We start from the raw sequence: 72,089 nt of genomic DNA on the forward strand, positions 1-72,089 counted from the left end.
ACACTGTTCCTTATCAGTGTGCCAGCCTGCTTAAGCCCACCAATAAATCTAAAGGTCATCTCAGATAACCCGTAAGCAGTATACAACTCATCCTATTGCAAAAGTCTGTCTAAAAAACTGTATTAAATGTGCTTGTGTGAAGAGCTTGGGGTCGCTTCTGTCCAAGAGACTGAGTGACCCCAGCATGCTGGAATAAACTCCTCTTGCTTGATTGCAGCGGTCTCTGTCTCATGGTCTTTGTGAGGTGAGCCATCCCGACGTGTGGGATTTGTGCACAGTGCATGAGTCTTACATTGTTTAAAATCTTGGAGGGATCAAGTAGAGAGAAAAGTAAATGTTTCAATTTTTGCTCATAAGCATATACTTTAGCAAGCTGTTATACCTTAAAATATTTTTTTTTAATCTGGAAAACAAAACAATAAAGGAACTAGCAGTGTTTTAAAATAAAGAAATTGTTCATTAGTTCTATGTAATTAACTTTTGTTGTTTTGACCTTGGTGAGTAATTTTACAAACCCATCAGTTTCTTTATTAGGATTTTGGAAATTTAGTTTAAAGGTATGAACTCAAAGTTTGTCAGGAAACTGTACCTGTCAGAGTTTTTTATAAAATATTTGAAGATATAACATTTTAAAATTATAATTGAACCAAGATTATGATTGATAGCATTTTATAAGACATAGATTTTTAAGAGTCTTACATAATTTTGGAACATATATTTATAACATCTCAGTACTGACAATGCTTTCCCATATAGTTTAATTTATTAAATAAGCCAATTGGTTTTGATATATTATATATATATATATATATATATATATATATATATATATATATATCCTTTAGGAAGCTCCAGGGCCCTTGGAACCTCTCAAAGTTAGTTCAAGTTAAAAGGTTGAGTTTTTAGAATTTGGTTTTGGAAAGTTTGTTAAATAACAAAGGCTTAAAATGCTTAGTTCAATAAGAACACAAATCACTACAAAAATACAACCACAATGACAAAGGATTTTAAAGGCAAAGAGCACAAGAAATTATCATGATAAAACATGAAATAAGCTTTCTAGGCCAGTTATCTAAAAGATAAAGAAAACCTCTTACAATTTTTTATTAAGAGCAGTTAAGTGCTTTTAGGAAATTTGGTTGTTCCATTGCAGGAGAGCAAACTTTAACCTTGTATGAGAATACTTTTGACATTAATTTTTAGAAAAACTCGCACATAATTTGTTTTTAAATCCAGTTCATCTTTCTACTATAAAACCCTTTTAACAAACTTATCTACATAAACCATTATCATGACTTACATAGACATTCTGTTTTTGCCCTACATTTCCTAATTTCTAAATAGTCATTTTACTCTAGGACAAAAATACACTGTACCAGATGCTTTCTCACATAAAAATTATTTTCCCTTCTCTCTAGTCCCTCCAACCACAACCACATCCCCACATCCATAGCTTTCCTCAAATCACCTGCTTTTTACATACTTGTTTCTTTTTTATCAATGTTAAATTGGCCTAATTTGTTTAAAAATTATATATAGAAAGGTTTTTTGGTTTTGGTTTTGGTTTTGGTTTTGGTGGGGTTTACAACTTAAAAGCCTCTAGCAAAGACAAATGTAGTCCTGTTTGATTAGTAAGCCCAGGCAACAATGTCTGTTGATAAGAACATTTTTATACATTTAGGTTAGTAAATAGGGGTCCACTTGTTAGAGCAGATTACATAAAGCCCAGTTTGAGTCTCAACTATTTTTTACCAAATAAATATTTATGGTTTTCCAGCCCAAAATTTGGTGTATTTAGAGGCGTAAAACCAAAAACAAGCTAATAACAAGACATGTGCAAGGCTTTGAGAGAAGCCCAGAAACCAGATTTCTTACAGCTTTTAGTCCTTAAACTAATTAAACAAGCATTAAACATACCACAAAATGTGTTGACCTAAAGATCAATTTAGGCAAGAGGTTTAAATCGAATTTTGAAAATATATTTATTCTATCAGCAATTTTAGAAAATTAAAGTCACATGAACTTGAAAAGTATACTTATATATTTAATGAGCATGCATTAATTATGAGCCAATTTGATACTATGCAGACAATACAAACACATAAAGACATGAACATGCAGACCTAACATACATTTATCTATATATACATGTAGACATAAACAGAAACAATAAGAAACTCACTGGTATAAAAGGACAGTTATTAACTTTTTTTACTTTAGTTTGTACAATTTAAAGTTTTTTCAGTCACTGGCAAAGATTAAGTTTTATCCTTTTTTGGTGACATAAACATGTCTTTGTTTTTTGTTAAGGTCTTGAATAGATCTTAAAGCAAATCGACATAAATTCCAAACCATTAGATGAGAAGCCTTAACTGGACCTATTGCATTTTTTTAACTGTCAACCAATTTGTTCCCAACCCTCAATACCAAGATTTCTTTCTTTAAGGTACTGAGGGCATTGTTGTCTAATAACCAATAATAATTCAGTTAGTTGATGCTTAGTTACCTTATAACCTGCTGCCTTAAGGAGACATCGAAGTTGTGACCTATATTGAACTTCCTTTTTAGACAGTGAGTTACCCATAGCTGGAAGAATAGGTAGAAAATTGAGAGAGAGAGAAAGGAAACCTCCAGGTGAAGCCCTAATTAGACACTGCCACAGGCATGCAATCACTATTTGAAAGCCGTCTGTAATTTTCTTACCAGGATGCGTCTCCCTTACTAGAGACTCCCTTGTCGGGATGCATCGGGTGTCCTTTTCCTCTCCAAGGCTTGGCAGGTCAGTCTCTGATCCGTGGAGAACTCCTCACATGCGGCACCACTTTGTTACACTTCCCTCTGTGTAACGAAGATGAAAAAAAAGAGAAATAAAGAATTCACCCAAGGTAACGTGAATAAGGCCTGGAGGGACTGCCACCCATCAGAGAAGCAACTGTGATTCAAGATCCACCTTTCTTTTTATTGACAAAACAAAGAAATTTCACAAGAAAAATCAGTTGATTCAGTCATCAAAGAAGGACATAAAAACAGGCAGTGTAAAACTAGTAACAGCAGTAAATTAACAATGTGACATTCCAGAATGCAATTTGTAAAAACCAGTGGATCCACCAACAAACAGCTTGTCCTTAGTAAACATTTTCTTTTCCATATACTTCCTACAGCAATTTCCTTAGCATATTTAAACAGCATTCAAGCGGTTTCCTTAACATATCTTAGGAACAATCAGTAGGTTAAATAGTCAATAGTCCTTCAAGCTGGAATCAAACCAGAGACCTAAAATAGTCAAAGTACACAATCCCGTCCCTAAACAGTGATTAGAATTGATTAGATGGCTTTTGCCAAACTCATCTGTGGACTGTTGTCCCCTTCTCAAGACCCTTTTAACTCATTCATACATTACCTAAAAATCCTATTCTAAGACCAAAGGAGAATCAAGATTTCTAACCCACTACACTCCCTGAGGAAGAGGCTCAGATTTTATCCTTCTCCTTGAAGTCCAGGCAATCCTGGACACAGTTTCCTTTTTCCTCACAGTTTTGGTGTGTCCCAATCAATGGTAGCCTGTTATTTTGGAGTTTGCCATAATTTCATTTTTCAGGTTTTTCTAACTGTTTTAATGGCAATGCCATAAGCTTGCATTCTGTATTTTCCATTTCTTTTTTGAAATACTATTTTCATAATGCCGGACTAATACCTGGAGCTTGGACATGTTTGCATTTTGGCAGTTAATATAACTTTTCTGGACTGTATCATGGTGAAAGGATGAGTCAACACCAGTCGACGATCCACCGGAGAGAGCTCGTTTATTAGGCGGCACACACACATATATATAGGGCTTTTAGGGAAGGCTGATTGGCTTAAAATACAATCCCTACTTAGCATACCGCATGGGGCTTGGGGTGAGCTGATTGGTGTGCGATTCCCGCGGCGGGAAGGAGAGTACGGAAGAGAAGGGCAACCAGCGCCATGATGGGGTGTGGCCGAGAAGGACTTATGTGATCAGGATGTGATCCCTTGGGGCATTTGGGTTCTTACACATGGAAGTACAGTCTGAGACTATTTTCAAAGCCTGTGGTCAGAGCAGACATTCTTTAGTAAGTCCATTTAAATCCAAAATGCTCTTTCTATGTTGCCTCAATGGCAACAATTGATAGTGATAGTTAGCTAGAGTTTCATCCCTTTGTTGTTTACAATTTTGAATATGTGACCTATGATCTTGGTGAGATAGAACAGAAGGATGGCTCCGAGTAATTTTTCTCTTACTTTCTTCAATTTCCAATAAAAATCAGGGGTAATCTTAGACCCTTGAAGGTCTTCTGGAATGGTGGTCCATTTGGTTTTAAACCAAAGGGAGGCATTCTTCAGGCCCAACTAATAGGTGAGTAAATTGATATAAATTGGGGAATCCAGAGATTCCTCTAGGACAATTCTAAATTATTCAGTAAACCTTTCCCTTTCCTTTTTGGGGTCAGGGAAGTCTTGCTGATAGCATGTAATTCAGATCAAAACCAAGGTTTAAATGTTATCTCCTTTGTTGGCCTTGTGTGGGAATGGGTACCAGCCACAGTGTGGACTTCATCTGCAGGAGATGGGACCTTGTGAATCTTACTGTTATAAGGAGTTGAGGGGCTGGGCTGCAGTTGGTGGAAAACATTCTGGGAGAGAAGGATGCCAAGAACTAGGAGGTGAATATGGGGATTCTGCAGAGTGATCTAGGGGATTTATGGGGCCAGAAATTTTTTTCTGAAGACATTGTTTAAGAGCCTCAACAGTGTGAGTGAAGTTTTTTTGTTCTATTATTTTCTTTTTTAAAAATTTTAATTTATCAGGGCCGGCCCGTGGCTCACTCGGTAGAGTGCGGTGCTGATAACACCAAGGCCCCGGGTTCGGATCCCATATACGGATGGCCGGTTAGCTCACTGGCTGAGTGTGGTGCTGACAACACCAAGTCAAGGGTTAAGATCCCCTTACCGGTCATCTTTTAAAAAAAAAAAAATTTAATTTATCAATATACAATGTAGTTGATTTTAGTGTCCCTTTACCAATTCCTCCTTTTCTCCCCTCCCTCTCCCCCACCCCCATGTCTTGCTCCTATTCTTAAGGGAAAAGCTTTCAACTTTTCCCCATTCAGGATAATGTTGGCAGTGGGTTTATCATATATGGCTTTATTTGTGTTGAGATACTTTCCTTCTATACCCAACTTATAGAGTGTCTTTACCATGAATGAAGTTTGAATTTTGTCAAATGCTTTTTCAGCATCTATAGAGAAGATCATATGGTTTTTGTCTTTGATTTTGTTCATGTGGTGTATCACATTTATTGATTTGCATTTGTTCAACCAATCTTGTGTCGGGTCTGCCACTGGCCAACCCAAACAGCCCTAGCCTCGTTCCTTTTGGTGGGTGAGCGAATGGCCTGGATTCCTCTTTCCCTCCGGTCTCCTTTGGAAGGAGACAGGGGAAGAGAGCCGTGAAGAGAGGTGAGCACAGCCGCCAGCCCCAACCAGCCGGGTTAAAGGACACTCAGAGGCGGGGGTTCTGTTGAGCAGTTCCGTTTATTATCACACAAGCACTTGCTTTTAAGGCAAATGGGGAAGGGAGGTTTTTACATCCTCCAATCAGCTTAAAGGTTACGAGAGCATGCATCCTGTCTCAATGCCTAGCTATTGCAATCATGCAGTGTTCACAAGTGCGGAAGCACGTATTTGGCCAATAAGGGCTAAGCCAAGGTTCCTGCAGACACCCCCACCCTACTTCTTCCCGGCGCCTTTGTAGGCTGCCACATTAATATGCCCTTGTGGGCCCATAATGGTGCCACTTGTAATGTCACTTAAGGTGGCGTTACTTTTTAAGGCCCAACAATCTTGCATCCCTGGGATGAATCCCACTTTATCATGGTATACGATTTTATGTATGTGTTGCTGTATTCTATTAGCTAGTATTTTATTGAGGATTTTTGCATCTATATTCATCAAGGATAGTGGCCTGTAGTTATCTTTTTTTGTTGTATCTTTCTCTGGTTTTGGTGTCAGGGTGATGTTTGCCTCATAGAATGAGTTTGGAAGAATGGCTTCTGTTTCAATTTTTGGAATAGTTTGTAGAGAATTGGCATTAATTCTTCTTTAAAGGTTTGATGGAATTCTGCAGTGAAGCCATCCAGTCCTGGACTTTTCTTTGTTGGGAGACTGCTGATAGCAGCTTCAATCTTTTCTGATTGTTACTATTGTTTCTATTTGCATGGTCTATCTTTTTCCATCTTTTCACTCTTAGTCTATGTGTGTTTTGTCAGGTAAGGTGGATCTCTTGAAGACAGCATATAGTTGGGTCCATCTCTTAATCCAATCATTCAACCTTGTGGAGGATATTGACATTAATGAGATAGAAATAAAACACATGTATTTCACAGGACTAAAGCCTGGAGCTTAGAAGGCCAAAGCTTGTAGTTTAGAGGACCAAAGTCCTTAGTTTAGGCCAAAGACTGTAGCTTAGAATGACAAAGCCTGTAGTTTAGAGGACCAAAGTCCTGTAGTTTAGGAGGCCAAAGCCTCTAGTTTAGGGGGCCAAAGCCCAACCCTTTAGGAAAACACATAGAAATGCTAAGATTGAAGAAGACCAAGAAGCTTTCACAGGACTAAAGCCTTTGATGTAGATAAGAGAATTGAAGCACAGCAAAAAGTGATTGCTGTGGGGGCAGTTGCCCTTGGTGCAGCTAAATCTAGATGCTGGAAAAGTATGCAAGCTAAAATCTTGAAGGATATTCTACTAGTTAGTGCTTGGGGGACATTCCACATCTTGACCTGAGCCGTTTCTTTGAGTTTCTTGGGGAGTTAGGTGCTTTGGTGGTTATCTCATTGTTTCTCTCTGTATGTCACATAGCTTAGTTTTATGACTCTTTTTGATGGTAAATTGCTTGAAGTATGTTAAACTACACCTGCTTAATGAAGATTGTTATGTAGCCAGTTTGTTTATGTTTTCACTATGATTGATTAACCATCTGCTTTTCCTCTTTACCTTTCTTATGTTCACAATAAAAACTGAAGCAAAAACAGATTCGGGGCTGTGCCTGGGCTCTCCTCTCTTGAAGGAGTTTTCCCTGGGTGCAGTCCCTTCGGGCTTCTCATTGCTCTGAATACATGGGCTCTGAGTAATCTTTTGCATCTCCATCACTCTGCAAGAGGTGACACACACTGTGTCTTTTGAGTGGGGAATTTAATCCTTTTACATAAAGAGTTATTATTGAAAGGTGTTGATTTACTCCTGGCATTTTATTGACTTTTGTTTAGATGTTTTAAATATCTTTTGTTCCTTTCTTTCTGATTTAGTGTTTGTCTTCTGTGTTTGTGGGTTTCTTGGGATGGTAGATAAACATTTTTTATCTTTGTTGTTAGCATTTTTATTTTACCAGTGGGTTTTGTTCTTTCTTGAGTATTCATGGTAGTGATGGTTGTTTTTCAGGCATCAGATCTAGTGCTCCCTTGAGAATTTTTTGTAAGGCTGGTCATGTGGTAATGAACTCACACAGTTTTTGTTTGTCTGGGAAATATATCATTTGTCCTCCATTTCAGAGGGATAGCCTTGCTGGGTAAAGTATCCTTGGCTGGAAATTTTTGTCTTTTAATATTTTGAATACATCATCCCATTCTCTTCTGGATTTTAGTGTTTCTGATGAAAAGTCTAATGTTAGTCTGATAGGGGCTCACCTTATAGGTGATGATGTTCCTCTCTTCGAGCTTTTAAGATTCTCTCTTTGTCATTGAGTTTTGCCAGTTTGACTATAATATATCTTGGAGAGGACCTTTTCAGGTTGAATATGTGATGGAGTTTGGATGTGTTGTCCCCTCCACAATTCATGTGGAAATTTGATCCTGAATGTGGCAGTGTTGGAAACTAATTGAGTCATGGGGTAGGATCCCTCATGAATGGATTAATGCTCTCCCTAGATGGGGGGATTAATGAGTGAGTTCTAGCTTTACTAGTTCCCATGAAAGCTGGTTATTTAAAAGACCCTGGCACCTCCCTGCTTTTGCTTCCTCTTGCCATGTGATCTGCTTGTACCTGCCAGCTGCCTGCCTCTTTCCACCACAAGTAGAAGCAGACTGAGGCCCATACCAGATGCAGCTGTCCCAGAATCATAAGCCAAATAAGCCTCTGCTCTTTATAAATTACCCAGTCTCAGGTATTTCTGTTATAGCAACACAAAACAGACTAATACAATATATTTGGGGATCTTCGAGCCTCCTGAATCTGAAGATCTGTATCTATCCCTATACCTGGGAAATTTTCTGCTATTATTTCACTGTATATATTTTCAATGCCATTTCCTTTTTCCTCCCCTTCTGGAATACCCATGACTTGGATATTTGAGTACTTAAGGTTGCCTGTTATTTCTCTTTGATTTTCTTCAATTTTTAAAATTCTTTTCTCTCTTTTTTTTTTTTTTTTTGTCTCCCTGTGTTATTTCAAACAGGCCACCTTCAAGGTCAGAAATTCTCTCTTCTGCTTGTTCTAGCCTGCTGGTTAAGCTCTCTGTTTTGTTTTTTATTTCATTGAATGAATCCTTCAGCTCCACAAGCTCTGTTACATTCTTTTTCTTGGCATTAATTTCTTTGTACATTTCCTCTTTTAGATCCTGTATACTTTTTCTTATTTCATTGTATTGTCTAACTGCGTCTTCTTGTATCTCATTTAGTTTCCTTAGAATTGTTGCTCAAAAATTCCTTGTCAGTCATTTCAAGGACTTCTTGTTCTATAGGATCTAGTACTTGAGAGTTACTATATTCCTATGGTGGTGTTGTACTTTCCTGGTTTTTCATATTTCTAGTATCTCTCTGTTGCTGTTTAGTCATTGTGGCAGAGGCTTTCACGGTTTACTCATTCCACCTGGTGTCTGCAGCAGTGGCTGGGAGTGTTGCTGACACTTGCTTGCCTGTTGCTGCCTTGAGGCCTGGGGGGCGTGGTCGGGCATCTCAGGGGTGGGATCTCACCTGGCCTGGATCCCATGGGGGCTGCTGGATTGGTGCTGCTGCCTCAGGGCATGATTGTGAAGAGCAGTCCCACAATAGAACATCTGTAAACTGGATGCCTGTAGCATGGCTCAGTCCAAGTCCAAGTTCAAAGGACTCATAACCAGGGATGCCAATAGTGTCCTTCATGTAAATCCTGGCACCCAAAAGCTAAAGAGCTTTGAGCTCTGTTGTCCATGTACAGGAGAGAAGAGTTTATCCCAGCAAAGCCGTGGTGTTCTTTGTAGAAGGAATTTCAAACCAGAGGTGCAGAATGTAGGTGCTAAGAATGGAATTCATCTACTCGGCACCTCAGCTGGAGAAGTGCAGGTTGACCCCAGGAAAGTGAACAACAACCTGTTTTTTCTATTTCAGTGAAGAATATCATTGGTATTTTGATAGGGATTCTATCAAATCTGTAGGCAGCTTTGGTTAGGATAGCCATTTTAACAATATTAGTTCTTCCAATGCATGAACATGGGATAGCTTTCCATTTATTTGTGTCCTGTTCAAATTTCTTCTCCATGACTTTATAGTTTTCATTGTAGAAGTCTTTCACCTCCTTGGTTAAGTTTATTCCTAGGTATCTTATTTTTTGGTAGTTATTGTAAAAGGAATTTGACTTCTTTTTCAGATAGTTTGCAATTAGTATATAAAAATGCTACTGACTTTTGTGTTGATTTTGTGTCCTGTAACTTTACTTAATTTGTTTTTTAGTTCTAATAGTCTTTCAGTGGAGTCTTTAGAGCTTTCTATTTATAATATCATTTTGTCTTCAAACAGGGACAGTTTGACTTCCTCCTTTCCAAAACGGATGCCACTTAAAGCCATCAGAACCATACCCATGACCACCATCAAACCATCAATGGATTAATCCATTCAGAAGGGCATGGTCTTAGTGCTTGTTGAGAGATCCAGTTGTCAGATCTGAGGGTCTGATGATGGTTCTGATTTAGTTCCCAGTCACAGCACCAGAAAAACTGTTCAAGAGAACCAGAGTCAGATACTAATTTAAATGGCAAAGATAGATTTTATTCATAAACTATTGCAATAGAAGAAAAGAAACCTCAGTATGGAACTGAGCCCAATTCTGAATACAGTAAAGACAGCTAGGGATTTCTAGCCAAAGAGCAAAGTAGTGGGGGAGGTCAATGGATGGAAAATTACTAAGAGAAGACATCAACGAAGGGGTGATTCTTGCTAGGTTGATGAAACAGGATTCTCTCTGAGGGAAGGCCAAGGTGATCAGATATCAAGTGATGGGGTTGGGTAGGGGGGAGGATCTTCTCTAAACTGACTTCACAGGATTCTTGCTAAAACTGGGCTATGCAGGTCTGGCAAGTTTGGGCCAAGGTGGAGGACTAGTCAAAAGGATGGCTTAGAAGAGCCTGACTAAAGTTTGGTTAAGGAGAAATTCTTTGTCAGTGCCACCACGCCTGTACTTTCTCCATCATCCAGGGTCTTTGAAAGGGTTGTGGCTTGACATGGGGAGACAGAAGGATGGTGGAACAGTGATCCCCAAAGGACTGAAGATCCACTGATACCACTGTTTCCATGGGCATAGGCCCCTCACCAGGGCCAGTGGCCAAGAGAGAGTACCACAAGTGGATGGATAGTTGGTGGGGGAGGGGGTCATGCTAGGGACCAGAAGGCCTATCCCTGTCTCTTCCAAGAAAACACACAGCTCCTCAGTACCTCAGCCTGGAAAACAAGAAGACCCAGAAACCATACAATGAGACTGGCCAGGCAGCTAAAATAAAGCATGCATTCTGTGAAGGTTAATTCTAGTTGTCAACTTGATTAGATGAAGGAATGTTGAGAGACCTGGTAAAGCTATCTTTTTAGATGTGTCCATGGGGGTGTTTCCAGCAGAGATTAGCATGAGAGTCTGAGTGGACAGGGTGGGAAAGACCCACCCTCAATGTGGGTGGGAACCATCCAATCCACTGGGGTCCAATAGAGAACAAAAGACAGGAAAAAAGGTGAAGCTCTCTATCTGCTGGAGCTGGAATACAGGATTCTCTCCTCTACATGGACATCAAAGCTTGAGTCTCTTCAGCTTTTGGGTTCCACCATTTACACCAAGGATACCATCAGATTCCCTGGTTTCGAGGCCTTCGGACTTGGACTGAGCCATGCTACCAGCATCCAGTTTGTAGACGGCCTACCGTGGGACTTTTCTTCACAATCATGTGAGCTAATTCCCCTAATAAATTCCCTCTCATATATTTATAACATACCTTATTGATTCTGTCTCTTGGGAGAACCGTGACTAATACACATTCCCTTAGGGTTTTTGTTTTGAAAGTTTCACTTAAACACCTCTGCATGTCACTGAGCTCAGTAACTACAGAATCCACAGAACATTTTTTCCATGCTTTTCCCTCTTCCTTCCAGTGTCATACCCCCCCACACACACACACACACATACATAGGAGAAGTGCAGCAGGGGTGTCCAAAGGGGCAGCTTTGCTCAGGGACTTTGATTTAACTGTCAAGGTCAATGGAAGCTAAATCACAGATACAGGTTTGAGGAAAGAAACATTTTGGCCCTCTGCATCAGTGGGGGGGTGGGGTGGGTAGGGGTAGCTTCTTTCAGAACAATAGAAATTGTGCCATTTTTAAGACCCCACAGCCCACACTTCCCATCACGGCAGCCAACAAGAGACAGGGTGCCCAGTTCATATGCAACTTCTGCTTAGAACAGCCACTGAAGCCTCAACACTGAGTATTGGGGTCCCAACCCCCTACTTCAAGAACCCCTGGTCTAAAGAAGGGGAGCCTCACCTGTTTCCCAAGCCCTGGGAGCTGCTATTCCTCAATGAGATGACAAAAAGTACCTGAAGGTCATTCACATCCTTGGCCTTCCTTGTCTGTCCTGAAGAGGGGTGACCAATTGATCCGCAAGGCTACCATCCCCAGCAGGCCAGAATGGACTCCTCCAGAAATAGCCACAGCCAGGACAGTGACTACAGCACAGGACTGTCCCCAAGCCCCTGAGACTCTTCTGGGTTTCCACAGCCCCCTGGCTTACTTTAGCCTAGGGGATTCCCTGGGTTGGAATCTCCTCTTGAACGTCTGCTTCCCTAGCTAGGCTGCAAATTCCGAGAGGGCTGGGGCCATGTCCCTCTTGTTCACTGTTTGATTGCCAGTCACTCGGTCACTATTTGTTGAATAAATGAAGCTGCTGGGAAACTCAGGGGCCCCTGGGTGGGAAGGTCAAGTTAGAGTCCCAGCTCAGGCACCTGGTAGTCAGATGTGCTTATGACCTCTTCTCCTGTGGTGTGTGTGTGCAGGCGCGCATGTGTGTGTCCCCTCCCCCAGGAGGACTCAGGGACTCCCTAAAGGTGCGCTTCACAAACTGGTTATAGTTCATGCCCCAACTCTGCTCCTTAGGTGACTGGCTCTCCCCTTCACCACACTCACCCCTGTTCAGGAAAGATCCCTCCAGAGGGGGTTCTCAGCTGTTCCCTGCCCTCGGCTCCTCCCTGTCCCAGCTCTGTGCGGCCTTGGGCAAGTTCCTGTTTCCTTGTCTGGAAGATGGGAGAGTCAGGCTAATTGAAGGGCAAGGAGCTGGTCTGTTCCACCACTGCTCATCTTCGTGTCGTCTGAACAATGCTGCCTTCTGAATACCTTGGGGATCGGGATGAGGGACTTATGGGGCCTAGACCTCACTTTCCTACAACTGTGACTTGAGTTGTGAAAAAATGCCTGCCGCCCACCCAAGCACTTCCGGGACAATCAACATGCTTATCTAGACCTGGGCTTTGGCCAGAGGAAACAAAGCTCAGAGACAGTAGGAAACAGGCAGGAAGACCCGCCTGACAGTGAAGCAATTAAGACCAGGAATCAGTTAACAAGGAATGTGTGGGTCTCCTTTTCCTGGAGATTATAGACACTTGGAAGCTAATGGGCCCCTAAAGGTCATCTGGTCTACCCCTCATTGTATAGATAAGGAAACTGAGATTCACAGGGAGGAAGTCTCCCGCCCAGGATCACAGAGCAGCACAATGTAAGAGCAGAGACCGGGACCTGCTGCTAGGACTCTCTGGCCAGAGCAGTTTCCATTACTCTGAGCTCAGAGGCCTCCTTTGACCACAGCATAGCTGGCTGATTCTCCAGAGGACTTCCTGTGGCCCTGAGAGGGTAAATGGCCCATGGGAGGGAGGGGTGAGGTCAAAGCCCCCTGTCCTCAGCATGCCCAGGCCCAGACTATCCCCTGGACAGTCCTTTGCCTCCTCTGAGGACAAGAGAGACCACTGTCACTCTGGAGTGTCTGACAGCTGACTCCCGCCTGGGGTTCAGATTTCTCCCCAAAGACTGGCCTGTACTTCCAGCGCATCCTCTCCCCTAAAAAAAACCCCTCCCTCAGGCAAAGAGTCAGTTGGGCTCCTTTGGGGAACACCTTCCAAACGGCTCTGAGTGAGGCTCAGCCGGAGTGTGGGGCACAGATATCCTGGAGCTAAAACGCGAGCACTCGTGGAGCTTCTGGATGGGGAGGCTGAGGATGTGCAACCTCAGGCAGATACCTGGAAAGAGAGAAATGGGCCTCGGCAGTCAGAGGAGGTGGGATTGCTGTGACGGATGCTTGGTGGGACCTGGACTAGCACATGGGCGGGACCGGAGTGGTGGAGGTCTCTCCTGCCTCCCCCCACAAAGGCTTCCCTCACCCTTCTGGAGGCAGGGCAGGTGGGGGCAGCAGAGTGTGGACGTCAGGACACACACCACACAGTTAGGAGTTGGAACTCTTGACATGAGGTAGCAACGTGGCCCAGTCCCTCAGCAGCTGGGTGATGTTGAGCTCTTCATTTTACTGCTTTGAATCTCAGTCTCATCTCAAAATTTGGGAAGTAGTAATGCCTTATGTAGCTCAAGGCATTACAAGAGCTCACAGAGGTCTCAGGAAGAGTCTGCGGGTCAGTGGTTTCCAGAACAATCCTAGTTTCTTGTAATTTTCTTATGTTCAGGAGGGGAAACCTGTAGATTAATGTGGGGACTTTCTTTAGATCCTGACTGAAATAAAGTGGAAGAATCACAAAGACAAAAATTCTTTCGTGGCGGTGATGAGACATGAGCCATTTGAAGTTGGGATGCTCACTGGGTATTTGATGATTATGGCATGATTGTTAATTATTTTAGGTGTTGTAATGACACTGTACTTACATTAGAAACAAGTTCTCGTCTTTCAGAGCTACATACTGAAATACTTATGGCTACAATGATGTGATGTCTGGCCTAGAACTGATCATCGCTGAAGTGAGTGATGTGTACAGGAGGGCTCCTCATGCTCTTCTTCTTCTTCTTGACATTTTCCATAGCAACCAGTTTTAAATATGTAATCGAGTAGGGTGAATCAGCAAGGTGTTTACTCAAATGTGGCTCGTCTGTCCACCTTTGGAAGACTCTTCTTAGAACAGCATTTGCGAATGTGAGGAAAGCCTTGTATCTGATGTGTGAGCACCAGCGGCATTGCTGGTGGCGGTTTGTGACTGGGGACAGAGATTTCGCCATGGCCTTTCATTCGGCAGCATATGTGCATGCTGCTCCTTGCAGCCTGTGGCAGCTGCTTTGGTTGCCAGGCAATGGAAGGCAGAGAGTAGAAGCCCTTTTCTTGGGAGTGAGAAAGGGGGAAGGGAAGGAGAGAAGCAAGAAAGAAGCTGTGCAGCAGATGGCTTGTCCCTGCCCGGGAGCCTGGCCCAGGGGGAGGGATGGGGCTGGGCATCCCTTGTTGATGACATTTCCCTTAGCCCCCACTTTCCATGGTTTACTCCTGGAGGCGACCCCATTGTCAGAGCTTGAAGCCCCAGAGGGGGATGGGGGAATGCACGCACCTGCATGTCCTGTGAAGGCCAGGGAGATGTGAGATTAAGGAAAATACCGATCAGCATCTGTTCACAGAGTCAGCATTATGGACAGGCCTCCTCTGGCACTTCTGAAGTCTCATTATGCTAAAAGAAAGTTCTAGGAAAGCAGCTCATCAAACGGAAAGTCTGCAGTGGTGATCACCCTGAGCTGAAGTCACCCCACAAGGCAGGAGGGCAGAGGGCTACTTTGAGGGTGTAGGAACCTGTCCTGGCCGTCCTTTGTGGAGGGGAGGCAGAGGCTTCTGGTGCTGCCTGGTGGCCTGGCAGTCTCATGAGTGCTGACTGTGTTGGGGACGCCTGTGTCCTGGTGTTGCTTCAGACCCAGCTGTCACAGAAAGGCTGTGTGGGCCTGACCCCATCTCTGGCTCTCAGTTTCCTGATCTCTGGGAGGGCATTATCTTGTATGGTCCTTCACCCCCTTCGGGCTCATATGGGCTGGGATTACAATGTGCCCCCTACCCCTGCCTTGAGTAAGAATTGCTCTCACCTGCAGGGAAAGAAGCCTGGCCCACCCCACTCCCACCCACCAGGTCGGACTGGAGGAACCAACACAGCCTCTGTGCCTCTTAGGTGAGGGTACTTCCTAGAACAACCCTGTTGTGATCATCCTATTGTGCCTTCTGCTGGCCTGTTTGGTGGGATTCAGAGGGGCTCCAGGCAGGCAGGTTCAGGGGTAAGGTAAGGCAGCTGCCCCAGAGATCAGCTTGTCAAGACCCAGCTTCTGAGATCCAGGAGGCCAGCAGTCAGTAGCTGAACAACAGCAGGGCCCAGACAGCCCCCTCTTTCTGCCGCATCTTTGTGGCTCCTGGTTGCTAGGAGCAGGCACTTCTGTTGCTAAGCAGCGAGAGCCTGGTGGATTAAAACCAATTTCCTGATCTGACTGGAAGGGGGAGGGAGAGAAGGTGGAATGCAGATGCACTAGGGAAGCTCACCCCTGCCTCCAAGCTTAGTTGGCGGATGCAGGTGGAGGGTGAATATGCACCAGGTACTGAGTATAAAGACCTGGAGTAAGTCTGGTCATTAAGATGCTGATTAGAGCACTAATGAATGTTAATGTTGCTCTTTTGTGAAACCCAAGAAAGGGTCTGCAGTCCCTGGTGTGTTTCAGAGCCACCTGACTGCACCAGACAGACTGGGTAGTTTGTCTTCCAAAGAGAGAGGATCAGAGCATTCATTTTATGGTCAGTGGGCCCCCAAGGGTCCTGTGGTCCAACCTCTTGCCGAGTGACAGAGGTCCTTCTGTCTCTCTGCTTAGATAATTCCAGAGATGACAGGGAGCTCACTTTCTCATGAGGCACCCCTTTTGGTTACCTTATCCTTATAAAGTGCTTTTTCTATAAAACCCGGATCAGTCTCCCTGTGGCTCCTTCCTTGGAGGCCAAGGGAGCTACTCCAATCTGTTTTGTTGTAGAGACCTGTAGCATGTCTCCTCTTCGAGCATCCCCACCTCTCCCTGCCAGTCACCTCTCAGGGGACAGGCTTGAAGTGGGGAAGATGGCCCTTACCATGACTTTCTACCCTAGGATCCTCTGCTCCCCACCTGGTCTTTATGCAAGTAAGGGTGCATTGTAATCTCTTTAAAGGGTGAGCCACTAGTTTTCATGAATTTGTAAAGGGGGTGCAGGACCCAGTTTGTGCCTCAGACTTCTCTCACTTCCCTGCTCAGGCAAAGACTTTCTGGCTGTAGAGCTCTTTTACCTGCCCGTAATCCTGCTGACTGGGCCAATTGTTGAGCTAGGGCTGGGTCTGGAGCTCACAGACCCCTCAAGACTGTTCACAGAATGGGTCACAAACCCTTCACATGCCAGGCTGGGTCCCCAGACCCCTCACACACAGGTCTATGAGCTAGGTAACTGGCAAAAAAGGTCCTTGGAGCCATAGGTTCGAGAGCATGGCTGCTGGAGGTGGATGCTGGAGGCACTCACACCAACCAAGTCCCGGTGCCGCACGTGCACACTAACTCCACCCACACACAACTTATTTACAAAGAATGTGCTTCACCACCCCCAACCAGACCTAAGGCAAGAGGGTCTGATTAAATTATTCTATTTTCCCAACATTGGCCAGGGCCAGGTCAGTGGGCATGTGTTTCTCTCTGGTGGGGTGTTTGTTTTCAGGAAGAGAGGGCCTTCTCTGTGCTGAGTATTGGTCCTCTGATCCTGAAGGTCTTTAGGTCTTGACTCCTCATTCCTGAGAAAGACTCTCCTTGCTCTTGGGTTTGGCTGGGCTTATGCAAGCTCAGCCTAACCAGCACACCACCTTCTCCATGCAGGTGTCTCTCAGTGTTCAGCTTTTTATATTTTTCTATAATACTTTCCACAAGGTAACATATGTTTTACCTATTTATTTTGTTTTTCTGTTCCTCCCCACTATGATATTATGTCCATGAGGGTTGAAGTTTTTCTGTGTTTTGTTTCCTGCTGTATCTCAGTGAGTAGAACAAGTCTGGCACCCAGTAGGTGATCAAAAAATATATGCTGAACAATGAATATATGGTTATATATGTAGTTAAGCTTTTTATATACTTATATTGCATGATATTCTGGTTAATTTGCCAACTGAAAAGGAAGGTACAAGACAGCATGTATCATATGGTACCTTCTGTGTGGGAGGACAAAAGAAAAATACATAAAAGAGATATTCATTTTTTTAAATGCACAGAATATCATTGGGAGGATAAACAAGAAACTGGTAACCATGGTTGACTCTGGGAAGGAAAAGCTGAGTGACTAAAACACAGGTATAGGACATGTACTTTTCGTGGTGTACCTTTTGTGCCTTTTGAATTTTGTATCATTAACATGTATTATTTATTTAAACATTTTTATTCAAAATGTAAAGCTTAGAAAGAATAGAAAAACCTCAAAAATAAAAGCCCACTCACTTAATCATCTCCAGCAACCTCCAGCACTACTATTTGTGAGTCTGTTTGCCAAACACTAGTCATATGGGCCTATGTTATGAAGTCCTGCAACTGCCATTCTTCTAGGCTGTATTTATCACTGACAACAGATAATTTGCCACTGTCAAGTTAGGTTGAAAAAAACAAGTTCACATTACATGCCAAACATTTTCAGCTGCATTAGTTTCAATTGGTGGGACCTCATTCTCTCATTCTCTCCTATTGGAAGCTTAGTAATCTTTTTCCCTTTCTACCAAAATGAGATATGTATATTTTTAGCATAATAAGCCCTGTCATTCACTGCTCTTGGGAGCATAAATTAGTACAGCTTTTTCAGAAGGTGATGGATCAATATGTACTAAAGACTAAAAATATTCATCTTCATGAGCATCCAATTCTAGATAGCCTAAAGAAAATATTAGAAACGTGTCTGATGTTTTGTACATAAAGATATTTGTCATGGTGTTATTTATAATGGGAAGATATTTGAAATCATGTGAATGTCCAAGAAGAGGAAAATAGTGTTAAAATAAATTATGGCATGGTAACATGATAGAATATCATGCAAACATTTAAAAAAGTTATGTTCTGTGGGAAACCAAATTTAATCTACCCTTACTGAGGAATGTTGACAAATGTGATTAAACATATGCACTACTAAAGAAAATCAAAGTTGAAGAGTAGTTAAATGAGTAAAAACAGATTTTATTCAGGAACTTTTGCAATAGGTTTTCTGAGACCTCAGAAAACTGGACTCAATTCTGAATGCAAGCAAAACAGGGGATTTACGAGTACAACCAAGGAGCAGGTTGCTGGGGGGTGAGTTGGTGTTTGGGAGATTACTAAGATGAGACATCCAGGTTAGGGGGAATTCTTGCTAAAATGACCCAACCTATTTTTTGTTGAAGGCAGGCCAAGGTTATCAGATATCAAGGGAAGGGGGATTCTCTCTAAACTGAATTAGAAAGATTCTTGCTAAAATTGGGCAATATAGCCTCAAAAAGGATGTACACTAAAGATTATAATTGAGGCCTAGTTGAGAAGAGAGCTTAGATGAGCCTGACTAAAGTTTGGTCAAGGAGAGTATCATTGTCAGTCCTCCTCTTATTAGAGAAAGTGAAACATTTTTCTTTCCTTTGAGCAATATATGTCCATTTCTCCTTTGGTCACCTTTTGTTCATTAAGGGCCAGCTGAGCCATCTGCTGAGACTTGGTAGTAGAGGATATTTACTGGACAGTGTGAATCATCAGACATTCAAATGAGGGTGATTTCTATGAAACAAAAAAGAGAAAAACAAAGATTAATGGTTGGCAAACACTCTAAACCCAGTTTCTGAGTCCAGAGGGCAGCCAGTTGAAAAAATTTCTAGCTGTTGGTCTCAAAGCATCTTTAGATTGTAGAGTGAGGACAGCAGGGGAATCCAATGGATTTCCTGGTTTGCAGTTTGAATGTCTTTGGTAATGGCTTAGACATCAGTGTCACAGTCATAGTTATTTCCTGAAGCAGAGCACAGAAGCATCCAGCTTCAGCTCATAGGGCTTCTTTAGACAGTCCCAATAAGAATCTAGGCAGTCTGGTTTTTGCTAAGTCAAGAGAGTGGGAGAAAAATTGAAAATGTTACTCTGAAGAGTTATAGTCAGATATTGGAGGAAACTAGAATTGATAATTTGGTAAGAAGTAACAAAATGTGCAAAGATGGCAAGATTCAGTTCAATTTACGGGAGATAACAAAGTAGCAAATAAAATGGAGTTTACCAAGAGGTGAAAAATATCTCAAAGGCAATGAATAGATCTATAACCTAATAATTCACAATGGTGTGCTATGGTTTTCCATTGAAACAAAATTTCTCTCCATAGTCACTGCTTTTTTGATTCTTGCTTATAAAATAAGCCTAGTATTATTAGATTTGGCTTGATTACTTACATAAATGCAACAAGAATGTTGATTGACCACATCAGCCCTCTTTGTTTGTTTTGCTGGAACTTCTAATAAGGAGTTTCAGATTGAATTTTTAAAAGCCTTTTGAGGCTAGGAAGCCAAGACAAGGTCTTGCCATCAGACTTTGACTTTAATATCTATAGATTTGGGTAAGTTTCTCTCTTCTCTAGGTCTCCAAAATATCCCGAGGTTCCTGCACCTGTCAGGAAGTGACCTTCCTTACTAACCCATAAGTCCGGGAACCTTTAAAGGCAGCTACCGTGCTGATTTTCCAAGGGGGCTTTGTAGGCATTGGTTCCATAAATTCAATCTTAGTTCCTTAAAACTGTCTAGTCATATCTGATTCTATGTACGTCATTCTCCAATATGATATTCCAGTCAAAGCCTTGGTAATATAGCCAATGTTTCCAACTGTGTCTGGTTACGAGAAGAATAGATTCTTATTGAACTTACGCAAATAACTATATTGCCAGGAAAATAAAAACATTCACTAAGAGTTTCTGAATTCTTGAGTGATCAGATGGGGAGAAAAAAATAATTGTTTTATTTGTGTTCACAAAGGTATATTTTACCAAATTGTTGTAAGTTACAGATAGTTTAAGATAAAAGAAAAAGTTTTCCTTAAATCTGGAAAACAAAACAGTGAAGAACCAGCAATGTTTCAAACAAAAATCATTAAAAATTGTTATCACCCCCATCAGTTAATTCAGTCCCATGTAATTAATTCCCGTTTTGTTTGATTTGGGGTTAGCAGTTTTATGACTCCATCAGCTTCTTCATTAGTTCTAGAAATTCTTACTCAGTCCAGTGGCATAGTCGCAAGGTTAACAGAGGTTTGTATTTTGCATCAGTGTACTATTAATACTGAAACGAATTTTTATAAAAAATGATATAAGCAAATCCACCCAATCTTAGCCAACTTTGACCACACAGATAAAATTTCTTTTTCCAAGATTCCTTTCCACAAAACTCTTACAATTTCTTTAAAATCCATTCATTTTCCTTTAGAACAGAACTACTCTCCTCTTCCTTACCAAAAACAAGACTTTCAGACTTTATATACTTTGCACACAAAATTGTTTCCATTCATCCTTATGTTTTCTCATAGGTTTGTCTACATATATTGACTAGAATTTTTAATCCTTTGTAACTGTAATTTTCAGTGAAAACTAGGAAGCAGACAGTTGTCAACTGTCATATATAAGCATCCTGCAATAGATCAGTAAATTTATGAATATACCGTTTTATAATTTCTAGAGGCATATGCTTCCTCCTGGTACAATCTTTCAACGTGGTAAAGAACATGTTTATTAACAGACCCAAATATCTTTTTTCTTTCTGTAAAAATTAAGAAGCCAAAAGTGGATAAACTTAACCTTATGTCCATTAATTAATGTTTCAGTATTTTATCTTATATCAAAATTTTAAATGAATATCTATTGCTCAATTTAACTTAGCATAACATTAAGGTTGCACATTACCAAAAATATTTGGGAAACTATTTTTAAGAAGACATATTATAAAACAATTATTGTTGAAAAGTACTTTTATCCCACTTACATCTAATTAATTCACTTGTTCTTAACAATTATGCTTTAATTACTCACGAAAATTTCATGAGACATTAAATAAAACTAGCCAACATCTTAAGTTATCTTTTTGTTGACAAATCAGGCAAGTCTCAAAAATATCATAGAAGCAATGGATCTAAAAAGTTAAATATATGATTCTTTCCTTGTTTTAAACTGCCATGTTTGACATGCATCAATCAATTAATTCTTTTTTACATTTTGTTCTTAGGTTGGATTTATAGTTTTATAATCTTAAACATCTAGTAGATATAACATAAACCTATATGACTAGTAAACCCACATAGAATAAAATTATATATCTGCATTATATTTAATATTGACAACTCTGAAGACATTCCTGTTTTTATTTTACCTATAATCTTAAAATTAGCTTTATTTACCAAAGATTACCCCCGATCATGTGAACTTAAAAAAAACCAGTTGGGCTAGTTTCTATATTTCTAAGGGTTTTAGGAATATGTAATTTATATAAGCACTCATGTATCTCTAAGCAAATTTGAATAGTACTCTTTTAAGGGATTTTATAAATTAATTTTGTAATACTATCCAGAGGTAGAAAAATATCACACATGTATAACAGACATATACAGACACACAGAAACATACAGATGCAAATGGAGGTCTTACAGTTTTCATTTAAAAATTTTAGCTGTGAATCAGTAAAGCATAGTAATACAAATTCACTATTTTATATAACAGTTCTCATCTTTTCTCTATATTTCTGTCTGAATCATGTTTTTGGCAAATGGGACAAGTTAAAGTTACAATAGGACAATTTAAGGTTACCTGTTTACCAACATTCATGGTGGAGTGTTTTATTTATTTTTGTCTCTTTCGTGACCCGCACTCAGCCAGTGAGTACACTGGCCATTCCTATATAGGATCCGAACCTGCGGTGGGAGCGTCACCGCACTCCCAGCGCTGCTCTCTCCCGAGTGCGCCACAGGCTCGGCCGGTGGTGGAGTGTTCTAAGATTTTCATTTGCCCTGATAAGTAATCTTATGGAGGCTGTGAACTAAATTTTAGGTGAGTGAGGCGACATCTAGTGGCTGTCAGGATGTCTTCAGCCCATCCGAGTGGATAAAATATATATTTTTTAAATATATTTTTCCAGTATAGCTTTTTTCTTTTTAGCTTCAGGTAGTTGCTTTTGGTGCACCTTGGGTCCGTTGAGAGCAGGAGGCCTAAAGTTCAGGTGACTGAGGGGCTAGAATGGAAAGTGCTGGCAGAGGTAGACAGAGGGAAGGAGGCGGTAAGGGACATATGTCAAAGTATTCAAGTGAACTGAGTGGGAGTTCAAAGGTGGCAAAAGGAGGATGGAGGAGCAGAAGCAATGGGAAGAAGGGGTAATAAAGGAGCCAGTTAGGGGAGATCTTAGAGATCTCTTAGAGATCAAAGAGGCCAATGAAGTTCCAAATTATTCTCAGCAAAATCATACCAACAAGGACAGGTGGACAGAGTTGGTGGATCATGCAGTCAGTAGGGGCTTAAGAAGGGGGTTTCAGCTGACTGAGAAGTTCCCATGGGAGGAACAAGATCACTTAGAGAAAACACGAAGGCCTTGATAAAAAAATAGCTTCCATTAGGCTCTGAATATCAGCTTTCAATTAGGTCAACTTCTGATCATAGAACTCTTTAAAAAAAATCCTTCTAAATACCTGATTATCACAGTCAAGGTGGCAGAAAAGACAGTCCTCAGCATCACTCTCTCCCATAAATCAACCAAGTTACAACTACTAAAAAGCAACAACAGCCAAGCTGGGGCCTCTAGAGCTCAGGGAAAGAGGAGGAGAGACCTACAGAGTTCCAACCATTTCATGCCGCAGCCACTTCCAGGCTGGAGCTGCTGAGCACATTGAGTAGGAGCTGGCAAAAAGCTGTAGCTGTGCCTTTTGGATGAAGTTGCATGGAGATGGCAGGGGAGAAGAGGGCATTGGTGGCCCCTAGGCCAGTAGTACCACCAACAGGGTTCCCATGGACCCACATAGGAGTGAGGAGTCACAGCAACTGAAAAAAGGAGCCACTCAGAGGCTGGTGAGTCACCACAAGGGACCACAGCATGGCCTGTCCCATGGGAAGTGTTTGGAGCATGGGCAGTGGGGGAGAACGGCCCACCAGGGAACACTGGGACACAGCAAGGACAGCGGATCTGCCCCCCAGTCAGCACAGGACCACTCAGAGGAGACTGCTCAGGAATATAGAATTGCATGGGGTACAGTTTGATGAAATGACTCAGGCCCAGACCAGTGTTTCTATACAACCCAGGTGCACCAGATTTCACCAGATCCAGAAATACCTATAAAGTCAACCATTAAAATCTGAGCTGCACAAAAAGCCTTCCCTAGGGAATCAGCAGCAAAGCAGCAATTTAGCTCAACCACACAGCACAAGTACTGGTTCCCACAGGAAGTTCCCCCATTTTAGAAATACACAAAGGAAAAGAAATTAGTTCCAGTGCAGAGTTTAAGTGGTGGGAACAGCAAATAATGCAACACAGAACTGAAGGAAAAACAAAGTACTCACAACCAGAGACAAAGTTTGATATTAACTAGTAAAGGTCTCATTTCACCAAAGAACACCTATAACACCTAGAAGGACTAGAAGTCCCCTGAGCGACCAAGCCAGGAAGGGGGGAGGGCTGGGGACCTGAGCCATGCCCCCCAACAGCTGCAACCAGTCCCGACGATGCAGGCCTTGACCACACCCCCCAGCAAGTGCAGCCACCCCAGTGACAACCACTGAGCTGCCACAGGAAATGCCCTAGGCTCTCCCAAGCCAGGGCAGTGGGGGGCTGAGGGACTTGTCCATGCCCCCACCCCCCGCACGAGCAACCAGCCCAGTGATGACCAGCAAGCTTCAGCAAGAAGGACCTGGGTTCCTGAGCTGGGGTGGTGGGGGGTGAGTGCTATTGCCACACCCCTCTGACATCTGCACCGAGCCCAGCAATAACCAGGCTGGAAGCCCACTGGTCTCCTCTGTGGGAATGTGGGGGATGCCACAGGCCTCAGTCCTGCACCTCCTCCTTCTTCCATCCCATTTCCTTCTCTTTTCCCCTCTCCCTTTCCCTCCCAATTGTTCTACAACATCATCATAGAATGTAAAGAAAATAATAATAAAATTTAAAAAAAAAAAATATATATATATATACACATTATTACCAAGTTTCAGCTGGGATGAGCGGTAAGTATTACTAAAAGTATTGAACTTTTTGAATAGAATATTTTTTCCTTTTCCTTTTAAATCAAAGGTACCTATCAAGTAATTCAAAACCAAAACCAATAAGCCTTTTATGACTTGACCATGGGTGTGAGGGATGTCCCCAAAGAGAGTACAAAAGATGCAGTTCTCCCAAGATCCAGAACTATTCCCAAAGACAGCCAAAAGAAAGAAAGTCTTAGATAACCTCCCTGACAGGTGGCAATAGTCAGTAGGATGCTCTTGGGGCCCCTACACTAAAAGTTGGCCTCTTGTACGCACAAGAACCCACAACTTGCATGTCCTGGCAGGCAGAAAGCCACGCCAAGCTCCCAGGACACAAAATGCGACAGTAGGAAAGTAATAGATGCTCCTGGGTGGGAAAAGGATCAATAACCAATGGGTACCCCAAAACCAAATTCAACCAGAGTCATAATCCAAAGACCTAATTATTACAAATATTTTTCTCCTGCTAATTTGAATTCAGAAAGGAAGGGACAAAGAGAAGTTTTTACTTTCTCTCTCAACCAGGCACAACAAACAGAGATCTGGGAGAGCTGACTGGGTAAGAGCTCCTACTTTTCACTGGTTTTGTCAATTTTCCTAGAATCTCATCTGCAGCCACCAGAGCAAGTGGAGTAACCCAGCCATCTCTTTATGGTCACCAGAAACTGTAGGGGAAGAAAGAGATCTTTTCCTTCTACCCATCTGAGGTTCATTGGCTGGAGCCCCTGTAACAAAAGACTGTTGAACAAAAGAAAAGCATACACATTTATTTAATATGAGTTTTACTTGACACAGGAATCTTCACAAGGAAATGAAGACCTGAAGAAGCAGTTAAACCTGAATGTTTTTATGCTAGGTTTGATGAAGAGTGGAGCGTCACAGAGAAATGGGATAGAACAGAGAAGAAGTATAAGCTTACTGTAGTAAACTGGAGGAAACAGCATGGTCTGTTCAGATTCCTCTCCGTGTTCCTTCACCTTCAGAGATAAGGGTGCTCAGTTCCTCCTTGTATAGGGAGGGCGCCTCTCACATAGGGCGCTTATGACCTGCTTCAGGGAAACGTCAAAAAGTCCCTTTTGCACATGTTGTTTCTCAAATCCTTCAGCTTAGAATATTCAATATGCCAAGGTGCTATATTTTGGGGCAGTATGTCCTGAACTCAATCACCTTTTTACTCTGTTGATATTATCTTTTGATGCACATATTTTTTTTTTATTTTCATGAGTCCAATTTGTCTTTTTTTTTTTTTTTGCCTGTGCCTTTGGTGTCATACCCAAGAAATTATTGCCAAATTCAATGTCATGAAGCTTTCGCCCTATGATTTTTTTCTACAAGTTTTATAGTTTTAGATCATACATTTAGGTCTTTTTTTCCATTTTGAATTGATATTTGTATTTGGTATTATGTAAGGGTCCCACTTCATTCTTTTCCATGTGGATGTTCAGTTGTCCTGGCACCATTTGTTGAAAAGATTTTCTTTCCTCACTGAATGGTTTTGGTGCCCTTGTCAAAAATCATCTGACTGTATATGAGCAGGCTAATTTCTGGGCTCTCTATTCTATTCCGTTTGTCTGCATGTCTGTCTTTATGCCGGTACCACAATGTTTTGATTACTGTAGTTTTGTAGTCAGTTTTGAAATCAGGAAGTGTGATTTCTCCAGCTTTGTTCTTCTTTTATGAGATTGTTTTGGCTATTCCAGGTTTCTTGAGATTTCATATGAATTTTAGAATGGGTTTTTCTATTTCTGCAAAAAATGTTTTTGGAATTTTGATAGGGATTGCATTGCATCTGTAGATTGCTTTGGGTAGTATTGACATCTTAACAATATTAAGTCTTCCAACCTATGAACACAGGATGTGTTTCCATTTATTTATGTTTTCTTTAATTTCTTTAAACAATGTTTTGTAGTTTTTATTGTACAAGTCTTTTACCTTCTTAGTTAATTCTTAAGTATTTTATTCTTTTTGATACTATTATAAATGGAATTGTTTTCTTAATTTCCTTTTCAGAATGTTCTTTGTTAGTGTATAGACATGCAATTGATTTTAGTGTTAACTTCATATCCTGCTTCTTTGCTGAATTCATTTATTAGGTCTAACAATTTGTGTGTGTGTGTGTGTGTGTGTGTGTGTTTGGGATCTTTAGGATTTTCTGCGTATAAGATTAGGTAGTCTGAAAACAGAGATAATTTTACTACTTCCTTTCTGATTTGGATGCCTTTTTGATTCCTGATCTTAGAAAAAAAGATTTTAATCTTTCACCATTGAGTATGATGTTCACCATGGGTTTTTTCATACATTGCTTTTATTATGTTGAGGTAGTTTCCTAGTTTCCTGAGCATTTTTGTCATAAAAGGATATTGAATTTTTAAATGCTTTTTCTACACCAGTCGAGATGATCATATAGGTTTTTCCCTTCATTTTGTTTAGGTGTTATATTTCATGGATCTATTTTCATATGTTGAATCATCCTTGCATTCCCAGAATAAATCCCACTTGGTCATGGTGTATAATACTTTTGAAATGCTGCTGAAGTTGGTTTGCTAGTATTTTGCTGAGGATTTTTGCATCAATGTTCACAAGAGATTGATCTGTAGTTTTCTTTTCTTGTGATGTCTTTGTCTGGCTTTGGTATCAGGGTAATGCTGGCTAGACTAAGGAATTGTTCCCTCCTCTTCAATTTTTTAGAAAATTTTGAAAAGAATTGGTATTAGTTCTTCTTTAAATGTTTGGTTGAATTCACCAGTGAAGCCATCAGGTTAAGGGCTTTTGTTTGTTGTGAGATTTTTGATTACTGATTCAATTTCCTTACTAGTAATATGTCTGTTCAGATATTCTATTTCTTCATAATTTAGAGTTAATAGATTTTGTGTTTCTAGGAATTTGTCAGTTTCATTCAGGTTATCCAATTTACTGATGTACAATTGTCCATAGTTCTCTCTTATACTCCTCTTTATTTCTGTAGAATCAGCGATAGGGTTCCCATTTTCATTTCTGATTTTAGTTATTTGAGTCTTTTTTTTTTTTTTTTTTCTTTATCTAGCTAAAGGTTTGTCAATTTTGTTGATATTTTGAAAGAACCAACTTTTGGTTTATTTTTTCTACTGTTTTTCTATTCTATATTTCATTCATCTCTGCTCTAATCTTTATTATTTCCCTTGTCTTGTTAGCTTTGGGTTTAGTTTACTCTTCGTTTTCTAGTTTTTTAAGTTGTAGAATTAGGTTGTGAATTTGAGTTCTTTCTTGTTTTTAATGTGTTTATAGCTATAAATTTCACCCTTAGCACTGCTTTCACTGCATCCTATAAGTTTTAATATGCTGTGTTTTCATTTTTATTTGTCTCAAGTATTTTCTAATTTCCCTTCTGATTTCTTCTTTGATCCATTGGTAGTTTAAGAGTGTGTTTAATCTTCACAACTTTGTGAGTTTTCCAGTTTTACTTCTGCTATTTATTTCTAACTTCATGCCATTGTGGTCAGAGAAGATACCTTTTATGATCTCTATCTTTTTAAATCTATCAAGCCTTAATTTGTGGCCTAACATATGGTCTATCCTGGAAATGTCCCATGTGCACTTGAGAAGAATGTGTATGCTGCTGTTGTTGGGTAGAGTGGTCTGTATATATCTGTTAAATCTAATTGGCTTTATTGTGTTGAGTCCTCTATTTCCTTACTTCTTCTGTCTGCTTGTTCTATACATTATTAAGAGTGGGAATTTGAAGTCTCCAACTATTAATTGTAGAACCGTACATTTCTCTCTTGAATCCTGACAGTTTTTGCTTCATATATTTGATGGTCTGTCATTAGGTGTGTGAACATTTATGATTGTTATATCTTAATACTGTATTGAACATTTTATTGATATACAATGCCCTGCTTTGTCGTTTGTAAGGTTTTTTGATTTAAAGTCTATTTTGTCTGATATTAATATAGCTGTCCCTGCTGTCTTTTAGTTATTATTTGCATGGAATATCTTTTTCCATCCTTTTACTTTCTATTTGTGTATTTGGATCTAAAATGAGTCTCTTTTGACAGCATATAGTTGGATAAAGTTTTCTTTTATCCATTTCGCCAATCTTTCTTTTCATTGGAGAGTTTAATTCATGTATATTTAAAGTAATTACTGATAAGAAGGGACCAACTTCTGCCACTTTGATATTTGTTTTCTATATGTGTTACAGCTTTTTTTTGTCTCTTACTTCCTTCATTACTGTCTTCTTTTGTGTTTAGTTGATGTTTTTGTAGGGAAATGTTCAATTTCCTTTCTCATTTCCTTTTGTTTATTCTACAGCTATTTTCTTTGTGGTTACCATAGGGATTACTTTTAACATCTGTCTTAGTCAGTTTTCTACCACTTATAACAGAATATCTACAAGTGGGTAATTTATAAAGAATGAGAATTTATTTCTTACAGTTTTGGAAGCTAGGAAATCCAAGGTCTAGGGGGCACATCTTCTTGGTGGGGACTGTTTGCAGAGATCCAAGATCATGCAGTGTATCACATGGTGAGAGTGCAAGAGCATGTTCATATATTCTCCTTATTAAGCCAGCAGTCTAACACCATTAATCTATCAACCTATTAATCCATGAGTGGATTAATTAGTCCAATCATCTCTGATAGAGTTTGGGTGTGCTGTCCTCCCAAAGCTCATTTCAAAATCTGATCCCCAACTTGGCAGTGTTGGGAGCAGTTTGGGTCATGGGGGACAGATACCTCATGAATAGATTAATGCTCTCCCTGGGGGTGGTGGGGAGTGGGTGAGTTCCAATGATTTCTCATGAGTTCCCATGAGAGCTGGTTGTTTAAAGGGCCCTGTTGCCTCCCCCTCCCTCTCTTGCTACCTTCTCCATGTGATCTGCTTGTACCCGTGGGCTGCTCTGCCACTTTCTGCCATGAGTCGAAGCAGCCTAAGGACCACACCAGATGCAGCTGTCCTAGAATTGTGAGCCAAATAAACCTCTTTTCTTTATAAATTACCCAGTTTCAGGTATTCTACTATAGCAACACAAAAACAAACTAATACAGAAAATTGGTACTGAGGAGTGGGGTGTTGCTATACAGATACCTGAAAAATGTGCAAATGACTTTGGAACTGGGTGTTGGGCAAAGGTTGGAGGAGTTTGGAGGACTCAAAAGAAGACAAAAAGACAAGGGAAAGTTTAGAACTTCTTAGAGATTGGTTAAATGGCTTTGACCAGAATGTTGACAGAAATATAGATAGTAAGGGCCATTCTGAGAAGCTCTCAGATCTAAATGAGAAAGGACTTATTGGAAACTGAGGCAAAGATCACCCTTGCTATAAACTGGCAAGGAACTTGGCTGTATTGTGTCCATGCCCTAGGACTTTGTGGGAGGTGGGACTTTAGAGTTTGGAACCAGAATATTTGGCAGAAGAAATTTCTAAGCAGCAAAGCATTAAAACAGCTGCATGGCAACTTGCAACAGCCTATGCTCAGTTATGGAAGCAAAGACATGACATAAAGCCAGAATTTATCATTAAACGGGAAGCAGAGCACAAAGATTTGGAAAATTTGCAGCTTGGCCATATGGTAGAGAATGAGAGAGCACTTTCAGGAGAAAAATGCAAGGGTGCGGCAGACAGACTGGTTGCTAAAGATATTAGCATGGCTATGAGTCAGCCAGATGCTAATAGCCAAGACAATGAGAGAAAGGCCCTGAAGGCATTTCAAAAGTCTTCCAGGCCTCCCCTCCCATCATAGGCCCAGAGGCCTAGGGGGACAGAATTGTTCTGGGGAAGAGACCAGGGGCTCTAGCTCCATTGTTCTAACCACCTAGGGATGCTGCTCCCTGCATCCTGACACTTTGGCTAGAACAGCCTTGCCTCAAGTGGCCCCCAACTGTGGTTCTTGCCACAGTTCTGGAGCGCACAAGCTGGAAACTTTGGCAGTGTCCACATGGTTTTAAGTTTGCAGGCCAGCAGAACACAAGAACAGCAGAGGCATGTCAGTCTCCACCCAAATTTCAGAGGATGTATGGAAGGGCCTGGGGCCTAGGCAGAGACCTGCTGCAGGGGTGAAGTCACCACAGAGGGCATCTCCTGGAGCAATACCCAGCAGAAATGTGCAGTTGGAGCCCCCATACAGAGCCCCTACCAGGGCAATGTCTAGTAGAGCCATGAAAGTGGGGCCACCATCAGGACCCCAGAATTGTAGGGCCACTGGCAATGTGCAGTGTCCTCCTGGAAAAGCTGTAGGCACCAGTGAAGCCCATGGGGCTGCACCCAGCAGAACCATGGGGGCAGGGCTGCCTGATGTTTTGGGGGCTCAAATTCCCCACTGTGCCCAGGATGCAGGATTTGGAATCAAAGGAGATTATTTTGGAGCTTTAGGGTTTAATATCTGCCTTGCTGGATTTCGGGCTTGTTTGGGGCCTGTTTCTCCTTTCTTCTGGCCTATTTCTCCTTTTTGGAATGGGAATGTGTACCCAGTGTTTGTTCCACCATTGTGTCTTGATAGTAGATAAATTTGTTTTTGATTTTTACAGGTTCACAGCTGGAAGGAGTTTTGCCTTTGGTCTCAGACGAGGGTTTGGACTTTTAAGTTGGTGGTAGAACAAACTAAGACTTTTGGGACTTGTAACGTGGGAGCCCCAAATCTGAGAGGGCACTCACATAATGTTTACCTATTCCAAAGAAATCACCCAGAAGTCCAACGGGTAGAAACATTGGTTTATTAGACTTATGAGAGATACTCATGGCAGCAGTCAGTCAGAAATCCGTGCCACCACAGAGTACATAAAACAGTTATATACGGAACAGATCAGAATAGGGGTGTAAATGATTTTCAGGCTTATATGCAGACCCTCACCCAGCTCACGTAACTCAGAGCATGGTGGAGATCTGGCAGGGTAGATAAGTTAATCTACCTGCTACTTTAGTGGCACCAGGGGTCCCTTCTCCCTCCAGCATTCTGTTTGTCTTAAATGGGACGTGCCTTTCCTTGGGTAACTGCCTTGGTCCTGGGTAACCTTCCAGGGGGAAGGGGAACTCTAATATGCATAAGGAGGGGGGAATAGGGCTGTGTCTAGCATTTACTGTACATGACTGTATTTTGTATATGAGAGAAACATGAGTTACGGAGGGCCAGGGGTGGAATGATGCAATTTGGGTATGTTGTCCCCTCAAAGCTCATGTCAAAATCTGATCCCTAATGTGGCAGTTTTGGGAGCTGTTTTCATCATGGGGGACAGATCCCTCATGAGCAGATTAATACCCTCCCTTAGGGGGAGGGGTAGTGAGTGAGTTCTTGCTCTATTAGGTCCTGTGATTTGTAGTATTGACAAATCTGAATAATGAGCAGAGTGGCTCTCACTGTCCCCAATGTGACCAGTGTTGTATGTCTCCCTGTGGTATGCATGTGGCATGCTAAAGTGATCCACCAATGGATGTGTAGTTAACACTGGTGAGGACAGGAACTTCTCAGGCAAGGAAGAGGTACAGCACAGATTAGGGGTTAAAGTCAGAGGTCTTCCATTGTCAAAAATAGTGGATTTGATTGTACCCTGTTATTGCCCAGGGGCAATTAGCTCCATCTCCTGGTGTCAGAAACAGATCCAGGTGCTCTACTAATAACACAGTGCCTTAGAGGAGCAAAGTGACAGAGTTTGGGTATGTTGTTGAAATAGCTTATTTCAAAATCTGATCCCCAATGTGGCAGTGTTGAGAGCTGTTTGGAACATAGGGGATGGATCCCTCATGAATGTATTAATGCTATCCCTGGGGGAGGGGGACAGTGAGTGAGTTATCACTCTATTAGTTCCCTCAAGAGCTGGTTGTTTAAAGGACCTTGGCACCTCCCCTCTCTCTCTCTTGCTTCCTCTTGCATGTCATTTTGTACCTGTGGGCTGCCCTGCCACTTTCTGCCATGAGTAGAAGTAGCCTGAGGCCTGCACCAGATGTGGCTGTCCCAGAATCGTGAGCCAAATAAACCTCTTTTCTTTATAAATTACCCATCTCAGGAGTTCTGCTATAGCAAAACAAAAACAGATTAATACAACCTCTTAAAAGCCCCACCTTTCAAATACTATAGTCAGATTTCCCACCTTCCTAATACTGTTACAGTGGGGATTAACTTTCAATGTGAATTTTGGGGAGACATTCAAACCATAGCAATTTTCTTTTTCTTTTTTTTTTTTATTATTATTATTATTTTTTAAATTATTTTATTTTATTTTATTTTTTGTCGTTTTTTCATGACTGGCACTCAGCCAGTGAGTGCACCGCTCATTCCTATATAGGATCCGAACCCGCGGCGTCGCTGCGCTCCCAGCGCAGCACTCTACCGAGAGCGCCACGGGCTCGGCCCAAACCATAGCAATTTTCTAAAGTTATAGCACTCTAATTCGAATTTATAACAGCTTAACTTCAATAACATACAAAAACTATTTTTTTATCAGCTTCACACCCACTTCTTTCAGTTGTTGATGTAAAACATTACATGTTTATACATTGTATGCCTACAAATTTAAACTAATAATTATTTTAAATGCACTAGTCTCTTTACTTATGTAGAAAACAAAATGTTGGGTTACAATAATACTAGCTTTTAGATTGATAATTGTTTTCTTAAATTTATTAGTGTCTTAAGTCATGTAGAAAACAAAAAGTAGAATTAGAAATCACTGTTACAATGATACTAGCTTTTATAATTGCCGATGTATTTACCTTATTGAGATCTTTATTTGTTTGTACAGTTTCAAATTACTGTCTAGTATTCTTTCATTTCACCTCCATGACTCCCTTGAGCATTTTTTGCAGGATAATTCTAGTGGTAACAAATTCCCTCAGCTTTTGTTTATCTAGAAATGTCTTAATTTCTCCCTCACTTTTGAAGGACGGCTTAGTGGATAAAGGATTCTTGGTTGACAGTTTTTATCTTTTAGCACTTTGAGTATATTGGTCCACTGCCTTCTAGCCTTCAGCTTTCTGGTAAGAAATGCCCTGGTGATCTTATTGATGATCCTTTCCATGAAATAAATTGCTTTGCTCTTGCAGCTGTTAAAATTGTCTCTTTGTCTTTGTCTTTTGAATGTTTGATTATAATGTGTCTCAGTGTAGGTCTCTTTGAAGTTCTTACTTGAAGTTTAAGCTTCTTGGATGTTTATATTCATGTCTTCAAGAAAACTTGAGAAGTTTTCAACAATTATTTCTTCAAATATTTTCTCTGCTCCTTTCTCACTCTCTTCTCCTTCTGAGACTCCCACAGTGCATATTTTGATCTGCTTGATGGTGTCCCATAGGTCCCTTAGGTGCTCGGTGAAAACAGTTTTCTTCAATCTTTTTTCTTTACGTTCCTCAGACTTGATAATTTCCATTGTCCTACTTCAAGTTTGCTGATTCTTTCTTTTGCCTCTCAGATCTGCTTTTGAATTCCTCTTCTAAATTTTTCATTTCAATTATTGTGCATTTCAGCTCACAAATTCTTTTTGGATTCTTTTTAGGTTTTCTGTCTATTGTTACTCCATTGTTCAACATATTGTTCATTCATTGTTTTCTTGACTTTCTTTTCTGCTTCTCTCTCTCTCTCTCTTTTTTTTTTTTTTTGGTGGCTGGCCAGTATGGGGATCCAAACCTTTGAACGTGGTGTTACTGGCACCACACTCCAACCAACTGAGCTAACCAGCTGGCCCCTGTTTTCTTGACTTTCTCCACATTTTCCTTTAGTTCCTTAAGCATCTTTAAGACAAATATTTTAAGCTTGTCTAGTAGATGTACCATCAGGCTTTTTTCAGGGACAGTTTCTGTTGGGTTTTTTTTTTCCTTTTAATGGGTTATAGGTTCCTGTTTCTTTGTATGCCTTGTGATATTATTTCGTTAAAAACTGGACATTTAAATCTAATAATGTAGTGACTCTGGAAATTAGATTTTCCCACTTCCCCAGGGTTTTCTGTTTTATGTTCTTGATTTTTATTTTTTCCTAATTGTTTTAGGCTGTCTCCATGCCAAGGATTGGCCTGAGGTGTAAACTTAAGGTCTTCTTACATCTTTTCTGAGTCTGTGCCTTTCCCTGGGTATGTAAAATCACTTTCTAATTTTCTCTGTGTATGCAATAGCTTTTGAATGTCCTGATCTTTTAAAAAATTTGTGTCTGTTTTCCTTTCCTCTTCTTTTTTTCATTCTTTTTGTTTTTCATATGAGATGAGGAATGTGCCAACATTGTAACAAGGTTTGAGGGAAGCACATCTCACACAATTGCATGTAAACCCAATCATGCTTATGAATGTGAAAAAGATCTAAATGTCATCATCTTTAATGTCTGGATCCCAAAAGGGGAAAAAGAGAAAAATGAAGGGGACAGAAAAGGGTGCCAGCCATTTAAACTCCCTGGAAGTTAGTTTAGCCACAGTGGGAAGAGCATGCAGCTACAGGAGGAGGGCCAACAAAGATGTTCACCCGTCTCTTTATCTGCACCTCTGTAATCAGAAGTTGTAATCACAACCAGAGAGCATGGATCCCTGATATTTGGAGACCAGAGTTCATTTTTGCCCATTTTAACTCCTGCGAGCTGTGTGCAGGTTGGTCCAGGAACATGTGCTCAGCTGCCTGCCATGAGGCCAGGGATGTGGGATGAGTAGCCACTAGTGTGCTAAGAGTTAAAATGGACTAGAATTAACTGAATTTTACTGTCCAAGCTTTTCCATGGAAATTCAAAGCCTTAAATAGACTCCAGAGTTAGAAAATAGTTATATCAAACAGGATGCCACTGTAATTGTCCAGATGGGGAGACAGATTCCTGGGGTTTCCTATTCTATCATTTTCCCAGAATCCTCCTCCTCATGAGAATTAGAGGCTTATCCTCTCCCAAACATAAGATCAGCCCAAGAAGCAGAACTCATAGCTCTTGCTCAAACTTTTAAGTTAGCCACCAATCTTAAAGTAAATATCTATACTTACAGTAAATATGCATTTGGGGTCTGTCATACTGTGTGACAAATGTGGAAAAACAGAGGCTTTCTAACATCAATGGGAACTACAATATCACATGGTAAACTAATTGCTGATTTATTAGCCATCTTAACTTCTCCAACAGATTTCTGTAATTCATTGTAGAGTTCATACCAAACAACAAGATGAAATATCTAAAGAAGATGAATTTGTACACCAAGCCATGAGAAAAGCTACCAAAGTTTTGATTGCGGAAATTGAAGCCCTGTTACTTCTATACAAGGACTTGTATTCACAATTTAAGGAATGTGCAACTCCACAAGGTTTAGAAAATTGGAAACCAAGGGGGCTTAAGAACACCATAGGAATATGGGAATCATAAAAATAGGATTATTCCCATACCTCAGCTGTTGCATGCTTGGATGGCTTTTTCATGCCACCAACAAATTCTTTTAAACAAAAGGAATATACTGAACACCTTGGAATCTTACAGCACTTGGAATAAGTATCAAATAATTCAGGATATAATACAAAGTTGTGCTGTTTGTCAGAAGTTACTTATAGGGAACACCTAAGTTAAGTCAAGGAAGCCTATGAGGGCAATGTTACCTGGGATCCGGTAGCAATAGACTTTTTAGAGCTTCTGCCCTCAGAAAGTAAAAGGTATTGATTGGTAATTTGTCTGAATTGCCCAAAGCATTCCTATCAGCTAATGCAGATGCTCAAATAGTGATAAAGGCATTTGAATTATATCATCTCAATCTTTGGAATTCCTAAATATCTGGAAACTAAGAGAAGCCATTTCATTTCCATGGTGACTTAAGAGCTCTGTAAAAATGCCAATAATTTACAACCCTTCTTATAATCTCCAATCTTCTGGACAAGAGGAATGAATGAACCACATGAAAAATGATTACATTGTATAATGTTGAATATACTAATTATCCTGATTTGAGCATCACATATTGCAAATGGGTATTGATATTCAACTCTGTATGCCACAGATATGTACAATCAACTATGTTAAAATTAAAAACAAAAATTAAAGTTCTGCATATATTACTGAACCAACCTAGTAGCGCAATGGATAGAAAGGAGAAAAATCATTTACCCAAAAAAACATGTCCAGCTGTCCAAATGGTGGTGATGTTTTCAGCTTGAAATAGTAAGATGATAGTGACCTTGATATAGCATAAATTTGTGTGTCCTCTCATGTGCAATTCCTATAAACCCAGCTTGGTTCTTCCCCAATGTCTCCTCTTGGTGTTGTACTTGTTTTTATTACCAGTTTTCATCCACATCTATTGGGGGATGGAACAATTGATTTTGCTTTTGTTTCTTGGCCAGGATTGTGAAAGTCTCATGAGAAGACATGGTGAGGAATGCAATCAGATACAATACTTAAAGAATTTGCTGTTTCTTTGGCCTCACTACACTATTGTGTGGCCAGACCCTGTAAAAATCCCCCTGAGGCGGTATGCCATTGATATTGACCAGAAAACAGTATCTACATCAAAGTGTTTCAATGACCAGGAAACAAAGTCTACATCAAAGTGTTCCAACAATAAACTGTATTGACACCATTACATAAATAAGCTAAAAATGGCCCTTATATTGTTACTTCTTCACAGCAGGCTAGAACCATTAGCTCAAAAGCCTACAGGCACCAAACTGAAATTTTTATACATTCAATTGTTTTAAACATAGAGCAACAAGCAGATTGTTATCCACTTAGAGACAGCTTGCTTTACTTACTCCACAAAACTATACCCAACATCTGCTAGACATAGATAAGACAAACCCTGTACGTATTAAAGAAAAACCCAAAACAAACCAAGTTGATGCTTGATATTTTATGCTCTCTGACCCAGAGACTTCTCATCTTGGTGCTGAATGACATCACCTAGGCAAATAAGCCCGACTCTTCGATTCACCTCTCTCCTGGGAGTTCCCTTGTCATCTTCCCTTTCTGGTGCTGACCTGGTACATCTGTCTCTGGATGATCACCTGCTGTGAGGAACTCTCCCTCCCAAGCAAACCTATCCAAGTGCCGCTCAAATAAAGTTCCTTATGTGCTACTGCCATCTCGTGGTCATGTCTTTTTTTGATGAGCCTCAAAATACTAGCACTCACTACAAGTGAGTTCTATAGGATTCTGGTTATGATCAAGCAGTTGGCATAAGATCGACCTCATCAGTAGGATAGTCAATTGGCAAATTGATCCTGGAAGGCCTTAAGTAATTGGGACTCAAAATTTAGAATACCTTTGCATCAGTTTGGCATTGTACCACTCTTTGCTATACTTCATTCTGTATTTTTTGTGGCCTCCTCCTGTACTTCATTAGCCTGGCCAAGTTATAGCACCAGTATTTGAGTGAATACACACCATTAGAACTGACTTTTGGGGTCAGAGATGTTCAGCTGCCTGGGAAAGATCAGCCAACCCATCTGGGTCCCTCACTAGGCAGGTGCTAGATGTAAGAACCATGGTCCTGAATAGGAAAAGGGGAAGAGTGTATGATTCTGGACCAATGGTGGGCTGCTCCAATTCCATAACAGACTGTAGTGGGAGGAGCTCCCCCTAGCTGGGCTGATGCTGTGGGGTAATCTGAGACAAGAGGACGTCCTTGTCCTTGGGGAACACTATGGCAGGCAAAGGAGCTGATAAGGCAGAGACATCAGATTGAGGTTGGTCTTGTAAGCACAGATGGGGGAGATACCTTTGCAAATAGCTCGCATGTTCGTGGGGTTGTGACGCAGTCAATTATGCCATTGTAGATGTTGTCATTCTATCCTTCCCTGGAAAGATATCAAGATCCCATCCATAGGCTTAGCCAGCTAAAGCATTTCTTAAAGTGACTAAAGACAAGGAAATTTATACCCCTACTTCTCCCAGAACTCCAAAGGAGGTCACTGTCCTGCTGAACAGGTACTCCAAAACTTAAGATGCATGCTGGACCTTGTACTAGTCAGCTTCTCATCAGCATGCCACCTGGAGAGAAGGTAGGAGCCCAAACTCCTAAGGAGAAGAAAGACTAAAGGGAAGGCCCTAGGGAGGAGGACTGGTGCCCTCTAGAAGAAAAGGAAGCATGGCGTCACCACAATAGTGACTGGGATAATTTTCCCTCTGCTTTGCTGGTAACCACTCTCAAAGTATTACAGAGAGAAAAGACTAAAGGAAAGCCCCAAGAAGGAGGCACTATTCTTACTTGGTGGAGAAGACACATCCTCTCTCTCACCCTGAGGCCCAGTCTCTCCTTAGGGATCTAGCCCAGAAATCAACTGAAAAAGGGGCTGCCTAGCTATATAGAATATACCTGGTAAGGAGCTAGCTCCATCTAAAGGGGGCCAACATTAAACAATTGGCTGCCATAGTATAAGATGGAAAAATGGTGTTCCTATTAAAGGATCCTGTACAATACATGTGGAAGGTTGTACTTACCCCCAGAGGAGGCTTTGGACCCTGATTCAAATATACCTTGTTGATGTGGATTTTTATGGCTTGGAAGGCTTCCCATGCTATATTAGACCTTATAATAGCCTGGGCTAACTGTCAACGGAAAATGTTAGCCAGGGCTAACAATCTCTTCCACCTGTTGGAGATGTTGGAGAGGGCTTATCATGCAACACATTATGTGTGGCATGTTGACTTGGGAAGTCTAGAGGAGGTTGAATTGAGTCCTGAATCCACCTAGTTGTTTTTCAGGAGGGCTCCTGACAAATACGAGTACATGTCCTCTTTACTGGCTATGATGACTAATGCTAAAACGTTAAAGAGGCCATAGATGCCCTGGGTTTAATAGAAACTCATGAAAGACAAACTCAGAGCCAAGTGCTGCTTGTTAATTCAACAAACAATACTCCACCTGGCCTAAACACAAAATTACTATCGAGAGCAAGGTCACCTCCCTCTTAGGCCAAACAAACCACCTACAGGCAGAGCCCTGCTTAAAAGTGAACCCTGAGATGAACAACAGAGGTTATAATGAACCCTAAAGGACAAGAAGGTCACAAATTGGATGTGTTGTGAGGTTGTCACCCAGGAAAGGAACCAAACACTTAGTTAAGAATTTTAACAGAGTCTTTATTAGCCAGCTGGTGACTGCCTCCCCAGGTATTTTGGTGGGAGAGCAGCCCCGAGGCTTGGTCTTGTGGAGTTTATAAAGGCAAAAACCACATTCCGTTGGCACACGGGTTCGTACAGGTACAAAAAACAAGCTAGGTCTCTAGGTTACAGGTGCAGAAGGCAAGCTAGGTCACAGAAGTCAAAGTGAGCAGTTAAAGCAATCAAGCATAAAAATTTTCATTGTGTATGGTTTGTTTCTATGCAATGGTTTCTGTTTTCAACGGTTTCTCACGCAGTGGGGGTTTAGTCTGTTATAGTTCCCGTTTCTATGAGAAGGTCAATGGTTTCTCATGTGGAGGGGATTTAGCCTGTGTCTACCTAAGATGGTGTTGGTAATGTTCAGGGTTCTCTGTTATAGATATCTATGGTAAATTGGTCAACAATTACAATACTTACTAGAGTTAGATTACAACCTATTGCAGGCTTCCCTGTTGAAGGCAGTTTTACCTTCCATACTTGTTCCTGATCTCTGTCAGTGGCAAGGACCCACTCCCACAAAGGGATCCAGTGGTCATGGAAGTGGGCCGCTTCTGGCAGAAAATTATCCTTTTATCACATTAACTGTGGTTTGGGCTCCAAAAAGTAAACAAAGTTGGCTGACTCTGTTGGACATGGATACCCAAATCTCCCTAATCCAAAAAAAAAGTGCTCATGTCTTTTTTTTTTTTTTTTTTAAATTTTATTTTGTCGATATACATTGTGGCTGATTATTGCTCCCCATCACCAAAACCTCCCTCCCTCCTCCCTTCCCCCCTCCCCCCCAACAGTGTCCTTTCTGTTTGCTTGTCGTATCAACTTCAAAAAAGTGCTCATGTCTTAAAGGGACCCCCCCACACACACAGTGAGCAGCTTTGATGGAGGATTAATTATAGGAGAAATTACTAGTTAACTACTGAAATTGCTAAAGATGTTTCTGTCCTAGTTGTTCTCCATCCCCCACCCCCAGACTATCTCTTTTCCCATTAACAGAATGGGCCTCCTCAGTCAGCAGGTCACCTCATGGAACAAGCCTAAGGCTTTTACACGACTGGTGTGCACTGCCCAGTGGGAACCAGTTAACCTTCCCCGATTAGTGTAGAAGGTAAATACACCACAGTACTGTTTAAGGTAAGGCACTGAAGGATTACAGACACTCATAGCTGACTTAATTAAAGAACGGGTATTTATTCTTGCTATCTCACCTTTCAATTCATCTATATGGCCTGTGCTCAAAGCCACTACTGAGTGGAGGCTAACTATAGACTAAAGAAAGTTAACAAAACTGTTCTTTTTATTAGAGCACCCCTACCAAATGTTGTTGCCTTAGGGATGCCATTCAAAACAATATAAATAAATGGTTTGTAGTTATAGACTTGGCTAACATGTTCTATTCAGTAAAAATTTCACAGAAGAGTCAATTACAACTCACCTCCACTTTTGAGGATCAACAGAACACCTTTACTTAGTTGCCCATGGCAAATTTAAATAGCCCCGTGATTGCACATAGTCTTTGCAAACAGAACCTAAATGCCTGTCCTGCACTTTCACTAGCAACTTGGCTTTGGCATTATATAGATGGCATTCTCTTCACTGGACCTGACCAAGACTCTGTCTTACAGGCCATTACAACTGTGGGTAGATAACTCACTAAGAGGGGATGGGCAACTGCCGTGCATAAGGTACAAGGCTTCTCACAGACTTAAATTTGGGGGCTATATTTGGAACTTAAAAAGGCAAACTATTCCAAATCTGATAAAAGACAAGCACTTAGTGCTCCAACCTCCCACATTGGTAAAGGAGGCCTAACATTTGGTAGGAATGTTTGGATTTTGGTTCCAACACATTCCTCACTTCCAATATTTGCTGGTCCCTATATATTGAGAAGTCCATAAATCTTTCATTTTTTTCAGTGGGGACTTGAGCAACAACAGGCACTAGATAAACTGAAGAAGGCTATTACTTTGGCAGTCCTGCTAGTGCCCTGAGGACAGGACTTACAATTAGAAATTTCAACCACGTCTTAGTCCATTTTGTGCTGCTATAACAGAACACCAGAGACTGGGCAATATATAAAGAAAAGAAATTTATTTTTCACAGTTCTGGAGGCTGAGAAGTCTAAGACTGAGGGGCCCACATCTCATGAGGGCCTTCTTGTGGCATCATGGAAGGCATCATATGGCTAGAGAGCACACAGATGGGAAAATGGGGCAGAACTCATCCTTTTGTAAGGAACATACTCCTGTGATAACATCATTAATCCATTCACCTAATTCAATCTTAAAGGTTTCATCTCTCAACTCTGTAGCATTGGGATTAAGTTTCTATCACACGAACCGTGTGAGACACATTCAAACCATGGCAGGCCACTCCAAGATTTACTTCCTGGAGCTTCTGGGCCAAATAAACAGGTAAATGCCTATGCATGGGATTTTGGTGTACACAGCTCCCAGCCTCGGCCCAAAGTTATTCACCACTAGGGAGGCAACTCCTGGCAGTGTACTGTCACTTATTAAAACTGAAGTCCTTACTGGGCCAGTCAATTACCCTATGGATTGAGATTCCTAGTATGCCCTGGGTAGTGAGAAAAGCTCCCTGTAAAGTTGGATCAGTAATAGAAATCTCCTTATTAAAATGGAAATGGTATTTGCAAGACAGAGATAAACCTGGCCATATTAGAGTGTCACAACTCCATGATAATCACAAACCTTGCCACTGAGGTTAACTTGCCAAAATCCCCAGAAGTGCCTTCCCCTCTTGCTCAGTGAGGAGTGAAGAAAGCATGGTCAACAAACAAGAGAACAAGAAAATGATGGTCTGTCTTCACTGATAAAGTAAGCATGATGTACAAGGGAGCCAGACAATGGACAGCCACGGCCTATCACCCCTACTCAAATATTCTGATTTGCATGAGGGAGATAGACAAAATGCCCAGGGGGCTGAACTGCATGTAATACTCTGAGCAATAGACTATGCCCTTGACAAACATTTTCTTAAGTTTATTATTTTCACTGACTCCTGGTTGATGGCTAATGGACTAACTTGGTCAGGACTCTGGCAAAATCACGGCTGGAAAACACAAGGTCAAGACATTTGCAGTGAAGAGATATGGGAAAAAATTGCCACATTAGCTCCCTCTTTGCCCATCTTGGTGCACCATACTTTGGCTAATACCAAACAAAACACAGAGAAGTCATGATAAAATACCAAAGCTGACAAACTAATGAGATCATCAAAACAGGTAAGCCTCTGAGGAGGTAGAGTCCCCAGAACTGTTGGATGAGCCTTTTGCCAGGCACTGTATTAGTCAGTTTACTGTTGCTTATGACATAATACCTGAAACTGGGTAATTTATAAAGAAATAGAATTTATTTCTTACAATTCTAGAAGTTGGGGAGTCCAAGGTCCGGGGAGCACAGCACATCTGGTGAGGGGCTTCTTATTGGTAGGAACTTTCTACAAGTCCTGTGGTGACACAGGCACATGGTGAGAATGGCAAGAGTGTTAATGTGCTCACCTGCTTTTCTTATAAAGTCACAGGTCCACATCCATGATAATCCATTAAACCATTAGCCATTAATTTGTTAACCATTAATACATTTGTTAACCATACATTTTTTAACCATTGATGGACTCCTTGTACTGAGTGTTCCCCCAAAACTTAGCCCCCACTGTGACAGTGTTAAGACATAGGGGAAATCCTATTATGGTAATTGAAGGGTGGAGCCTTGAAGAGCTGATTAGATTGTAGGAGCATGTCATAGTGAATGGATGTATTTATGTTATAAGTGACAGCAATGGACTAATACAATGGGTTAATCCATTCATGAGAACATAGTCCTCATGATCCAACCACTCTTAAAGGCCTCACCTTTCAGCACCGCTGCACTGGGAATCAAGCTTCTACATGGTCTTTGGAGGGGACAAGCATTCAACCCACATCAGTACCCTGACAGTCAAGGCCTTTGGGCTTCATGGGATTATGAAAATGAATTGTTAATGTAGGAGTCAACCCAGTAAACAAACATTTACACAAAGTGTCTTTGGTTGAATGTCCCCCCAATATGCAATCCCCACTGTAACTATTGAGGGTGAGAAATCCTATCAGGATAATTGAAAGGTGGGGCCTTGAAGAGGTGATTAGATTATAGGACCATGCTGAAGTGAACAGATTAAAAATGGTGGGGAGGCATGGTTCTGAGGGCTTTAAAAGGAGAGTGCATTAGAGGTTAGTCTTTCTCTGCTCCACCATTTTCACAATGTGATATGCTGTCATCACTGTCACCACCACCAAGGCTCTCACCATGTGTTCCCTGGACTTTGGACTTCCCAGCCTTTGAACTGTAAGCAATAAATATTGTTTTCTTTATAAATTACCCAGTTCTGTGTATTTTGTTATAAGCAACAGAAATGGACAAATACATAAAGCCATCAGGGACTGTACCACATGCCAGAAATGTAGACACTGGAGAAATTTATAGAAGAGAAAGGCTACATTAGAACTGGAAAATTGACTTCATTGGGCCTCTTTCTGCACCAGCAGAAGCTGCAAAATATGCCTTACCAATACATAGTAGGCCTTCTATTGGCTTACGCGTGTAAGGCACCAACCTTTCCGAATGTTATTGGGTGGTTAACAAAACAGCTTTTACAGACTTTCGGAGTGCCACAAGTTATACATTGAGATCAAGGCTACCACTACACTTCAAAGCAAATGCAACAATGGGCTTTACAAAATAACATTGCTTGAGCTTTTCACTTGCCATATTGTCCTACAGCAGTAAATATCACAGAAAGATGTAATGGGTTTTTAAAACAAGGGCTATTGGGCCAGCCCTGTGGCTTACTCCGGAGAGTGTGGCGCTGATAGCGCCGAGGCCGTGGGTTTGGATCCTATATAGGATGGCCAGTTGAGGCTGAGCGTGGTGCTGCCAACACCGAGCCAGGGGTTAAGATCCCCTTACTGGTCACACACAAAAATAAAATAAAATAAAATAAAAATAAAACAAGGGCTATTGAGAGAACTTGGAGGACAGTGGTCCCACAAATAGTCAAAAATACTGTCCATAGTCCTAATTACATTAAATTCACACCCCCTATGGCACAACTACACCATATTTAAATTCACAACAAACCAGGAGACCACCAACAGAGATGCTGCAACCTCTGCTGTTGTATACACCACACCAGACATAACACAATTAACAATTTTGGCAGATATGGGAGCCCCGACAAAACCGTCTACAGAAAAGAAACATTCATCTGATACTTTCAATTTTCCTTTCTCCCTTATAGAAAATCCAGAGCCTAGCCACTTCCTCTTCAATCTCTTCAATCCTGACGAGAACCTGAGGTGAACCACCAACTTTGGAATCATCCTCAGCCTGTGTCTGCTCATCATCTAGCATAAGTGAAGCAAACCACCCACTGCTATCTGGAGAGAGAGAGAGGGGTGCGGGGGGAGACATTCTCATCTGTCACCCACATACTTTGTGTATTAGTCCGTTTTTGTGTTGCTATAATAGAATACCTGAAACTGGGTAATTTATAAAGAAAAGAGGTTTATTTGGCTCACAATTCTGGGACAGCTGCATCTGGTGCAGGCCTCAGGCTGCTTCTACTTATGGCAGAAAGCAGCAGACAGCCAGTGAGCACAAGATCTCATGGAGAGAGGAAGCAAGGGGGGCAAGAAGGGCCAGGGTCCTTTAAACAACCAGCTTTTGAGGAAACTAATAACAGCAAGAACTCATTCACTACCCCCTTCCCCCCCACCCCGGGAGGGTATTAATCTATTCATGAGGGATCCACCCCCTTTGACCCAAACAGCTCTCAACACTGCCACGTGCCTCACTGGGGATCAGATTTCGATATGAGCTATTTCAACAACATATCCAAACTGTATCACTTTGCTCCTCTAAAGGCACTGTGTAACAAATCTGGGTCTGTTTCTAACACTCAGGAGGTGGAGCTAATTGCCCCTGGGCAATAACAGGGTACAATCAGATCCACTACTATTGGTCACAGATGACTTCTGACTTTAACCCCTACTCTGTGCTGTACCTCTTCCTGCCTGAGAAGTTCTTGTCCTCACTAGTGTTAACTACACATCCATTGGTGGATCACTTTAGCATGCCACATGCATATCACACGGAGACACACAACACTGGTCACACTGGGGACAATGAGAACCACTCTACTCATTATTCAGATTTGTCAGTGCTACTAACATGACCACAGATATCAACACTGAGGCTAGCACTCTACCTCCCATGTCTACTACTGCTAGCTATATCCCTCCCAGCTAAGGTAGACTCTGTAATACTGCTGATGACTCATAGGTGCTTTCTAAGCCAATTTTTACTTCAAATCAAATGAAACTCACTATTATTAGTTAGTGCAATCAGGCAAATAGAGCAATGCACCACTATCTATCAAGTCTCATTTAAGGAATGCCCAGAGATAGTATGCACCCAATATTACAACAAAAATGTTCGTGATTGTTGTAATCAAATTAAAAACATTGTAATCCAGAATAAACACCAACAACCCCCCCCCCCAGGATTACAGAGATGAAATTATAACTCCTACCAATCACTTGGATGATGATAAACGTTAACCCTGCCAACAACGTACACCCTTACAACTATTGGTCTGTTTTCCTATTAATTATAATGATTTCTCTCCTCATCCAGTACAAGCCCCATTTATTGAGATGGAAAGAAATTGGCACTTTACCATGAACTTCATCTGTGATAGTTAATTTTATGTGCCCAGATATTTGGTCAAACATTAATTCTGGATATTTCTGTTATGACGTTTCTGTGAAGGTGTTGTTTTCCTGGGATGAGATTAACGTTTAAATCAGTGGACTTTGGGATGGATGTCAGCAAGATGGTGGAATAGGACTCTCCAGCATTTGTTCCCCCAAAGAAACATCAATTTGAACAACTATACTCATGAGAGTACCCTCACAAGAGCTAAGGAAATAAGGTGAGAGAATACAGCACCTGGGAGTAGCATAAACATAAGAAAAGACACATTGAAGAGGGTAGGAAGGACAGTTTTATGTTACCTTTGTCATCCCTCCCCCAAGCCCAGGTAGCACAGTGTGGAGAGAGTTACCCTCCACTTGGGGGAAAGAGAGGGAAGTAAGCATCAGACCTTGCCTTTGACCTCCAAAACGGGCCCCCTCCAGTAAAACTCAGCAGCAAGCAGGTCCCCACAACCCTAGACGTTAGTCCAGTACCCATGAACTGAGCCTCCAGATTTGTCCTGGTGCCAGGCAGGATCCCGCAGCCTCAGGCTCTAGGCCTAGGCCTGCATGGCAAACTTGGTCTCTGGGCTGCCCCACTGTCAGGATAACCCAGAAACCCCAGGCTCCAGACTGCCCTCGGTTCCAGGCTGGCCCCAGAGGCCTCCAGGCTCCAGACTGCCCCCATTGCCAGGTCAACCCCAGTATCTCCAGGTTCTAGACTGCCTCCAGGACGGGAATGGCCCCATGGCCACAGGCTTCAGGCATGCCCCAGCACCAGGATGCCCCCCAAAGCCTTAGTTCATCACACTGGTACCTACAGACCCGGTTTCCATGCCAGCCCCTGCAGATACAGGATTGAGGCCCACACAGTGCCAAGCTAGCCTCTGAGACCCCAGGCTTCAGACCTGCCCCACCACCGGGCTAATCCCAGTGGCCCCAGATTGCAGGCTGGTAGCCGCAGATTGAACCTCCAAGACTTCCCTCGTGCTAGGCAGGATACTGCAGCCCCAGGCTCTAGGCCTGCCCAGTGGACTTGGTCCTCAGGGCTCCCCCAGCACGAGGCAGGCCCCAGTGGCCCTAGGCTCCAGACTGTTCCCAGCACCAGCCTGGCCTCAACAGCTCTAGACTTCAAGCCCACCTCAGCACTAGGTCACCCCCTGCAGTCCTAGTCATCAGGCAAGCACCGGCAGACCCAGCCTCAAAGCCACCCCCTACAATTTAGGATCCAGGCCCACCCAGTGCCAAGATTGGTCCCACGCTTAAGGCCCATCCCAGTGCTACATTGGCACCCTTTGCCTCAAATACTAGGCAGACACCTGTGAACACAGGCTCCAGGCCTGCCCTGTGCCAGGTTGGCTCCCATGATTCTGGCCCCCTGCAGCTCCACACTCCTCAAGGCAGACCCAGGATCCAGCTTTCCTCTAGCAAGCCCTGGGTCCAGGCCTGTCCCAGTAGACCCCAACACTAAATAAGCCCCATGGATCCAGGCTCCAGGAATGCCTCTGTGTATCCAAGACATGGGCCAGCTCTGAGGCCCCAGGACCTAGGTCAGCCCTTGCAGACCTAGCCTCAAGGCCAAGACCTACACACTAAGCCTCCAGAACAGCACTAGTGGACATAAGTTCCAGGTTGGTCCCCACAGTCCCAGACTGCAGATGATTTCCAAGCCACCAGACCAGTGCCCATGATCCTAGGCTCCAGGCCAGCCCCTGTGGACCCAGGCTCTGTGCCAGCCCCAGCACCATGCCAACTTCAGGTCCAGGTGGGTCCTTGTGGCCTCAGACTCCAGAGAACACAGGGTCTAAGCCTGCTCCAGCAGACCCAGGGTCCAGACCCACCCAGTGGAACACAGTGCCAGGCCAGACTCTGTGGACTGAGGCTCCAAGAACACTCCTACAGACCCAGGGTCCAGGGTCTAGGACCCAGAACTGATGCCATGGACTCAGGCTCTAGGCCTGTTCCTGTGGTCCCAGATGCCAGGTCTGCCCCAGTGACAGGACAGTTCCCATGGACTCAGGCTCCAGCCCCACTCCAGTGACAAGGCAGCCCCTGAAGACCCAGGTTTCAAGCCAACCTCTGCAGATATAGGCTTCAGGCCTACTCTCATGGACCCAGACTCCAGGCCCATCCCCACAGATCCAATCAACAGGTACACACCAGTGGATCCAGGCTCCAGGATCAAGAAAATACAGAGGAACAATTCAATGAAATCAGGAAAACAATAAATGACTAAAGGGAGAAATTTAACAGAGATTGAAATTATATATATATATATATATATATATATATATATATATATATCTTCAAACGGAAATTCTGGAGCTGAAAAATATAATGAATGAAATGCAAAATGCAATAAAGAGCATTAATAGCAGAATTGATCTGGCATAAGAAAGAATCTGTGAACTCAAAGACAGGTCATTTGAAAATATACAATCAGAGTAGAAAAAGATAGAATGAAAAGGAACAAAGAAAGCATATGGGACTTATGAGATATCATCAAAAGAGCAAATGTTTGAGTTACAGGAGTTTGTGAAGGAGAAGAGAAAGACAAAGGGATAGAAAGCTTATTTAAAAAAAATAATAGCAGGCTGGCCCGTGGCTCACTCAGTAGAGTGCGGTGCTGATAACACCAAGGCCACGGGTTCGGATCCTATATAGGGATGGCCAGTTTGCTCACTGGCTGAGCATGGTGCTGACAACACCAAGCCAAGGGTTGAGATCCCCTTACCGGTCATCTTTCAAAAAAAAAAAAATATATCAGAAAATATTCCAAATTTAGAGAAATGTATAAATATCCTGTTACAGAAAGGTCAGAGGTCTTCAGCCAGATTCACTCTAAACAAAACTACAATAAGGCATATTGTAATGAGACTGTCAAAAATCAAGGACAAAGAGAGGATCTTAAAAGCGGCAACAGACAAGAAGAAAACAAAATATAAGAGAGTTTCAATAAGGCTAGCAGCGGATTTCTCAGCAGAGACTTTACAGAACAGGAAAGAGTGGAATGAAAGTGCTGAAAGAAACTGCCAACCAAGAACACTGTATCCAGCAAAGCTATCCTTCAGAAATGAAGGCAAGATAAAGACTTTCCCAAATAAACAATAGCCGAGGGAGTTCATTTCCACCAGACTTGTCTTACTAGAAATACTAAAGGGAATGCTTTAAGCTGAAAAAAAAGATGCAAATTCATAAAATGAAAGCATATGAAAGTATAAAACTCACTGGTAAAAGTACACAGTCAATTTCAGAATACTCTAATACTGTAATGATGATGGGAAAATTATATCTTAAATCTTCAGTATGAAGATTTAAAGACAAAACTATTCGAAGTAATAATAGCTAAAATAATTGGTTAAGGGATATACAATATAAAAGGATGTACATTGTGACAGCAAAATTTTAAATGTGAGGAGGGGAGTGGAGTAAAATTGTAGTTTTTTTTTTATTTGATCAAAGTTCAGTAGTTATCAGTTTAAAATAGCTGTTATAACTATGGGATGTTTCTAGTAAGCCTCATGGTAACCACAAAACAAAAGCCTATAGTAGGTATACAAAAAAGATAAAAAGTAAGGAATCAAAGAATAGCACTAGAAAAAAATCACTTTATCACAAAGAAAGGCAACAAAAGAGGAAGAAAAGAACAAAGATATACTAAACAACCAAAAAAAATAATAAAATAGACATACTAAGTCCTTACCTATCAATAATTACCTTGAATGTAAATGGTTACATTCTCCAATAAAAAGACATAGAGTGGCTGAATGGATTTTAAAGAAAAACAAAACAAAAACAAGACCCAACTATAAAAGACTTGCTCCTCCAAAGGACACACATAGAATGAAGGTGAAGGTGAAGGAATAGAAAAAGATATCCCATGCAAATGGAAACCAAAAGAGAGCAGAAATAGCTGTATTTATACTAGATAAAATAGACTTTAAGTCAAAGATTGTAAAACTAGAAAAAAAAGGTTATTACATAATGATAAAGGGGTAAATTCATCAAGAGAATATAGCAATTGTAAATATATGTGCACCCAACATCAGAGTACCTAATTATATAAAGCAAATATTAATGGATCTGAAGGGAGAGACACATGGTAATAAAATAATAGCAGGGGACTTTAATAATCCACTTTCAGCAGTGGATAGATCATCAGGACAGAAAATCGGTAAAGAAACATTGGACTTAAATTATGCTTTAGACCAAATGGACCCAACAGACATACAGAACATTCCATCCAATAGCAGCAGAATATACATACTTCACAAGTGCACATAAACCATTCTCCAGGATAAATTATATGTTAGGCCACAAAACAAGTCTTAACAATTAAAGAGGATTGAAATCCTATCAAGTATCTTTTCTGACCACAATGGTATGAAACTAGAAATCAAGAACAGGAGGAATTTTAGAAAATTCAAATATACATGGAAATAGACAATATGCTCCTGAACAACCAATTGGTCAAAACGAAATTAAAAGTTAAATTAAAAAATATCTCAAGACAAATAAAAATAGAAACACAACATAGCAAACATATGAAATGCAGTGAAAGCAATTCTCAGAGGGAAGCTTATAGCAACAAGCACCTACATTTAAAAAAAAGAGAAAACAAATAATCTGATTAAAAATAAGCAAAGGAGCTGAATAGACATTTCTAAAAGGAAGACATACAAATGGCCAACAAGTATATGAAAAAATGCCCAACATCACTAATCATCAGGGAAATGCAAATCAAAACCATATTAAGAAATCATCTCACCCTAGTTAGACTGGCTATTATCAAAAAGACAGAAAATAGCAAATGCTGGCAAGGATGCAGAGAAAGGACAACCCTCTACGCTGTTGGTGGGACTGCAAATTAGTACAGCCATTAATGGAAAACAGTATGGAGGTTTCTCAAACAACTACAGATAGAACTATCATAAGAGTCAGCAATCCCATTACTGGGTATATAGGCAAAGGAATGGAAATCATCATGTCAAAGGGAAACCTACACTCCCATGTTTATTGCAGCTCTATTTACAATAGCCAAGACATAGAACCAACCTAAATGTCCATCATCAGATGATTGGATAAGGAAAATGTGTGGTATACATACACAATGGAATACTACTCATCCATAAAAAAGAATGAAATTCTGCCATTTGCAGCAACATGGATGAGCTTGGAGAAAATTATGTTAAGTGAAAGAAGCCAGGCACAGAAAAAGAAACACTGTGCGTTCTCACTCATAAGTAGGAGCTAAAAAACAAACAAACAAACAAAGAAGGAAAGAAACAAACAAAAAAGAAATGAAAAAAGAGACAAAGAAAAACAAAAAAAGAAAAAATAGACAATAATACGCTGAACTTTTAAAAGGAGAGAATAGAACTGTGGTTACTAGAGGGGGGCAGGGGGAAGGAAAGGGGATTAGGGAGAAATTGGTTAATGGAAATAAACACTGAATATGTTTTGTAATGATGCATATGATAACTATCCTGATTTGATCATCACATATTGTTCACGAATACTGACAGTCAACTCTACCCCACAAATATTTATAATCAATTATGTTTCAATAAAAGAAGAAAGATCCCAGATAAACAGCCTAATGTTACACATTGAGAAACTAAAAAAAAAAAAAAAAAAGAAAAGAAAAAAGTAATCCCAAAATTAGCAGAAGAAAGGAAATAATTAAGATCAGAGCAGAAATCAATCAAATAAAATAGAGACTAGAGAAACAACAGAAAAGATCAATAAAACTAAAAGCTGATTTTTAAAAAAGATAAACAAAATTGACAAACCTTTAGCTAAACACTAGACTAAGAAAAAAAGAGAGAAGACTCAAATTAAATCAGAAATGCAAGAGGAGACATTGTAACTCATACCATAAAATACAAAGACTACTATAAACAATTACACATGCACAAATTAGATAACCTAGAGGAAACGAATAAATTCCTAGATACATACAACCTACCAAGACTGAATCATGAAGAAATAAAATCTGAATAAACCAATAATGAGTAAGGAGATTGAATCAGTAATAAAAAGTCTCTAGTCAAAGGAAAGCTCAGGACATGATGACTTCATTGCTGAATTCTACCAAACATTTAAAGAACTAATACCAATCCTTCTCAAACTCTTCCAAAAATTGAAGAAGAGGGAACACTTCCAAACTCATTTTAAGAGGCCAGCATTACCCTGATACCAAAGCTATACAAAGACACTACAAGAAACAAAATTACAGGCCAACATCCTAGATGAATATAGATGGAAAGATCCTTAACATAAAACCAGCAAACCAAATTCAACAGCACATTAAAAAGATCATTCACCACAATCAGGTGAGATTTATCTCTGGAATGCAAGGATGATTCAATATATGCAAATCTATATATGTGATGCACCACATTAACAGAAGTAGGAACAAAAACCATATAATCATCTCAATAGATGCAGAAAAAGCATTTGACAAAATTCAACATATCATAATAAAAACTCTCAACAAGTTAGGTATGGACAGAGTGTACCTCTCAACACAATAAAGGCCATGTATGACAAACCCACAGCCAACATCACACTCAACAATGAAAAGTTGAAAGTCTTTTCTCTAAGATCAGGAAGAAGACAAGGATGCCCACTCTCACCACTTCTATTCAACATAGTATTGGGAATCCCAGGCAGAGCAATTAGGCAAGAGAAAGAAAGAAAAGGCATCCAGATTGGAAAGAAAGAAATTAAATTGTCCCTGTTTGGAGGCAACATTATCTTATAAATAAAACCCTAATGACTCCCCCAAAGACTGTTAGAACTAATAGACAAATTCAGTAAAGTTGCTGGATATAAAATCAACATACAAAAATAAGTAGCATTTCTATATACTAACAACAAACTATCCAAAAATGAAATTTTAACAAAATCCCATTTACAATATCATAAAAAACCAAAATATTTAGGACTAAATTAAAGCAACGAGGTAAAAGACCTGTTTGCTGAAAACTAAAAGCATAAAGGAAAGAAACTGTTAAAATGTCCCTACTATCCAAAGCAATCAACAGATTTAATGTAATCCCTATCAAAATTTTGATGACATTTTTCACAGACATAGAAAACAACCCCAAAATTCACATAGAACCAAAAAAAGACCTCTAATGTCCAAAGCAATCCTGGGCAAAAAGAACAAAACTGGAGACATCACAGTACCTCACTTCAAAATATATTACAAAGCTAGAGTTATCAAAACTGTATGGGTACTGGCATAAAAACATACACACAGACCAGTGGAACAGAATAAGGAGCCCAGAAATAAGTCCATGCATTTATAGTCAATTGATTTTTGACAAAGATGCCAAGAACACACAATTGGGAAAGGACAGTCTCTTCAATAAAGTGTTAGGACAACTGGATATCCACATGCAGAAGAATGAAATTAGACCCTTATCTCACAACATGTACAAAATAAAATTAAAATTTATTAAAGTCTTAAATGTAAGATCTGAAACTGTAAAATTACTAGAAGAAAACATAGGGGAAAAGCACCATGAAATTGGTCCGGGCAATAATATTTTGAATATTAACTCAACAGCACAGGCAACAAAAAGAAAAATAGATAAATAGGATGATATCAAACTAAAAACCTACTGCACAGCCAAGGAATCAATCAACAGAGTGAGGAGACAAATTATAAAATGGGAGAAAATATTTGCAAACTGTACATCTGATAGGGGGTTAATATCCAAAATATGTAAGGAACTCAAACAACTCAATAGTAAAAAACCCAAACAATCCAATTAAAAAATGGGCAAAAGATCTGAATAAACATTTCTCAAAAGAAGACATACAAATGGCCAATAGGCCATGGAAAAATGCTCAAAATCACTAATGACCAGGGAAATAAAAACTAAAACCACTATGAGATATCACCTCACACCTGTTAGAATGGCTATTATCAAAAAAATGAAAGATAAGTGTCGGAGAGAATGTGGAGAAAATGGAACCTTTGTACACTCTTGTTGGGAATGCAATTAGTACAGTTGTTATGGAAAACAGTATGGAAGTTTCTCAAAAAATTAAAAATAGAATTACTATATGATTCAGCAGTCCCTCTTCTGGGTACACACTTTAAAGAAATGAAATCAGTACCTTGAAGAGATAGCTGCACTCCCATGTCCATTGAAGAATTATTCACAATAGCCAAGATATGGAATCAACCTAAATGTCCATCAATGGATAAACAGATAAAGAAATTGTGGTATATATACACAATAGAATACTTCAGCCTTAAAAAAGGAGATACTGCCATTTGAGACAACACAGATGAACCTGGAGGACATTATGTTAAGTGAAATAAACCAAGCATAGGAAGATAAACACTACATGATCTCACTTATATGTGCAACCTAAAAATGTTGAACTCATAGAAATAGATAGTAGTGTGGTAGTTGCTAGAGGCTGGGCTGGAGGGGGGCTGTTGGGGAGATGTTTATCAAAGGATACAGAATTTCGTTAGATAAGAAGAATAAATTCGAGAGATATATTGTACAATATGGTTACTATAGTTAACAGCAATGTGTTATGTTATTGAAAGTTGCTATAAGTAGATTTTAAGTGCTCTCACCACAAAAAACAGTTAAGTATGTGAGGTAATGCCTATGTTAATCAGCTTGAAATAACCACTCCACAATGTATACATGTTTCAAAACAACATGTTGTACATGATAAATACATACAATTTTGTCAATTAAAAAAATTAATTAAATTTCAAAAATCAATCACCTTTAATAAAGCAAATTACCCTCCATAATGTGTGTGGGCCTCATCCAATCCTTTGAAGTCCTTGATAGAACTACTGACCTCTCTTTGAACAAGAAGGAATTCTGTCAGCAGACTGCCTTCAGACTTGAACTGCAACTCTTCCTTGAGTCTCTAGCCTGCCGTTTTACTCCATCAAATTATGGACTTGCTAAGCCTCCACAATCCCATGAGCCAATTCCTTAAAACCTCTCTCTGTGTATATATACATGCACACACATACATACACATCCTGTTGGTTCAATTTCTCTGGACAACCCTGACTAATAGAGCCTCCATGAACACTAATCAAATATACAAGGAAAGCAGTGAACCACATATTATTACTTGGGCCAACGCATATCTATAAAATCAGGAAAAGCAACTAGCTTGGGAATTCTTCCCCAACCTAACCACAATACAGACTTCAAGTTTTACATAGCATTCAATGAAAGCAAACTCTACAACAATTGCAATGTTAGCTGCTCACAGTAAATAATCATAGCTTTTGAGTGTTTAAGCAAAGACAATCTGTATAAAAAACTTATTTGACCTCATAGAGAAATCTTACCACTCTCTGGATGGGCGTTTCTACATGCAAATTGGCAACTACTTGCTCACAGCTATTATAAAATTTGCTGGGCCTACCAAGACCACCATTAATAAGGACTTGGGATAATATTTGAGGACAATTGCCACCCAGTGTTACTCCTCTGGGGGATCCTTAAAAAACAAACACCCCATTTTACAGAAGATAGAAACAATAACAAGAAGCCCAGTGTGAAGCTAACCTGCGAGGAAATTTATTGATGTAGACACACTGCTACCTCCCAAGGTGCCACCCCTGAGACTATTAAAAGCTATATAAATGGCAGCCATAGAAAAGTTTCCCCTAGAATGGAGGTAATGGTCCTCCAGTGAAATACAGCAATATCATAATTAACAGGGAGAGAAAAGGGCCAAATGTGTAATATAACTGATGACTATTTTTGATCAGCACGAGAGTTTTGACCTGCTCTGTTTCCGACCTGGGCCGGTTCACCCCTCCTTAGGCAACCTGGTGGTCCCCCGCTCCCGGGAGGTCACCATATTGATGCCGAACTTAGTGCGGACACCCGATCGGCATAGCGCACTACAGCCCAGAACTCCTGGGCTCAAGCGATCCTCCAGCCTCAGCCTCCCGAGTAGCTGGGACTACAGGCGCGCGCCACCGCGCCCGGCTGATGACTATTTTTGAAATAACTTGGTCCATCTGTGCGGATCTCATATGTGAGTGCCCCATAGTTCAAGATCTAATTTGGTGTGCTGCTAAATTAACAACCTTTTTTTTAACCACTGAAAGCATCTACTAAACCTATCCCACTCCCATGGAAACACACTGATCCTGTTTATTTTTGGCAATCAGCGGGGAACTCAAGTGCCAATGCACATCAATTGGGCAAGGAGGAACATACAATGCCCACCAAATGAAGCCTGTATATAGCCTGAGCCACAGCAATACATAAGGTGGCAAATCTAACCATGCTAGACTTGCTTTTGCCAATCTGATTTTAGTGCACATAGCATAATACTTCTCTCCTGGACAATTTTCCCCCAAAACCTTACTTATCAAGATGATCCTATTCTCCTAACCATTGACATCTGACAACATCCGAGGCTAATCTCACAGGTACACAGGCAATGGTGGGCTGAGCCCATAGCCAATTTAGTTGACCTAGGTGCTGAGTGCAAGGAAGATAACACACAATCTTGTTTTACTCTAACATTATACGCTCCTATTAGCACAACTTGGAATTGCACTAAGCCACACAAGCTTACCTTCATAGGAATACGGGCAGCTGGGGGAGCCTGGTGGAACTGTAAGGGAATCAAATGACTTCCCCTATCACAGGCTTCCCCTTGTTTGACCCTGTATGTTTCCTGCACTTGCATTTGGCTCAAAATTCCAGTAGATTTTTACTCAGCAGCAGAACCTTGCAAGTATTTGCCCCCAGAAACCATGCTAAGTGCAGCTCTCCAATGCCACAAATGAGTTTTCCCGGTAGTTCCCCCGGTGCTAACAACCCAAGGAATTATCCACCCAAATTAAACAAATATCCCAAGGACTAGAACCCTTAGCCAAATCTCTTCATACTTTAGGGGCTATCATATTAGATAAATGCATAGATCTAGATTAATTATTGGCTGCCAAAGCAGCAGAGTGGTGGTAATAGTGGCAGTAGTGTCTGCACACTTACTAACACATCTTGCTGCATGTGGTTAGATGACACCAAGTTTCATAGGTAGCCAGCAACATGTACCAAAAGGGCCATAAAGGCACTCTACTGAACAGATTGAACAAATCAAAATTTTCTCCTTTTCTGGTCTATTCTGGCTTTTCTCCACTAAATGGGTAGACTGGCTGTGAACAGGCTTTGAAATGCTAGTTTGTGCCCTTATAGGATTCCAGGTCTTTAGGATGCTTCATTGCTGACTCCAAACTCAGGCATTATAAAATAATGTACAACTTAGGTTATAAAACAACAAGGAACCAGAGGATGGATTGTTATATAAATGGGCTAAAGACGGCACCTGTACATTGGTCCCTATGTCATTTACTCCACAGCAGGCTAGGACCTTTAGTTCAAAAGCCCACCAGTACCAAACTGAAAGTTTTATACATCTAATTGCTTTAAATATAGACCAAATAAGCAGATTTTTAGACATTTAGAACCTGCCTGATTTGCATGCCCCTGAAAACTACACCCAACATCTGCTAGCTATAGATAAGACAAACTCTGAAGACAAAAGACCCAAAGGCTCTGCTGCCCTTTGGAGCTCTCTAACCCAGAGACTCCCCATCTTTCTTCTGAGCAACATCACCTAGACACAGTCCCCTCTCCCCAGGAGTTCCCTAGTCCTCTTCCACTTCTGAGTAGTGGCTCTGTGCTGCTGTCTCTGGAAAGTCTCCTGCTGTGACGGATTTTCCCCTCTCAGGCAACCTGTCCAAGCAACACCCAAATAAAGCTTGCTGTGTGCTGCTGCCACTTCATAATCATGCATTTTCTTATCAATTCCCAAATCCTTGAACTGACTACACACCATCCTGGGAAAAGCCATAATGCCAGGTGTTGCTGATAACTCACACCACTGCGAAAGTCAAGAAGAAAAGCAGGTTGATATACGCTTCATATGTGAGACTGGCACCTATGACCGAATGGACTGTAACTTCCGTTAAGAACCTTGCAGCTGTCAAGGTTCCACCAGAGAAACAAATCCCAGTGATATATATCTATATATCCTATCTATCACAAACAATTGGCTTACACAATTATGGGGCTAGCTAGGCAAGTCCAAAATTTGTAGGACAGGCCATCAGGAATGGCAGGTTGGAAACTCTCAGGCAGGAGCTGATGCTGCAGTCCACAGATGGAATTGTTTCTTCTTCTTCAAGGAAACATCAGTCCTACTATTAAAACCCTTTAACTGATTGGAAAATCTGGCCCACCCAGATTATTGAGGTGAATCTCATTTACGTAACATTGACTGATCGTAAAGTTTAATCACATCTATAAAATACCTTCATACTCATAGCAAGACCTAAATTAGTGTTTGATTGAATAACTGGGTACTGTAGCCTAGCCAAGTTGACACATAAAAATGACCATCAGAATCCATTCCTTGTCAACTTGGCACCCATACACATCTCCTTAAACCATACTTTATCCAAAATAACAAAAATAACAAAGTTATTCTTTCATCTAACTATCTTTTGTGCAACCAAAAAAGCACTTTTTCCCCAAAAGAGGATGCAAAGTCCTTCAGTGATATTCATTCTTTTCCTTGATAGGCTATAGCTTCAATGGTAGAATGTAAACTATTTATTAATTACTATTATAATATTATTATTAACTATTTTTAATATATCTTATGTCAGATGATAAAGGGATAAGAAAGGGAAGAAAACAAAATAAGGAAGAAATACTCAAAAGTATCATAGTCCTCATTTTTGCAACTGGTCACATGATCACAGCTGGTATTTATAGCTATGTTCTGCCAATATCTATTCCATACCCCTTTGTCCTCAGCTGCTGGAGATTCTTTGCCTGATGGAAATGTCCCAAACCTTCATTACTGAAGGGTGTGGGATATTATTAGTCCTCTCTGATTGGGTTGTTGTAGTTTTCTGTTGACTTTAATTATAGGACATGGTAGTACTAAAAGACACCCTAAAGGATATCCTCAGAAAAGGTACTCCTATTCACTTGATTGTTAAAATCTTCCTCTACTGAGGGAGCATTATATGGGACACAGATATCTTCCTACTCTTTGTCCATTAAGAGAGGTATATACACATAGCAGTTCCCTAGAACTCCTTGTCACCAATCTTCCATTCATGTTTCTTCCAAGTCCCTGATCACCTAGCTAAACCATTGATCACAGCCCATGAATTAATATAGATTTGTGGCATTTGGGCCACTTCCTCATGTAACTTACTTTTGTCATCAGGACCTGCTCAAGCCCAAACTTATATATACCACTTCCTTTGGAAAATGGAGTGCTGCTATATGTGGCCAAATTTATGGCTTGGTGGGACAGATAACACCCAATTTATAATGAGCAGCACAGGTTGCTTGATAACTTGGTGACCCATGGTTAAGTGTTTAATCTCTACCAAAGCCAAGCAGAAAGCCAAAAGCTGTTTCTCAAAAATAAAGTAGTTATGTAAAGAGGATGGCATGTTTTTGTTTCAAATTCCTAAGGGCCTACTCTGTGTCTCATCTATAGGAGTCTGACAATGGCTCCAAACAGCATCTTTATCTGCCAGTGGCCCTTCAAGCACCATAGATTGACTGGATCATATAGCTCAAGTAACAGAGCAGCTTGCAAAGTAGCCTGAAACTGTCGTAGAGACTTCTCTTGGCCCCACTCAAAAAAACAGCTTTTCAGGTTTCTTGGTAAGTGGGTCAGAGTAGCACACCCAAGAGAGAAATATGTTGCCTCCAAAATTCAAAGAGGCTCACTAGGCCTTGTGCCTCTTTTTTGGATGTAGTAGGAGCCAGATGCACAACTCGTCCTTCACCTTAGAAATGATATGTCAGACCATGCTGCCACCAAAAAGGGAGACTCCAGGCAGAGAGGAGACCCATCCAGCCGTCTGCTCAGCCCCCCACCCACCCCACACAGAAGGCAAGACCCCACATCACACTACTGCCAATAGGGGAGGCCCCAGGCAGGCAGGAGACCTGGCCAGCCTCTACCGAGCCCTGCCCCACCTGCACAGAAGGCAAAACTCCATGCTACTGCCACAAGGCCTCACACAGCCTCTGCAGAAGTACTCTACAACAGCCACCACCATAGCCACCACAGCTGCAAGTATGGCTTGCTGCCTTAGTAACATCCATGAACAGTGTGCAGGTGGCCCACCACACATATTTGACTTTATTGACACAAGAAGAGTCACTGGAGGAGCCTGGAAAGAGAGAAAGAAGTCTTTCTCCTCAAGTCCACTCCAGAGTAATAGAAAAAGCAACTGATCTACCAGATGACCAGAAATCAATGTAGAGCTACTATAAATATGGAAAAAAATCAGAAAATATGACACTGCCAAAGGAATTCTGTAACTCTCAAGTACCAGACCCTACAGAAGAGGAAAACTGTGAAATGACTGAAAAAGAATTCCAAGTAGTGATCTTAAGGAAACGCAATGAATAAGAAAGGACTCGATAAGACAACACAAAGAAATGAGAACAAATATCCAAGATATGAAGGAGGAAATTTACAAAGAGATTAATACCAAAAAAGAATGCAACAGAACTCCTGGAACTGAAAGATGTATTTGATGAAATAAAAAACACGACTGAGAGCTTAAGCAGCAGATTAGAACAAATGGAAGAAAGAATTTCCAAACTCAGAGATGAAATAACTCAGATAGACAAAAAAAAAAAAAAAAAGGAAAAAACCATTTTAAAAAATTAAGAATACCTAAGAGAGCTAGTAGACAAACTTAAGTGCACAAATATCTCAATCATGAGTGTTCCTGAAGGGGAGGAGAAATGTAAAGGTATTGAAAATCTGTTCAAAGAAATACTAATGGAAAACTTCCTAGATATAGGGAGGGACGCAGGCCTTCAGATCCCGGAAGCTCAAAGATCCCCAAACAGATTCAATCCAAAAAGATCCTCTCCAAGACACATGATAGCCAGACTGGCAAAGCTCAAAGACAAAGAGAGAATCCTAAAAGCAGCAAGAGAAAAGTGTCAAGTCACTTACAAGAGACACCCCATCGGACTAACAGCAAACTTCTCAACTGAAACTCTACAGGCCAGAAGAAAATGGGATGACATATTCAAAATGCCAAAAGAAAAAACCTGCCAGCCAAGAATATTATACCCAGCAAGGCTATCCTTCAGAAATGAGGGGGAAATAGTGTATTTCCCAGACAAACAAAAACTGCAGGAGTTCATCACCACATGAATAGCCCTGCAAGAAATTCTCGAGGGACTCCTGCATATGGATTCCAAAAAATAATAATCACTACCATGAATACACAAGTAAGAACAAAACCTACTAGTAAAACACAAATGCAAATGAGAAAGATAAAAGAAATTAAATCTTACCATCTCAAAAAAAAAAAAAAAGCCCAAACATTGAAGACCAATAATAAAAGAAGAAAGGAAGAAAAAGTACTTAAAATGTCTAAAAAGAAAAGCCATAAAATGCCGGGAATAAGACAATACTTCTCAACTCTAAATGTAAATGGATTAAACTCCCCACACAAAAGATATACTGACAGATTGGAAAAAAGCAAGACCCAGCTATGTTCTGTCTTCAAGGGACTCACCTCACCAGTAAAGATTCTCACAGACTGATAATGAAGGGATGGAAAAATATATACCTTAGAAATGGAATCCAAAAATGAGCAGAATTAGCTATTCTTATATCAGATAAAACAGACTTTAAAACGAAAATCATAAAAGGAGAGAAAGAGAAAGAAGTCCTCTATATAATGATAAAGGGATCTAACCAGCAAGAAAACATAGCAATCATAAATATATATTCACCCAACACTGAACACCTAGATATATAAAGCAAACACTTTTAGGTCACAATGCAACAATACTAGGGGAACTGAACAAACCCCTCTCATCATTGGACAGATCATCCAGGCAACAAATCAACAGAGAAACACAGAATTTAAATCACACTTTAGATCAATTGGACCTGGCAGATATCTACAGAACATTTCATCCAGCAACTACAGAATATACGTTCTTCTCATCAGCACAAGGACATTTTCCAAGATAGACCACATGTTAGGTCACAAATCAACTCTCAATAACTTTTAAAAAATTGAAATCATCTCAACTATCATTTCAGACCACACAGATTAAAACTAGGAATTAATAACAAACAAAACTCAGGACTCTATACAAATATATGGAAATTAAATAACAGGCTCCTAAATAACCTATGGGTCCAAGAAGAAATTGAACAGGAAATCAAAAAGTTTCTAGGAAACAATGAAAATAAAGACATGTCATATCAAAACCCGTGGAATACTGCAAAAGCAGTACTAAGAGGGAAGTTTATAGCCATAAATGCTTACATTAAAAAAACAGAAAGATTTCAAGTGAACAACCTAACACTATGCCTAAAAGAATTAGAAAAACAAGAACAATCTAATCCCAAAGTTAGTGGATGGAAAAAAATAATTAAGATTAGAGCAGAACTAAATGATATAGAGACCTAAAAAAATGATACAAAAGATCAGTGAAACAAAAAGTTGGTTTTTTGAGAAGATAAACAAAATAGGTAAACTGTCAGCTAGGTTAGCAAAACATAGAAGAGATAAGACCCAAATAACAAGAATCAGAAATGAAAAGGGAGACATTACAACCAATACCACAGAAATACAAAGAATCACTAGAGATTATTATCAACAACTGTATGCCAACAAAAATGAAAACCTGGAGGAAATGAATAAATTTCTGGACACATACAAACTACTAAGTCTGTACCAAGAAGAAACAGAAAACCTGAATGGACCGATAACAAGCAATGAGATTGAAGTAGTACTCAGCAGTCTCCCAACAAAGAAAAGCCCAGGACCAAATGGCTTTCCAGCTGAATTCTATCAAACCTTTAAAGAGGAATTAATACAAATTATCTTCAAACTATTCCCATAAACGGACACAGAAGCCATTCTCCCAAAATCATTCAATGAGGCCAGCATCACCCTGCTACCACAACCACACAAAGGTACGACAAAAAAGATGATTATAGGCCAATATCCTCAATGAATATAGATGCAAAAATCCTTAACAAAATATTAGCAATCAGAATACAGCAACAATCAAAAAAATTATACACCATAATCAAGTGGGATTAATCCCAGGGATGCAAGGATGGTTCAACATATGTAAGTCAATAAATACACCACATCAACAAAATCAAGGACAAAAACCAAGTGAATATCTCAATAGATGCAGAAAAGCATTCAACAAAATTCAACATCACTTCATGATAAAGACTCTTAGCAAATTAGGTATAGAAGGAAATTATCTCAACACAATAAAAGCCATATACTACAAACAAATTGCCTATATCATCCTGAAAGGGGAAAAGCTTTCAGGAACAGGACAAGGATACCCACTCTCACCACTCCTATTCAACATAGTATTGGAAGTGCTAGCCAGAGCAATCATGCAAGAGAAAGAAATAAAGGGCATCTAGATTGGAAAGGACAAAGTCAAACTGTCCCTGTTTGCATATGACATGATCTTATATATAGAAAAACCTAAAGACTCCACTGAAAAACTCTTAGAGCTGATTAACAGTCTCTGTAAGGGTGAAGTATACAAAATCAACACCTCAAAATTAGTAGCATTTTTATACTCCAATAACAAACTAGCAGAAAAAGAAATCAAAAAAGCAAGCCCATTTATAATAGTCACAAAAAAACCCCTATGAATCAATTTAACCAAGAAAGTAAAAGATCTCTACAATGAGAACTACAAAACACTGTTGGTTCACTTAATATAATTCTATGTCCATCCATGTCATTGCAAATGGCAGTATTTCATTCTTTTTTTATAGCAGAGTAGTATTCCATTGTGTAGATATACCAGAATTTCCATATCCACTCATCTGATGATGGACATTTGGGCTGGTTCCAACTCTTGGCTATTGTAAAGAGTGCTGCAATGAACACTGGGGAGCAGGTATACCTTCGACTTGATGATTTCCATTCCTCTGGGTATATTCCCAGCAGTGGGATAGCTGGGTCATATGGTAGGTCTATCTGCAATTGTTGGAGGAACCTCCATACCATTTTCCATAGAGGCTGCACCATTTTGCAGTCCGACCGGCAATGTATGAGAGTTCTTTTTTCTCCACAACCTTGCCAGCATTTATCATTCACAGTCTTTTGGATATTAGCCATCCAAACTGGGGTGAGATGGTATCTCAGTGTGGTTTTGATTTGCATTTCCTGAATGCTGAGTGATGTTGAGCATTTTTTCATATGTCTGTTGGCCATTCATATATCTTCCTTTGAGAAATGCCTGTTTAGCTCTTTTGCCCATTTTTTAATTGGGTTGCTTGTTTTTTTGTTGTAAAGTTGTTTCAATTCCTTGTATATTCTGGATATTAATCCTTTGTCAGATGTATATTTTGCAAATATTTTCTCCCACTCTGTTGGTTGTCTTTTAACTCTGTTAATTGTTTCTTTTGCTGTGCAGAAGCTTTTTAGTTTGATATAATCCCATTTGTTTATTTTTCCTTTGGTTGCCCGTGCTTTTGGGGTCATATTCATGAAGTCTGTGCCCAGCCCTACTTCCTGAAGTATTTCTCCTATGTTTTCTTTAAGAAGTTTTATTATTTCAGGGTGTATATTTAATTCTTTAATCCATTTTGAGTTCATTTTGGTATATGGTGAGAGGTATGGGTCTATTTTCATTCTTCTGCATATTGATATGCAGTTATTCCAGCACCATTTGCTGAAGAAGCAGTCTCTTCCCCAGTGTATAGGCTTGGTGCCTTTGTCAAAGATCAGATGGCTGTAGGTGTGATTTCTGGATTCTCTATTCTATTCCATTGATCAGTGTGTCTGTTTTTATGCCAGTAGCATACTGTTTTGGTTATTATAGCTTTGTAGTATAGTTTAAAGTCAGGTAGTGTTTTGCCTCCAGCTTTATTTTTTTTTGCTCAGCATTTCTTTGGCTATGCATGGTCTTTTGTTATTCCATATAAATGTCTGGATAGTTTTTTCCATTTCTGAGAAAAATGTCATTGTAATTTTGATATGGATTGCATTGAATTTGTATATCACTTTGGGTAGTATGGACATTTTCACTATGTTGATTCTTCCAATCCAAGATCATGGGATATCTTTCCATCTTCTTGTATCCTCTCTCATTTCTCTCAGCATTGGTTTGTAGTTCTCATTATAGAGATTTTTCCCATCCTTGGTTAATTCAGTTCCTAAGTATTTTATTTTTGGTGGCTATTGTAAATGGGCAAGCTTTCTTGATTTCTCTTTCTGCATATTCACTATTGGAGAATAGAAATGCTACTGATTTTTGTGTGTTGATTTTGTATCTTGCTACTTTGCTGAAATCATTTACCAACTCCAAGAGTTTTTTTGTAGTGAAACAAGTCAGGCACAGAAAGAGAAATATCACATGTTCTCACTTATTTGTGGGAGCTAAAAATAAGTAAATAAATACACAAAAAACTGGGAGGATGGGAGGGAAGAAGACATAATAATTACAATTCCTTGAAGTTGACACGACAAGGAAACAGAAAGGACATTGTTGGGAGGGAGGGGCAGAGGGAGGAGGAAGGGAGGTTTTGGTAATGGCCACAATAATCAATCACATTGTTATTGACAAAATAAAAAAATTAAAATTAAAATTAAAATAATAATTATTATTATTTAGACAGAATAGAAATATGGACATATATCCTAAAAAATAAAATTTGTTTCTTAGTCTAAAAAACAAAGAAACAAAAAACACTGTTGAAAGAAATTAAAGAGGACTCAAAAAGGTGGAAAGATATACCATACTCTTGGATGGGAAGAATTACATTGTGAAAATATCCATTCTACCCAAAGCAATCAACAGATTCAATGCAATACCCATCAAAATACCAATGAAATTCTTCACAGGAATAGAGAAAGCAATCCTAACATTCATATGTGTAGTGGATTGAATTATGTCCCCCCAAAACTCACTGAAGCTTGAATTGTGTTCCCCAAATTTTATGTATTGGAAACTTAGCTCCCATTGAGACTGTTAAGAGGGTGGGAAATCCTATTATGGTAATTGAAAGGTAGGGCCTTGAAGTGTTGATTGGATTGCAGGATCTTGCAGTAGTGAATGGATTAAAAATGGTGGTCAGGAGCATGGTTCTCAGAGCTTTAAAAGAAGAGGAGTGCAGGGGCGCACCTGGGGTCCTCCCGCAGACCCAGAAGGAGAAGGAGCCGACAGGATTACCCCCGGTGTTGGGACCGAGGGATCTCGGGGAAAAGTGAGCCTGCTGCCCGCCAACCCAGCCCTGTGAAAGAGACACTCAGACACGGCAGGGGTTCTGTCAGGGCAGTTCCACTTTATTGCCATTACACTGCAATTTATATAAGCAAGCAAGTAGGGGCTTTCCATGAACTAACCAATCAATTAAAGGATCACGCAGGCATGCATTTTGTACTAACATGCTGAGCATAGCGATCATGCAGGGTTCATGAGTGCGGAAATACTGGAGGACCAATAAAAACCTTTTGGAGCTATCTTGGGTTACGCCTCCCCTACTTCCGGCAGGTGCCATCTTCATCCTCCACCCACAGGCACCATGTGGCTCACAGATAATGTTTGCTCCTAAAAATGGGCCCAACAGAGGAAAGTCTGTGTTTCTTTCTCTCTCTGCTCTCTCTGCTTCCACCATCTTGTGTTGTGAGACCCTTGGGTCACTGTCACCACCATCAGATGGACTTTGTACTTCCCAGCCTCAGAAACTGTAAACAATAGATTTGGTTTTCTTTATGAATCACCCAGTTTCAGGTATTTTGTTATAAGCAACAAAAATGGACTAATACAATATGGAACAACAAAAGACCCCAAATAGCCAAAGTGATTCTGAGTAAAAAAAGTAAAGCCAGAGGCATAACACTACCTGACTTCAAATTACATTACATACTGTAACCAAAACAGTGTGGTACTGGCATTAAAACAGACACTCATATTAATGGAACAGAATAGGAAACCTGGGAATCAACCCACATACTTGCAGCCAACTGATCTTTGAAAAAGGCAACAAGAACATGCATTGGAGAAAAGACTGCCTCTTCAATAAATGGTTCTGGGAAAATTGGACATCAATATGCGAAAGAATGAAACTGGACCTATACTTCTCACCATACACCAAAATGTATTGAAGACTTAAATATACGACCTGAAACCATAAAATTACTAAAGGTAAACATAGGCAAAACACTCCAGGAAGAAGGACTGGGCAAAGACTTTATGAATATGACCCCAAAATCAAAAGCAACAAAAGAAAAAAAATAAACAAATGGGTTTATATCAAACTGAAAAGCTTCTGCACAGCAAAGGAAACAATCAACAGAGCAGAAAGGCAACCTATGGAATGGAAGAAAATATTTGCAAACTATGCAACTGACAAGGGCTTAATATCCAGAATACATAAGGAACTCAAAGAACTGTACATTAAAAAAACAAATAATCCGGTTAGAAAATGGGCAAAGGAGATGAATAGATATTTTTCAAAGGAAGACATACAAATGGCCAGCAGGTACACAAAAAAATGCTCAATATCACTAATCATCAGGGAAATGTGAATCAGACCCACATTTAGATATCATCTCATCCCACTTAGAATGTCCAGTATTAAAATACGGAGAGAAACAAATGCTGGTGAGGATGTGGAGAAAGGGGAACCCTCCTACTTTATTGGTGGTACTGTAAAATAATACACCATTATGGAAAAAAGTAAGGAGGTTTCTTAGACAACTACAGATAGAACTACCAAATGACCCAGCTATCCCACTTCTGGGTATATTCCCAAAGGAATGGAAATCATCAGGTTGAAGGGATACCTGCAAGCCCATGTTCACTGCAGCTCTATTTACAATAGCCAAAATATGGAACCAACCTAAATGTCCATTGATGGATGACTGGATAAGGAAATTGTAGTAAACATACACAATGCAGTACTACACAGCCATAAAAAAATAATGAAACTCTGCCATTTGCAACAACATGGATAAACCTAGAGAAAATTATGTTATGTGAAATGTGAGGAAAGTGGAGTTGGTTTGGTCAGGCCCTCTCACCTCATATCTGGCTGGGTATGACTCAGAACATCCTTTAAAACAAGTGAGGTAAGAGTAGTGTTTGTGCCCATGTACACCCGGGTACCCCTTGGCTCTTTGCTGCTATTGTGTGTACACTTTCAGTATGGAAGGCAGTGGCTCTGAACCTCTGGCCAACCAAGCTCGCATCTGGAATAAAGCATGTCCACTTTGCTGGCAGCTACTCGGTTTTTCTTTCACTTACCCGACTCATGACCTGCATAGGATGGGGAAGAGAGGTCTGTGATCCAACCCGACAATTGGCATAGTTGTCATCAGGATTCTGAGCAGGTAAGGGAGCCACTAGCCCCTCAGGAGGGGGAGAAAATGTGGCTACCCTCAAGTGTGTGGTATCTGGTGGCTGCTTTCCTGTTGATTGGAATCTGGCTGTTGCTCAGTGTACTATGAGTGAACATGGAACAGGCACTCCATGAAGCGGCAAAGGTTCGAGATTTGCAGCAGAAAGCAGACTTGTTGGAAGTGTGGATACTTGTTCTACAGGCTGAAGTACAGCAACAGGTCACTCCTGCTTCCAGCACTGGGGAAGATGACGAACCTGATGGTGAGCTGGGGGAGACTGTGCATCCCCTGGCACTACCTGTTGTGCATCAGAAACTGGGGCATGAACAGCCCATAGGACAAGATGGACAACCAGTAGGCAACCGCAAGTGACCCAATTCACTTCGTATGTCCCCTGCAAGCTGAGTTGTTGGACTTGGGGAAACAGTTTCCCCAGAAACAGGGCAAACTCATAGCTGCTTGGCTTTTGTGGCTGTGGGGCCTAGGGGAGGATGGTGTGATGTGCTCTGGTGAGGAGATGGAAAAGTTGGCTTCCATCACCATGCACCCATCCCTGCAGCAGCAGTTACAGAACAGCCACAGATATGCACCAGGACAGGATAAACACTCTTTGATGGAGTGGGTGAATGCAACAGTCCGGACTGTGTGGACAAATGGCAGAGAACCACCCGAAACTGTGAGTAGGTGGCAAAATGTATGCAGAGCTGGTTCAAGTGATTTGGGAGCTGGGGATGTGACAGTCCATGTTTAATGTGAATACCCATGGCTCAGACAATGAACTTTTTACTGGCAGCATGAGAGACGTAGGGCTGCAAAATGTCCCATCAGCATCCTTTGGGTCACTGATGGCCATACTGGCCCCACACGTTGGTCATCTTATACATGAAGTAACGACCATGATGACAGTCTTGGTGAGGCAGAGGGGAGGAGACAAGCAAAGGGGGTCTGACAGGTGGTGAAGACTAAATCCCCAAGAAATGCTCAGGATTTTACCCTGAAGGGACCGAGCAAGACCAGCCGTATGCAGATGTTGTTTGACTTGCTTACAGCAAGAGTTGATAAGGAAAAAATTGACCAGCAACCAAATGTGGTCTTGTTTGCCTTGTGGCAACAATTGAGCCCCAAACAGCGTTTCACTAAACACCCGGAAACAGGTGCAAGGTATGCCCAGTGAATTTAAAAGATTTTTTGGTTACGTCTGCAGAGGCAGATGGACTGTTCTCTTTTGGCTAGGGACCCGGCTGAAGTGCTCATCTTTTGGGGGTAGATGAGGACTGGAGGCCTCATGTTGAACTGGTAATACATTAGTCTGAGACAAATGTACAGCATGTGTTAGCATTCGTGGACACCGGCACAGAATATAGCCAGACACACGGCAACCCAGATAAGTTTCCAGGGGCCACAGTGAATGTTGATGGCTATGGAGGACATTCTATTACAGTCAAAGCTGTGTCTTTGCCACTCAGCATTGGACGATTGCCCCCTCATGTGTATACTCTGCATGTATCCCCTGTAGCTGAATACATCTTGGATATAGATGTATTTTATGAACAACGGTTAGAGAATTCCACCTGCAGATACAGACGGTAAAGCCTGTGCTGTGGGGACATGTCAAGCATGATCCACAGGTGTTACCCAAGCCAAGGTATGTGGACAATGTGAAACAGTATCACTTGCCAGGAGGACGTGTGGAGACAGTTGCCAATATATTGGAGCTAGAAAAGGTAGGCATCATTTGTCCTGCACCTAGTCCTTTTAATGCCCCTGTTTGGCCAGTGAAAAAACCTGATGGTACTTGGAGAATGACTGTGGACTACCAGGAACTGAACAAAGTAGTGCCTCCTTCACATGCAGCTGTGCCTTCAGTTCACAATGTGATGGATCAGCTGATGACTCAGCTAAGAACTTATTACACACTGGACCTTGCAAATGCTTTTTTCTCTATTCTGATCTTGGCTGATAGTCAAGATCAATTTGTCTTCACCCGGGAAGGAAGGCAATGGATTTTTCAAGTGTTGCACCGAGGTTACCTGCATAGCCCAACCATCTGTTGTTATAGTTTAGTGGCTGGGGACCTAGCCAAGTGAACTAGGCCCAGCACAGTTACAATGTTTCATTATATAGATGATGTCTTACTAGCCTCTGATTCTCTTGCAGATTTAACCAAGGTGGCTCCAATGCTGCCAGGTCATTTGGAACAATATGAGTGGGCTTTATATAAGGGTCTTACCTTTGGATATGAACTTGAAATTATCAGTGGTGGCTGGTAGGTCACTAACCCTGTGGGGACAAGCCATGTGGCAAGAGTGGTGGGAATTAGGACATGGAAAGGAAGTAAGTCTTTTCCATGTCACAGGACATTTCCCCTTAGCCAGTCCAGGCAGTGATGAAGCTGATGCACTGGCTAAGGTAAGATGGCTGGAGAGAGCTACAGCAGCTGATGTAGCTGGGTGGCTACATTGGAGAATGCAGCATGCTGGGTGCAAGACCATGTGGTTGATGGCTAGCCAGGTGCCACATGCAGATAAGCAGAAAACCTGAGATGAGAATGCTCCTAACATGGTGGCAGGTGGATCCTGTGGGATCACTGCCAAAGTCAGAAAACTACTGGTATACCTTCATAGTCACTGATATGGCTACTGGTCTTCTGTTTGTATGGTCTAGGAAGGCCCCAGGCCAAGTAAGCACTATTAAAGTGTTGAATAGCCTTATGGCCATGTATGGTCAGCCCCTGGTCATAGAAGTGATAATGGAACCCACTTTACTGGACATGAAGTACAGAAGTGGGCTTCCTAGTTGTACATTCAGTGGCAGTTACATGTGCTGTATCATCCTCAGGCAGTGGGAATGATTGAATGGTTCAATGGTCTTCTGAAAAAGGGACTAAGGCTATCTTACCAACCCACATCCTTGAAGGGGTGGACATGGCGGTTATGGCCAACAGCCAGGATCTTAAAAGAGAGACCTTACAAGGATGGGCCATTTCTGGTGGAGGCTCTGTTGCATAGAGCCACAGCACCTGCTCCTGCAACCATTCTTTCCAGGATGGTAAGCTGGCCTGTATTCTGCCAGAGATATGAGAACTCCCTCTATTGGTGCCAATAACCTTTTGTCTTTTCACCCATAGTATTGTGGCTGTAGGCACCAGAGTCGACTGGACACATACATATGTTCGTGTGGCCAGTGTGTAGGCTTGCTGAATATGCACCAAGTTTCCTACCATTGTGGCTGCAGGATTCTTATGGAAAATCACCCCACACGTGTATGGGTGGGTTTTTGTGGCTAACAGTTGAAAGGATAGAGCTATGGGGAACAGTCTCAAGGTGTACTGAATGTATAATAAGTACAGTGGTTATATAAATGCAAAGGTCAGCCATCCTTACTAAGGAAATATTGCGGAA

General features: G+C 40.8%; 1 non-coding gene and 1 pseudogene across 1 annotated transcript; both read right to left on the reverse strand.

Annotated features, from left to right (window-relative positions):
* Positions 1-34,650: 34,650 nt before the first annotated feature.
* LOC134368845 (small nucleolar RNA U13) lies at positions 34,651-34,751 on the reverse strand. The gene has a single exon (XR_010022536.1). It is a non-coding gene; the product is annotated as a small nucleolar RNA U13 (small nucleolar RNA).
* Positions 34,752-36,626: 1,875 nt separating this feature from the next.
* Positions 36,627-36,777, reverse strand: LOC134366579 (large ribosomal subunit protein eL39-like; annotated as a pseudogene).
* Between the last annotated feature and the right edge of the window lie 35,312 nt (positions 36,778-72,089).

The sequence above is a fragment of the Cynocephalus volans genome, chromosome X, assembly GCF_027409185.1.
Source record: "Cynocephalus volans isolate mCynVol1 chromosome X, mCynVol1.pri, whole genome shotgun sequence".
In the NCBI taxonomy this organism is placed as follows: domain Eukaryota; kingdom Metazoa; phylum Chordata; class Mammalia; order Dermoptera; family Cynocephalidae; genus Cynocephalus; species Cynocephalus volans.